This window comes from Camelus bactrianus, chromosome 36 (genome assembly GCF_048773025.1).
Source record: "Camelus bactrianus isolate YW-2024 breed Bactrian camel chromosome 36, ASM4877302v1, whole genome shotgun sequence".
Lineage (NCBI taxonomy): Eukaryota > Metazoa > Chordata > Mammalia > Artiodactyla > Camelidae > Camelus > Camelus bactrianus.
In genome coordinates, this window is record NC_133574.1 from 284823 (window position 1) to 352854 (window position 68032).

The following is a 68032-nucleotide window of genomic DNA, read 5'->3' on the forward strand; positions in this document are numbered from 1 at the left end:
GAAAAAATAGAAAAGAGAAGAAATAAAAAGATGTAAAGCAACAGCTTCTGAGACGTTGGACACCGGTTACCGCAGAGACAGGGGCGGCCTCCGCCGCCAGCATCTCCCGTGCAGCCTCAGGGCGCGAACCCGGGCGCAGCCTGGCAGAGCCCCGGAGCCGTGAGGCAAAGCTAGGTGGCCAGAGACGCAGGAGAGGCTAGAACTTTTGGGAGAAAGAAATGTGGATTTATCCTGCTGACAGCAAGGGGTCTCCAGGGGCCGCCCGCTTCCGCTGTGCGCGGTCCGAGCCCCCTTCCTCCTCTGCCGCTCCGCCGCCCTGCCGGCCCTCGCCGTCCTGCACCCGCCAAGCTCAGCCCTTCCCGGCTGCTCACCTCCCGCCCGCACCCCCGGCTGCCCTGTGGCCCTCCGCATTCTCCCGGACGTCTGCCCCAGAGGTCACTCCCACTCTTTCTTTGTCTTACACTTTACTAAGATTGAGAATTTAATCAAAAGTCGAGAGCTCCCCGGCGGTGGACGCTGAGCGCAGACGTCCGGCAGCACTGAGCAGCGGCCCCGCTCCGGCAGGGTGACAGCCCCCACCTCCACCACTCTGCCATGGCTTTGCTTTCTCGTATGTGCCTTGCCTGGACCCTGCGGCTGCTGGTCCAGACCCTCTTGGTGCTGAAAAGCTTGGAGGCCCTCAGGCCTTGCTGCCTGACCTTGCTGTGGGGACCCGTCCTGGGAAGAGGAACTGTGTTGGGGGGGAGGGGAGCACTGACACGCAGAGATCAGGAGACCCGTGGAACACGCACCGCAAATGCTACCCTTCCTTGGGGTGTTTCTAGGCTGGGTAACGAAGAGGAAGGGCCAGGCTTTTCAAGAGATGCGGTTCTTCCAAACCCTAGGGTGCTGCCACTCCCGCCAAAACCTTAAAAAGGTGTTTCAGGGACAGAAAGAAGGCGAGAGAGAGATGCAGTGAGGTGTATGAGGGGGTCAGGGGGTGCTCACAAGCGTGAGATACAGGACACGGTAGAAAGCAGATTTCATCATAAGAACAGCAGGAAGCCGTGGACCGTCGCAGGCGGGGGAGTGCCGTGGCTGGATCTCTCAGCGGGCTGCAGGGGGACCTGGTGGAAAAGGCGGTGAGCGCCGTGGTCCAGTGCGGAGACGACGCCCGTGTCCAGGCGCGGGCGTGCACGGGGATGTGAGCAGCGCGGAGCCTGGCCACCAGCAGAAGGGAGCGGGTCATTTGGGAATGGCACCCAGAGTTTTGCTTGCAGCACCAAGTGGCGGCTGGCACACTTAGTGGAGGCCAGTGACAAGGGAACGTGGACTTAGCCAACAGCGTGGGGCCTGGGGGCCGATACGTGGCTCCAGGTTTCTGAAATACGTCGCAGAAAACCACGCGGTTGGAGTGAGAGGTGAGACTAACAAGGCAGCAAGGGGCTAGGCGATGGACCCCTCCCCCCCTTTTTTTTAAATAGCGGCGTGGTCTTTGGGAATGTTCTCCGGTGACGGCGTGGAGTTGAGATCCCAGGACAGAAAGCCACCGGGAGGGAGACGTGTGCGGAGACTGGGGTGAGCGGTCAGCGTGACTCAGCACGCCCCGCTGAGCCACTTCCCTGAACTAAAGCCTCCGTTCACCCACATCAGCATTCTTTTCGCCATCTCTCTTCATCTGGAACGCAGATTCCAAGGCGTGCTGTCAGCGAGGGGTGATCATCTCATCACCCGTCACCCAGTGTGTAGCGTCTCATCCCCTCCCTCCGCACGCCCTCCGTGGGGCGTGTGGCATCCGGCACGCTCCAAGGTGTGACTCAGCAACCTGTCAGCACAGCTCTTGACATGGAGAAGGAACTCGCTGTTGCAGGGGCAGCGCGGTGACTGGTGACTAATCACTGAAACGTTACATCTGGAGGGGGAAGGCAGAGCCCCGCTCTCCAAGGCTCCAGGTAATGAGCAACTGTGCCTGAGACACCGTGCGACGGCCTGAGGAGAAGAACATCTGGGAAGAATGAGGTTTTCCGGCTCCTTCTGTGGTTCATTCATGGCTTTCTCACTCTCCAGCCTGAAGGATGAGGGTGGGACCATGGGGCGTCCCTCAACACTGCCATCCGATCGAGGATGTGGGGCAGGAAACCCAGGGGCTCCCCTCCCGAATGGCGGGCGAAGGACAGCAAAGAACGGGGAGGAGTGAAGGGAGCCCTTGGTTTTCCCCAGATCGTGAAGGACAGTCTTTCAAAAACACACGTCTAATCGCGCCCCATCTCTGCCCGAAACCCTCCAGAGACTTCCCTCTCTCCTGAGAGGGCCAGGTTCTCAGTCAACTGGCTTACATGCAAAGCTGGTCCTCCAATGAGGTCTGGGGTGAGACTGAAGCCGGGGCTGCAAAACCGCCTGGCAGGTGTTGGAACCATCTCCACGGGCTTGGACGTTCGTGGCAGCCAACTCTCGTCGTGGCTTTGGGCGCAGGATTCCCGCACGTGAAGTTCTGCACAAGTGCCAGGAAGCAGGTCCGCTCAGCCTCATGCTGCCTTAAAACTCAGACGGCCTCTGACGCTCGCTGCTCTTCCCAGTGGAAGTGTCAGTTCTCCCCTTCAGAGAGATCACTTGATTTTGCTAGATTTTTTTTCCCCGTGTTTGGCGGCTTTGTAAACTTTTTTACTAGCCCGCTTCTTGCTTATTTTGCACTGTTTTGTTTTAAGCATGAAAGAGTGAAGTGCTCAACAGCGTGTTTTAAACCGTAGGACCAATGCGTGTTAAGTTACAGCCCCCCAAATGTTTACCTCCCAGAGCCAGCCCAAACAAGGGAAGGCAGCTCTCCCAGATAGTTCCTCTGCAGAATGGTAGCCAAAGTCTCCTTTTCCCGAAGCCTTAATCCTACACTTAAATATTTGCCGTCCTAAATTAAGGAAGGTTATGTCTGTGGTCTTATCTGTTTTTCTTCATGCTCGTCCTAAGTGCCAAAGGGTAATTCTTCCTAGAAAAATCCATCTTCTGTGATAAGAGGCAATGTGGTTCTAATTAATGAAGCTGCTTGATGCTGGCAGACCAGAAGCATCTTATCATCCATGCTGGGGAATTCGTGCAGGGCCGCGTCTGTGCACGCCGAGCCCCGGAGCCAGAGGAAGAGCTCCTGCCAGTAACTGCTCCGCTGAACGAGCCTGCTCGCTGAGCGCCGGCCATCCGTCACGCTGGGCAGAGCGTGTCGGGCTGCAAGGAGACGCCAGGAGCTGATGAAACGCGCTGGCGGGAGCAACGACCAGCTTTGTTATAATAACTTGTGGTTCATCCCCAGTGTGCAGGGGAGAGAAGTCATTCGAGATTGCTCAACAGCCTCGGGCAAAACCCAACTGTCATCTGAACCCGGAGGCAGCAAAGAGGGCTTTTGTTTACTTCGCTTGTGCTGTTTTGAAGCTGAAAAACGGCCTCTCGCTTGGGGGACACGGGAGAGCCCTCGGCTGAGCCACGTCTCCCCTTAAATGGCCCCAACGCCTGGTACAAGCCGCCTGGCCGGTCCAGGCTGCGCGCCCTCCACTGGAACCCGGGGCGAGAGCGCCCAGTCGCGGTGGGCACGGGGGCAAATCCCTGAAGGCACAGCGTGGACGATGAGGGCGGAGATGCGGCAACCCTTCCTTAAAACCAGGATTACCTGCCTCTCAGAAAACTCCTCCGAAGCGAGAGCTGCAGATACACACTCTTAAATATTTATAAAAGGAAAGGTGTCGAATTACCGTCATTCCGCAGCTTCCCAAATTTCAGGGGTTAGCGTGTGAGCCGGATCAGCACAGGCTCCCTCGTCTTCCCCTGAATGCAGCCGGGATAAAATGTAGGCATGACATGCAGGGGATTTTTTTAATATAACGGAGCAGAGAGGTATTTGTTGTTCCAGAAAGAACTTCCTGAAAACGTTCACAGCCGGGGAGCCAACAAGATGGCGCGTCCAGCGAGAAGCATGCCGGACGGACGCAGGAAGCATCGCGACTCCTGGCCGAACACCCTGGAGCCCCTCTTCCTCGTGTTCTTCAGCGGCAGCTGGACATTAATATGAGTCAAAATAGGAACTCCCAGCAGCCGACCACCGAGAGCAAAGAGAACTCGAGCTACTGGTGTTTAGTCAAATACGTGGAGCCAAGTGGACTTACCTCTGAAGTGGGATAAATTCATAGGCATCGAACACTCCTTTCACGTTTGAAGGATTAAACAGTGTCCGAATTGCAGGCTGATGGACTGAGTACTAAACCCATGTGCAGACCTTCACATGAGGGGACTGCGATGGATAATAATGACATTACTTTATGATACAGTGATGGTAACCACTGTATTTACAGCTCAAGGAATCTATGGAGGTAACTGAGACTACCTAGAAATGAAGGAAACATGGAAAGAGGCATTTGTGGAAAACCCACACTGCTTCTTCCTCTGGGAGGGTTGACTCCCCAGTCTCTCCACGGCCCCACTTTATCTGTCTTTCGAAGCCCAGATGGAGCCCAGCGTCACCCGCGGACTCTCTCCTTCCAGTGGGCGCCCTCTGGGCATCCACCCTGCCGTGGTAAACTCCACGGGGGCTGAATCCCAAGTGTGCGCCCTTTGACATCCCCAGTGTCTCTGAGTGTTCAGTGCGTCCCGTATGAAATGAGTGGCATCGCTGAGATGCGTGGCTGAGTTTGTCTTCCAGGGTGGACAAGAGGCAACGTTCATGGCCACTCGGTGCAGGGAGGCCTGACTTGGGGCCCCGCCAGGACGTCATTCTTCCTTACCAGTGAGTCAGCACACACAGCGCAGACCGGACGGGAACAGATGGGAGGCTGGTCTTTGTTGCCAAGTAACTGGTAACTGTTATTTTGCAGAGTGTGTTTCAGGAAAATGACTTTCTGATCGAGGATAATAGAGAATTGATAACTCGAGGGAAACTCAAGGAGCAACACGAACCACACAGAGTGCACAGGCGTGAGAAAAGCCCAGGCCGTTCCAGGTCTGACCGCCGGGCCAGAGGAAGCGGGCGCCGAGGTCCGCCGGAGAGCTGGATGGGCGGCCAGATATTGTGTGGAGCTGGCTCGGTCCCCACTCCCCTGCCCGCCCCTCTCGGGGCGCCTGTGTCTCGGGTGCTGGCAGCGCGCTTTTGAGAGCAGAGATGGCGCGAGAGAGGAGACTGGGGCTTCTAACAGCCAGAGGCCCTGCTACCCAGGGACTCTCGGGACAGCATGCGGGGTTTGGGACACCCCATCCCATCGTCCCACGCCAGAGCAGCAGCCCTGTTAGCGGAAGCTGTGGCCGCTGTTCCTATAATTCTGCCAAAATTCACGCAAGCACCCTCCTCCATCTAACTTCCTGCAGCCAAATAGGAAGGGAAAAATCAAGAATCACCAAAAAGATATTAAATAAAAGAAAAGAAACTCAGCCAGTGAGCAGAAGAACAAAACCTTGTGAAACAGTTAGGTACCAGCAGGTTAATGAGTGCGTTAACAGGAACATAAAAATATCTCAGAGATTGGAGGTTGTAGCTGTTCCCCAGGTAAGCCCCAACGAGAAAAGTGCCAGCGTTCATAAATATAGACATTATCAGCGAAATTGAGAAGGGCCAAAAAACCAAAAATTCGTCAAAGATGTCCCACATTGCCCAATCCACTCGACACAAGTTTCACTTAGGGACACAAAGGAAGTGAAATAAACAATAAAATAAAGTGCCATTAAGTCAATAATAAAGCTAAACGAATGCGATTTGCCATGAAGATGCCACGGGTCAAAAAAGGTGTGAGAAAATTTGAGAGATAAGGCGTAGCTCTCGGGACACAGCCTTAGGGCCTCAGCCGCGAACCTGTGAGTCTGGCGGCGCTGAGGCTGCGATGGGCAGAGCGAGACAGAAGGAGATTGGCGGGTCTGGCGTCTGCTTGGCTGGTGCGCCCCGGTCTCATAGGAGAGGCACAGAGTCTTTAAGGGGATTGTTTGTGAAAACGCTGCCACCTTGGACCAAACGGGGCACAGCTGAATGAAGGCCCTGGTCCCCCAAACTACCAGGGGTGGTGTGGGGGGCAGGATTCTAAGACGCCTCCTGGTGGACACGTGCCTCCCTCCGGCTGCTTCATCAAACACTAACGGAGGGACGGCCGCCAGGGCATTCTGCGGCGGTGCTGGAGGTCTCACACAGCTGACCCGGGAGAGGCCAGTTCTCCGGGTGGGCCTGACCTCATCCCACGAGCCCTTTAGAAGCGGGGGGAGAGAGGGATGTCACAGGGACGGGCTCTGGCTGTGAGCACCTGGCAGGGGTCCTCAGGTGGCCTCCAGGAGTGGAGAGCTCGCAGGAGAACTGAGATTATCAACTGGCGCAGTGAAAGCCGCTCATTTGCGGTCATTTGTTACACACCAGGAGCCGTGAAGACTCACGCGACTGGCCCTGGTCAGTGGGTCTGAGCCCACGAGGACCAGTGGCCGCTGTGGCCTCCATCCCCCCGTTTCAGCAGGAGATGGCTGCGCCACTGTCAGGTGAGGGAGGGGCAAACTCACCCAAGGAACCTCACCTGAGGCAGAGCTCTTCTGCCGTCCACATGCGGCATGGCTCAGCTTCGCCTCCACTGACAAAACACGGGGACGCGTCCCCAGGATGTAGGATGAAATTCCTCCTTTGGAATGCAAAGCACCACGTACCCTCTGCCGTCTTTTCCAACGTTCCTGCTTCTAACTGCCTCCCTTCACGCCCATTCTGGTTTCCCTGCCGTCCTTTCTGCTCTGAGGTTTACCTGCACCACAGATTGCCTGACTCTGCCATCTCGTGTGCCCAGATCGCCCTCCCTGGGCCTTCCCACTGGACCCTCCCACTCGTGCCACCCGCTGTTTCCACGTCACCACTCGGGGTGACCGCTGCTGACCCCCTGGTCAAAGGAAGGCCTGAGTCCCTCTCCATCACAGGCCCTTTTAAATGATGCACATAGCACTTGTGATGACCTGGCATTTTGAGTGTGGGGCAGGGGGAGAGACAGAGACAGAGATAGAGGTGGAGAGAGAGAGAGACAGAGAGATGGCAGAGACATGTGACAGAGACAAAGAGACAGAGAGACTGAGACAAGGAGGTGGAGAGAGATGGATGACAGACTCAGAGATAGAGAGAGATGCAGAGAGTCAAGAGAGAGGGGGAATAGAGTGAGGGGTAGAAAGAGAGCGACTGGGTTTATGACTGGTGTCCTTCACAGGAGAGGAGGTCCCGTGAGCACGCAGACGTCCATGAGCCACAACAGTCCTCGGGCTCCGCTGAGGCTCGGCTGAGGGGCGTCTAGCCCTCTGGTCTGACCGGGGCCGATGTGTGCGGCACGGAGGCTGGGCCCCGTGGACCACCGGGGACCAGCAGGTGGGGACCCGCTGCCCGGCGGCCGGCTGAGCAGCGCGCAGGCAGCCCCCTGGGGCTCCGGGCTCCTTTAGGCCTCAGATGAGCGGTCGGGCCGACTTGTTTCACCCCAGAAAGCTGACGTTAGCTTCTCTGAGGGGAAGGTCAGCTTGCATTTTCAGAGCCGGGCTCTTTTGGCCCTTCTGCGACGGGGAGGGAGCCCATCCAGCGCTCAGCATGAGCCAAAGGACAGCGCCAAGGCACGGAGGAGGCTCGGAAGAGATAAAAAGTCATGCTGAGGCGGTTTCTCTGAACTTGTTACAAACAGATGCACAAATGCAGAGAAAACTCCAGTGCGAGAGCGTCCACGTGACGAGAGGTAATGCGGAGGAGACAACGGGGCGCGCTCACCCGAGCCCTGGCACCCTTGTGCCCAGGCCTGGCGCTTTCCGCGGGCGGAGTCTGACTTCTGGGTGCCCTCGGAGGAGCGCCCATCCTCGAGGCTGGTGCACATCATTGTCGGGCGGCTTCCACGTCGTCCGTAAACCGTCCACCTACAGCTCTTCTGCCGTCCACGTGCGGCATGGCTCAGCTTTGCCTCCACTGACGAAACACGGGGACAGTGTCCCCAGGACGTAGGACGAAGTGTCCACCTCTTCCTTCCTCAGTCATCTTTAAACCCCATCGTAGTCACGCTCCACCACAGACATCAGGGGCAAAACAGGATGTGAGATTTGAAGCTACAGGTACAACTGCCACCATTTTGTCTGCTGGCTTCCTTTAAAAAAAAAAAAAAAAAAAAAACAGAAAAGAAGATTTTTCATTTTAAGGGGACAGAGGGCCTGATTTTCGTGACTTATGTTGAACACTCTTTGGTGCTGCCTTTGACAGTAAAGACGTCTCCTTTTCTGGCATCAATCCTCGTGTTCTCCTCACTGCTTGGTGGGGCCAGAACGTCGTGCCTGCAGATGGAGTTTTGGAGAAGGACTGCACTGACGGCGAGGATCCAGGCCCTTTCATGAAATGTCACATTATCTTTCAAAGTCCTCGCATGAGCTCTCGTGGACCATCTTCAGATCCACACTGGTTGTGCCTTACGTACAGGTCGCTCAGCCCAGGACGGTGTCTCATCGTGGTTTGATTTACAGACTCATGATCACTGGTAAGAGGAGAGAACGTTCATTCTTTTATTGGCTGGGCATGTTTTTCTCTTCAGAACGTTGCTATTTTGTCTTTTGTTTATTTTTCTGCTGGGTGGCTTGCTTTTTTCTCATTTCTTAGATGGATGGATGGATGGATGGATGGATGGATGGATATATAGACAGGCAGACAGATGATCGCTAAAGGGTGGTGGGCAGATCGGAACTGCGTTTTAGCTGAATGCATATCAAATATCTTCTCCCCACATTTTACTTTTTTCCACACTTTATAAGATGGTCGGTGATACACAGATGTTTTTAATTTCAATAGCGTGGGCTCCATCAATCACTTCTTTCATGATTACTGGTTTTTTCTGTGTGTATCTTGCTGAAGAAATCCTTCTTAACCCCAAGATCACAATGATTTTCATCTACATTGCTGTTACCAGTTTTAAAGCTTTGCTTTTGACGTTTAAATCCTTCATCCATCTGGACCTAATTTTGCTACAGTGGGAGGCGGACATCTATTCCATAAATTCCATGTAGAAATACATTCTCTGAGCTTCATCTATCATGTAGTCTCTGCTTTAAACCACGGCCTCCCATGACACTGTCACCATCTACCAAAATTCCATGTAGGCTTTGGTCTGTCTCTGTTGCTCGGTTTTGTTAATTAATTCACTATCCTCTTGCAAAATCAAAACATTAATTGCTGTAGTGTCATCATTAACCAACTTGGGTGCGTCTGCCTTTGTCTCTTTGTACAGACTGGGAGCCCTTTGAAGATACAGCGTGTGCCTCGCTCATCTGTCTCTCCGGAAGAGCTGCTCTCAGCAGACACCTTTCTGGCGACTTTGGTATGCGATGCTCCTCCCATCGAGGTGAGGGCCTGGGCCCTCTCTCCTTGAACCTGGGTGGTGTGTGGTTATTTGACCCCTGGAGGGTCGCAGCTACAACGCTACGTGATGTCCAGGCTGGTCCCGAGGGGACACCTGCTTCTTCCTCATTTGCTGGTGCCACACGAGGCCCCGAGCCCTCGGGTAGGTGTCTGGCCACCCCGAGACCACCGTGTGTGAAGCCATGTGTGGGCACTCCTGTCCAGGTTCTTGAGTCACTCCGTCACCCACGCCAGCAGCGTGAGCGACTTCTCCAGGGAACCCCAGCCCCGGGTGTTTGCATCCCTCCAAGCTGCTGATTCTTCCCCAGCCGCCGTGGAGACGGTTCGCCAGCCTCCCTGCGCTGTGTGCGAATTCCCGACCCTGCGCCTGGGCTCTAACAGAAAGGCGGTTGCCTCGCAGCCCTGGGTTTTGGGGCTGCTCGCTCGGCGGCGACGACCAGGGAACTGAGGGAAGACCGAGTGTAGACCGAAGCGTGGCACCAGCGAGGCTCTGGGATGCGAGTCCATGCCTCACGGACGTTTCTGCCGACTGACAGCACATCCTCCTGCTCTCCTGGCCTCAGCTGCCCTTCTGTGAAACCACTGTGTCACAGTCAACCATTTAAGTCTCCTTCTGCTTCCCTTGTCTCTGGTTGTAAGCAGTCCAATCTGATAACTGTGTTATTTAAAGCTGGAATTAGACTTGAAAATTCACCGCAGAACTTCCATTTCCAGGATTGGCCAAGTGGATGGGTTGCAATTAATGCATTTTATTTACCGGAACCATAACGTTCACAACCCAGATTTCCCAATAAGAATGACCTGTCATCCGTAATGTGTTCTCTCACCACGTTGAAAAGGACTAGACTGTGCACGTCTACTAGACGGAAATTGAAAGAAAATGCAGAAGACGTAACATACCCGGACTTCATATCAGTAGACTTGCCATTTGGTAACAAGCTGGCAATGCTCATCCTGGTTATTAAATCCAGTTGTGCGTAACCAGGAAGCCGACAGCGCATCACGGGTCACTGAGCTGCGCTGAGGAAGTTAGGCAGGTGAGCCTCCGAGCACTGACCAGAGCTGGTCCAGGAACGTGCCATGAGAGTCAGGTGGTGACAGAGAGCAACAGATCTCGCAGAGCCTAGGTATGTGCCCTCATAAACACCGACAACACCCTGCCAGTCAGAGTTGTCACCCACAGATGAAAAAATCTGAGGCTGAGGAAGACCGGTGGCCATCGCCTGAAATTACACACATCCCGACGCCAGAACCGAGACTCAGACGGAGACACCTGAGGGTAAGATCAACCCCTTTCTACCACGTTTATGATAAATTCCAAATTCGGTTTAGTTTGGGCCCTTACACCAGCCCCGGGCCAGGCTGTGCCCAATGTCTTTGATAAAAATTGTGCAAAAATACAGGGATGGGGTTGTTCCCTTATTAACTGCCTCCAAACCTGAGGCTACAAATATAATAAAACAGCGACAAAAAATGGAGCAAGTCAGTTGTTTATGTCAGGGGAGCGTGGGAGGCGAAGCAAATGAAATTCAAAAGTTATAAAACTCTGCCTCAAAACCCCTGGAAAGATGGGTGGTTGGCCTTACCAGGCCTCTGATAGGAACTGGAGAGCAAACCGTTCAAAACCAAGTTGTAGGAATAAACACCACGAACTGAATTTATTGTGAGTCCCTGCAACCCGCTGCAGCCCACACGCGCAGGAGTGCCGGGAGCCCCGCAGTCTTGGTTACTGTTTGCACGAGAACGGGGCGGGTGTCTTTGGACTGGAGCTCATTCGGCATTGGCAGCGTCCGCAAGTGTTGAGTGGAACAAATGTTAAGCCTTGAATCCTGAGAAGTGTCCTTTAAACACGGCGGCTCCAGGTGGTCGTCACCTGCCACTGCTTCCTTGATGCTGAGGGTGCCCCACGGAGCCAGAGCGCCCCCGACCCTCCTCCTCGAATTCCCCCCAGGAGGGAAATGCTGGATTCCCGTCACCCCGGTGGGCTCCCCGGGCACACTGAAGACCGTCTGAGCCTCAGCGGCTTCAGGCAACTTGCCGTCACATGCTTTCCATTTCGTCTAAGCCTCTTAACTCACGTGTGTTTAGCCAATGCCCACTGGTGACTCAACACTCTTGTAAATTAAAATTAGCTGCAAGTCGTAGGAAACAAAATAAAACAAAACAAAACAGCAACAAAAAAATTCCCTCTTAAAGGTTGGAAATAAAAATGCTAGGAGAGAGTTTGAAATGGCCTGCGATCTATTAGAAGAAAAACTTTGCTTTTTTTTGTTTGCCTCGATTTAGAATTTTATTTTCAGTCTGTCAGTAATTCACACAACACACATCCCTTTGTTGTAGGCATTTTAACAGGCTTTGGAGGAATCATATGAAAAATTCTCTTCCTTGTTTCTGTGTCTTACTTTATTCTATTTTATTTTGTTTTATTTTTATGAGGGGAGGTAATTAGGTTTATTTACTCTTAAAGGAGGCACTGGGGATGGAACCCAGGACCTCATGCAGGCCGAGCACGTGCTCTGCCGCTTGAGCTACACCTGCCCCCGTTTCTGTGTCTTTTTGTGCCTGGTTTCCTTTGCTGGGAATACGCGGGCCCCCCCTTGCTCAGTAGGCGTCAGCTCTGGGAATCCTCCCATTTCCTCAGACAGAACGGGAGGTCTTAAAAGCGTATGAGGTCGCTGCGGTCTTATGTCAGTGATCTGGGCTTTTCATCCCACTCAACAAGTCGTCATTGAACAAATTCATGTATCGCTTGCCCGCCATGGGCCGGGCCGGCTCCGGGCTGGGGAGATGGCCGTGGGGAGGAGAGCGCAGCTCCCGGGTCTGATGGAGACACACACAGACCAAGATCAAACACACGAGTAACCTTGTACCACGTGCCCACGGGAAGCTGGGAAAGACAGCTGTGCAAGACGGCGGACTCAGAGTCCCTGGGGTGCCCCGAGAAGCAGTGCTCAAGCAGAAGCTGAGCCACCGTCAAGGAAGAAGGGGGAACAGACGTGGAGCTTGGATGAACCCCATGTGGCCTGAGGGACAGGGAGAGGCAGCAGGGCTGGAGCTCAATGAGTGGGGGGAACACTGGGGGAAAAGGGTTGGGGTGTGAATCCAGGGTCACATCACACGGATTCGCACAGCACGCGGTCGGCGCTTTGCATTTTCCTCCAAGCCCCGAGAGGGTGGTGAGCAGTGAGCGACGCGGTCTAACTTGCATTTGGAAAGTGTCCACAGCCCCTCCACCAACCTTATCCACTCTCTTTTATTATTTTGTAAAATTCCTTCTCCCTGTTTAGAACATAAAATACTGGGCTATGTGGGGCAAAAACCTAAGAACCTAAGTGGAAGCACTGTCAAAGGCAGAAATAAATTAGAAGAGTTTTCGGCAGTCCGGGAAGACCAAGGCTGTAACGTAGGTGGGGCAGGACCTTGGCTGAAAGCTTGGGGAGGCCAGTGGTGGGTGACCTTCACCGTGAGTGCAACCCCACTTCCACTCAACGCAAGGTCCAGGTGAACCGCCACCTGCCAGCGAAGGGACGGGCACTCCGTCCACAGAAGGGCATGCTTCCTGGAGGCGATAAACTCAAATACATAATAAACGTCATTTTCTAAAATTACTGTTTACTTTAAAACACAGGAACACATAACCTACCGCTGAGGGAAGAAACAGACAACACAAGCAGATCCACCAGAGACCCAGATTGAAGTCAGCTGGCTAAGACTTTGCAGTAGCTGAGCCTAATGTGCCCAAAGTAGAGAAAATGATGGGCGAATTTAGTAGAAAAATAGAAATTTGTGGTTTAACACTATAATCGATAAAAGTAAGCAAATAATAATTCTAGGAAAGGAAAAGATATATGACATCTGAAATGAAGAGCTTACAAGACAGATTTAACAGCAGAAGCTATGAGAGATGCAAAATTATTTCTGACTGGAAAACAATCAGAAAGCATTCAGTTTCCAGTGGGATAGAGAGAAAAACGTAAATACAGAAAAGAGTGTCAGAGAACACGGGACTTGATGGAAAAAACCTATCCTAACACAGAAGGCAGCCTCCAGGCTGGGTCCCGGTGCTCCTGCTGGCAGGCACGCCTTTGTGCAGTCAGACCCCTTCCACGGGGCTTGAGCGCAGGGACTCACTGCCAGTGAGCGGAATGCAGGGAAACACGCGGGACCCTGAGAGTCCACTACGAGGCTGTGTTCGCAGCTGGCTCACTTGTCTCACCCAGGGGGGCTTTATTCGAGAAAAACAGCTGAACCTCTGTAAGAACAGTAAGCTTCACGGGGCGTCCACTCACCCTAGCCCACTCCCTGCCCCCAGCTCCCTGCAGCCTTGACAATGATGACCCGTGTCCCCGGTCAGCCCCAAAGGCAGCAGCGTCCACTTCAGTCACAAAGCACCGTGATCATTTGTCTCCACCTGGCTGGCGACTCTGTTGAAAACTAGCTTGGACGGTTTGCTTTGTCTTGCCTAACCCGTAAGTCACCTACAGCTGACACTGTTACCCAGTGGATATTCATCAAAAACACTTACAGGCAAATGTTTCAGTCACTGCTGCTTGAGGCAATGAATAAAGCTGAGACCAAAGAATATAAATATATATATGGATTAACTAAAATTTTGGAGAAAAGTCTTGGAAATAAAATGCTTTGGGAAATAAGGTCTTTGGAAAGCTCTGACATGTTTCTGGGAACCTAGAAGGTCGTGCACATGCCCATTGAAGACCTGAGCAGACCCTAATCTCTCACCTCTGCCAACCTCGAGGCTGTGGAAGCAGGAAGTGAAATCACAGTTATAATCTGTTTGACTGCTGAAAACATGCCCCAGCATACACACAGGGTCCCTCTGCAATGCATTTAGGGTGAAAATAACCAAAATAAAACCTCACTAGAGGAGATCAGTAGCAGAAAAGAGAAGACAGAAGGAAGAACCGGGCGATTTGAAGACGGACGGTATTGAAAGATTGATCAGAGTGACAACAACCAGACAAAGGAACTCAGCACGCGCAGGGGTCCCCAGCAAGATTAGCAGCTGGACTCTCACCCGAAACAGGAAGGCAAAAGGCAGCAGAATAACATAGTCAAAGTGTTAAAATAAATAAATAAATCTTATGCAAGCAATAGTTTCTTAAATATGGCACCGAAAGCACAAGCAAGGAAACAAAAAAAAGTCAGTTGAACGGAATAAAAATTTTAAACTTTGTACATCAAAAGATACTATCAAGAAAGTGAAAAGGCAATTTACTTTGACAACTCAGAATGGGCAGAAATATTTGCAGATGTTATATCTGCTACAGCCTAGTCTCCAGAATATATATATGACAACTCGACAGTAAACAGACAATCAGCCCAATTTAAAAATGGGCAAATGCAGTTTGGTGCAAGCACTGTGGAAAACAGTATGGAGATTCCTCAAAAGACTAGGAATAGACTTACCATGTGACCCAGAAATCCCGCTCCCGGGCATATGTCCAGAAGGAACCCTACTTCAGCATGACACCTGCACCCCAATGTTCATAGCAGCACTATTTACAATAGCCAAGACATGGAGACAGCCTAAATGTCCATCAACAGATGACTGGATAAAGAAGAAGAGGTATGTTTACACAATGGAATACTATTCAGCCATAAAAATGACAACATAATGCCATTTGCAGCAACATGGATGTCCCTGGAGACTGTCATTCTAAGTGAAGTAAGCCAGAAAGAGAAAGAAAAATACCATATGAGATCGCTCATACGTAGAATCTAAAGAAAAGAAGAAAAAGACAAATGAACATAAATATAAAACAGAAACAGACTCACAGACATAGAATACAAACTTGTGGTTGCCAAGGAGTTAGGGGGGTGGGAAGGGACAGACTGGGAGTTCAAAATTTGTAGATACTGACACGTGTATATAGAATAGATAAACAAGTTTATACTATAGAGCACAGGGAAATGTATACAAGATCTTGTGGTAGCTCATGGTGAAAAAGAATGCAACAATGAATATATGTATGTTCACGTATAACTGAAAAATTGTGCCCTACACTGTAAATTGACACAACATTGTAAACTGACTATAACTCAAAAAAAAAAAAAGAATTGTGACCACATTAAAAAAAAAGTGGATATGTAAATAAAACAAAATAAAATAAAAAAATTAAAATGGGCAAAGGACTTGAGTAGACATTCCTCCAAAGAAGATGTACAAATGTCCACTGAGCACAAAAACAGTGCTTATCATAAACAGTCATTAGGGAAATATGAACCAAAATCACAGTGGAAAACACACAACCCTCACCAGAATAGCCATAAAACATGGAAAGCAAGAAATGTTAGCAAGAGTTTGGAGAAACTGAAGCCTTATACACTGCTGGTGGGAATTCAAAATGGCATAGCCACTAAGGACAATGCTTTGGTGGCTCCTCAAAAAATGGAGCATAGAGTTAGCCTATGACCTAGCAATTCTGTTTCTAGGTGTCCATCCAAGAGTATGATCAAATCAAAATACACATAGCAACGTTATTCATCATAAGCAAACAGTGGGGACAATCAAATGGCTATTGACAGACGAATGCATAAATAAAATGAGGTGCAGACAGACATGGGGTGTTATTTTCTCATAAAAAAGAGTGAAGCACTGATACAAGCTACATCATAAGGAAACCCTGAAAAAGCTATGAGGGTCTAGCTCAGGGGTAGAGCACGTGCTTAGCGTGCACGAGGTCCTGGGTTCCATCCCCAGTGCCTCCATTAAAATAAATAAATCACGGTACAGGTGGACTCATACTATAATAAAGGTGTTAAAAAAAATAGATAGATAAATAAATCAATACACCTAGTTACCTCTTCCTACCAAAAAAAAAACTTAAAAATTTTTTTAATTAAAAAAATGAAAGAACCCAAACACAAAGCACCATGCCTTGTGTGACTCCATTGTAATCATTCCACTTGAAATGTCCAGAATAGGCAAATCCACAGACACAGAAAGGACATTGGTGGTTGCCAGTGGCTGAGAGGGAAGGAGACAGGGAGTGACTGCTGAATGGGCACAGGGTTTATTCTGGAGGTGATGAAAACAGCCTGGAACTCGACGGCAGGGATGGTTGCACAACAGTGTGAATATAATAAAAGCCACCGAATTGTACACTTCAGAATGGTTTAACAGTGAAATGTGTGGATGGAACCTTGATTTTTTAAAAATCCAAACTTCGATGTCAAATGAATTAACCTTGAAAAGCCAGTGAAAGTTTAGAAAAAGAACTAAGTAAACTGACTTGACTTGGCAAAAACATAAAGGCTTATTTACAACCCATGCTAAGTTTGTTAATTACATAACCGATGTTGATTAAGACAATATGGAGATGGTGTAGGGACAGACAGATACATCAACAGAACAGAAATAAACTCGTGAAAGAATGAGTCCTTGGCATATAATAGCAAAGGCATCATAAATCATGCAAAAAGAGGAATTCATTTATTAAATCACATTGGGACAACTGGCTTTCCATAACAGAAACAATAAAGTTCCATCAATGACACCATACTCCAAAATAAGTTCAAGATGTGTTACAAAGGACGGAACTTGAAAAAGAAAAAACTTTTAAATACTTAGAAGAATATATAGAAGAATTTCTTTGTAATTTCAATTAAGGATGAGATTTCTTAAATTAGACCACAAAAGTAGTTAAAAAAAACTGAAAAAATATGACTCCATCACATTAAAATAACACAATAAATTGTACCATAAATAGAAACTAACCTACAGGCTTGCCGACTTAGAAAAGAACTTCATAACCTATTTAACAGGAAAGCTGTGTTTCTGTGCATTCATACAGTGGGATATTATCCTGTCTTTACAAAGAAGGAAGTCTTGCCATTTGAGACAACACGGATGAAACGGGTGGGCGTTACGTTAAGTGAAATAAGCCAGACGTAGAAAGACAAGTACTGTCCGACCTCATTTATATGTGGAATCTAAACGAGCTGAACCCACAGAAACAGAGAGCGCGTTCATGGTGGTCGCCAGGGGCTGGGGTGGGGGACACTGACTGGTGAAAGCATACAGACTTCCAGTTACAAACGAGTAAGTTCTTATGATCGACTGTGCAGCACGGCAACTACACCTGACAACACGATTGTGTAACCGAAATTTGCAGAGAGCAGAACTTAAAAGTTCTCACCAAAAAATTACAAGGAAAATGTGGGAGGTGATGGCTGTCTTGGCTGGCTCACTGGGGCACTCCTTCCACAAAGTGTACTTACACCCAGTCATCCCTTTGCACACTTCATTTTTTCTTTTTTGCACCGTTTCTGGACGTACTGCAATGACAGGTCGATGTGTGGAGTGGACGGAGCAAAGTCTTATTCCAACTCCCTGCTCCAAAAATCCATTTAATATATTGTCCTTGGATAGAGGACGTGTCAGATATTAAACTGACAAGAACAGATTCTACACTTGATCTCAGCCAAAAGGAGGAAAAGCGATACTTTGTACGTTTAAAATGTCTTACAATTTTATTTGTCAATTATATGTCAGTAAAGCTGGGGGAAAAAACCCCAGAAAAGTATTACAAGCCGGAATACATGTTTATATACATAAGTTCACACAGCAGCAAGAACCCACAGCACAGACATATTCTCAAATAGTCAAACTGTCACAGAGTAAAACAAAAAATGCACCAAAGAGGAAAGACGATGAGCAATTGATGACGGGAAGACAGCTAGCTTCACTAAGTTATCAGAGAAATGCTAATTCAAGTATAGGAAGTTCAGGTCCATAACCACGAGGTTGAGGATTTTAACAAGTCTGACTACTCTGAATCTGTTAGAATGCTTTCAATTTAAGTTAGAAATAGAACAGAAAAGAAAATCCAAAAAAGGTTGACTTAATAGCAAGGAAAAGTGTTACTGGACGTGTGACACCTGAACGTATGTGACTTTGGGTAAGTTGTCCTGTCCCCCCACTGTCTACCGTGTTCAAAATAAGGCCGATAAGAGCTGTTCTGATACAAATGATTGGAAAGATTAAGTGCACTGTGATGCCTAATATCTGTGAAGAATTCTTGGCTGATTATAAATTATTGTAGAATGTAACTCATCGAGGTCTGTGGTGTTCCACACTACTTTCCACGGCTACCTGCAGGTCTGACTTGCTTCTCTCTCTCTCTCTCTCTTTCTTTCTTCCTTCCTTCCTTCCTTTCTTTCTCTCTCTCTTTCTTTCTTTCTTCCTTCCTTCCTTTCTTTCTCTCTCTCTCTCTCTCTTTCTTTCTTCCTTCCTTCCTTTCTTTCTTTCTCTCTCTTTCTTTCTTTCTTCCTTCCTTCCTTCCTTTCTTTCTTTCTCTCTCTCTCTTTCTTCCTTTCTTCCTTTCTTTCTTTCTTTTTCTTTCTTTCTCCCCCTCTTTCTTTCTTTCTTTCTGTTTTTTAATTGAAGTACAGTCAGTTTGTAACACTGTATCAATCTCTGGTGCACAGCACCATGTCCCAGTCATGCATATACATATATATATATATTTGTCTTCATATTTTTTTTCCATTAAAGGTTATAACAAGACATTGCGTATAGTTCCCTGTGCTTTACAGAAGAAATCTTTTTTTCCTGTTTTTATATAGTGGCTAACATTTGCAAATCTCAAACTCCCAAATTCGTCCCTTCCCACCCTCTTTTCCTGGTAACCATGAGACTGTTAACTAGGTCTGCAAGTCTGTTTCTACTTTGTAGGTGAGTCCACTCATTGTACTGATTTTTGTTTTACTCTTTACAACCTTTTCGTATTCACTGTTCAGTAACCAGTCTGCGAGATGGCGTGTCTGTTTCTCAGGAAGCTGTTAGAAGGAGCCTTCGGTAGCACTTCACGTGGGGGAAAGGTACTTTGGGACTTTGCCGCCATCGTGTGGATATTAGGTTTACTATATGTGAAGAAAGCACATGCCTTTAAAAAAAAAAGATGTGTTGAGCCTTTAGGTTTATTTCAGGACTTCTTATCCTGGGTCCCTTCGACTCCCCAGCGTGACTTTACAGGACCCCAGAACCTCCTGAAAGCGTGTGTAAATTTTCTATGGGCGCGGGTGTGTTGCCGGGTGCTTCCATCAGAGCCTAGAGATGTAGCGATCAAGCAGAGGTGTGGCTCATCACAGGAGTGGTCCAGGCCAAAATGGAAGCACAGGAAACACAAGGGAACCTTCCTGGTGGCCTCGAAACGGCCCAGCCTCAGTATTGAGGCCAAGGCGTGCGAACTCCCACATCTGCCATCTTGGCCAATCGTTTCTCTCTCTTGGTCCCCGGTGTGTTGTCTCCCAAGAGTTGTTGTGAAGGTTCCCCCAACACATTGTATACGAGAGACAGACTTGGAAACTTTAAATGGCTAAGTCATGCTCACATTGCAAAAAGACTTGGTCTTCAAAACACTGACCTTTGGCCATGAGAGAAAAAATTCTACCATGACTAATATTGGCAAAATCCAATGTTCTGCTGGAGCTGGAATCAACATGTTTTCCTGCACCTACTACTGAAACTGGACATTCGAGTAACTGCTGAACTGCTTTCTTTAAACAAAATTCCAGTGCATCGTGCCAGCTAATGAGGACTGTCTGCAAACCAACAGGAAGACTCCGGGATGTTCTCAACGGCTGGCATGGCTCCCCGCCGAATCCAGGTGTTGGGTCCACAGGATGCGTTTTATCCAACTGTGGTGATTAGTTGAGGCGCCCAGCGGTCGTTCCCAAGGTGACGGCTCCGCCAGGCCTGCATGGCAACACGCACCCGCATCTGCTGCGCCGTTGACCTGCAGAGACAAAGCGGGGCGGGAGGGACCCTGAGCACTGGCTACGTCTCCTCTAGACAAAGATTCTAAAACGCCCTTGTGAAGGCCTCGCTGATGCCCCTAACCTTGCTTTTGCTGGAATTCGATGCAAGGTTTGTAGATTAGCTACATATTACATCTCCACAGAGCGCGACCAGCCCAGGTGTCCGCCGAAAAGACACCATCAGGGGAAGATTCGGCAGCTCACGGTGAAAACGAATGTGAAAAGGAATATATGTGTGTTCACGTAGGACCGAAGCTCTGTGCTGTGCACAAGAAACTGACACAACCCTGTAAACTGACTGTAAGTCAGTTAAAAAATTGCTATTATTTTAAAAAAAAAAAAGGAGCAGATTCAGTGAGTCCCGTCTCTGTGAGATTTTCTAAGGGTCTCAGTTGAGACAGAAAAATCAAACTTTAAGTGAGGAAATATTTTTAAAAAGATCTGTAAGTAAACATATATATTTTTTATAATTTTTATTGAAGTGTAGCTGACTTACAATTTTAGCTTCAGGTGCACAGCGAAGTGATTCAGTTAATACATGCATATTTTTTTTTCTTTCCAGATTCTTTTCCATTATGTTATTAGAAGAAACTGAATACAGTTCCCTGTGCTGTACAGTAGGTCCTTGCTGTTCATCTATTTTATACACAGTAACGTGTGTCTGTTAATCCCAACCCCTAACTTAACCCTCCCCGCCCTGTCCCCTTTGGTAAACATGTATTTTTAGCTTTTTATAAGCTGCGCAGTTCTCTAACCCGGCGGCTCTTCCCGCATCCTGCACGGCTCTGGACCACGCTGTCCAAGAGGACCTCAAGGCGTGGTGACAGTGCACCGTGTCTGCCTTGCCTGTCTGCCCTCGCGTGGCATTGACACTGGGGATGCTGTTAGCGTGACCGAGGAACTGAATTCAGTTTTACTGACTTTTAATCAGTTCCACGTGAAACAGCCCCTCGTGGCTGTGGCTGCTCCACGGGGCAGCTCGCCTCGGAGAATCCAGCGTTCCTGAGCAGTCCAAGCGCCTTGGAGGACCAGCTGGTCGTCATGGTTCCTTAAGCACCACTCGTACGAGAGGCAGGATTCGCGGGCATGCTTCCCCTTCTCTGCATCTTCTAGAGTCGCCCGGGGGGGGGCCAGCCTGAGCCGGTCGCTGCGGCGCACAGAGCCAACCTAAACCCGCGTTTCAGCACACAGCCGCGCACTGAGGCCAAGCCGTCTCTCAGAAGTTCCATCCTGTGGAAAGCAAACCGTTCAGCTAAGGGGGCTTCTGGCAGAGTTGCGGGCGAGCCGAGGGCAGGACGAGGTCTCAGAGACCAGCAAAGGGGAGGTGGCCTCCTGGCCTCGGGCTGCAGGTGGAGCCGTGACACGGGGGCCTGGGGAGACGCCTGTCGGAGGCTGCCGCGCCACGGCAGGCACGTTCTGTGCAAAGACGGGGCACAGAACCTCCTGGAGCAGGTCCCGCCCTCTGGCGTCCGATCCAGCATTAGGAAGGGGACTTCCTTCCCCCTCTGCCTTTTACCAGCTACGCTTTTCAGAAGGCGGGTCTCCTGTCTCTTCTCACCACGTCCAGCCCCAGGCGTGACCACGGGACGCCGTTACCGCTCCCTGACATGCGCAGGGGCACCACAGTCTCCCTGCCCGGGAACCCACGAAGGGACGCGGCCCTCCGACTCCTCCTGGCGTGTGAACTAAGTCCTCGGGTCGCTGGTGGTGCTGGCCGTCGCCGCTCCTGCGGCAGGACTCCCGGGCAGTCACCTCTTCACCGTGAGAGCTGGGCTGTTTTTTGGAGTTTGTGTGCTTTTTTTGGTTTGTTTTGTTTAATTTCAGAAAATATATTCTTAAAATCGGAGCCGTTACCGTTTGGTGTAATTCGTTAAACATGCTTCTGAAACCAATGTTTTGATCAAACCCTTTCCATTCACCTTTGTGAAGGAGGAGATGTCACTGAATTTCCTGCTGGAAGTCTGAGAGCTTTGGAAGCAGGGACCTTGACGTGCGGAAGACGGTGTCTCCGTGGCCCCAGCGCCCCTGTCCCGGGTGGAGGTTTGTCTCAGGCGCTGAGAGGAGGAACTCGGAAGTGGTAACAGAATGGCATGAATGGCGGGGCCATTCTGAGGGGTCCCCGGGTTACACAGTAAAACAGCGCCGTGAGCGATCCTTGATTTCAGGACGGATTTGAAGGGGCCAGCTTCTCAGAAAGCACGTTTGCTGATCACGACACGGCCCGCGGGTGGGCGGGGCCTCGCGGGGTCTGGGGAAACGACACCGTGGAGGGGAGAAGGCCCGTGTGGTGTCCGTCTCCTCGGAACCTCGCGCAAGAGGGGACGCCCATCGGCTCTCGATGGGGGTTATGCGCTGAATAAAACACTGCCGCTGCTGATTTTAATCTGCAAGGCTCGCAGCTCCAGATTCTGCATCATTTCTCTCCTTTTTCATGATTCTCTTCGCTCCGGTCTTCCACACATGGTAGCAAAGCAGAGTCCTCAGCGCCACGTGCGCTGAGGCAGGTTTTGATGCTCAGCTGAGTGACGATATTACTGTGATAAACGTAAGGCTGTTTTACGTCCGATGTGAAGTCTGTGCAAACACTTCCAAAGGTCCTTCTTGCGCTGACGTGAACTTGAGATTGTAGCGGGATCCTTTGTGGCACTGGTGACACACTTTTCAACCTTGAAGTTCTTAGAGCAAGGATTTTAAGGGGGAAAAGAAACTGTTCACACTTAAGCTTATTTCTGGATTCATTTACGTTTGTAGAAGCCGTTGGTAACTTTAAAAAGAAACTGAGAAAGGACGAATTATTGCAGAGACTTGAGAGGCGGGTCAATCACCTCTCCATTCTGTTATTAAATTATAAAGCCTAAAAAATGTTTGCTTAGAATTAAAACATCACTTCAGTGCCACACAGAATTGAGGCTGCCGTTCTGGAGACTTGTGACCGTAAGCCGAGGGCACGTGGGAAGCAGCCGTGCGCCCGGGGGGCAGGCAGGGGACATTGTGGAGCCAGAAGACAGACCGGGGGCCACCGGGAGGCTGGAGCCAGGTCAGAGTTCACCAGAGGCCCCACCTCGGGCGCCAGCTGCAAAGTCAGCACCTCTCGGCCGCGTTTTCAGGTTTGCTGTCTGGAGTGAACATGGGGATGTTTTCCTAACAGAGAAAGAAGCAGGGAGGTATTGCTTGTGCCAAGTCGGTCTGGGGCAGAGGGAAGAGAAATTGCCTGGAGGGTCGACTTGATTGTGCTCCGCCACACTGAGGGTCGTGACAACGGCCAAACATCCCTGACTGAAAACGGGCTCTGGCCTTAGACAAATGTGAACTGTGGCCCAGGTGTGGGCCTGGGGGCCATCTGGCCTGGGCCAGTGAGCTGCCTGGAAAGCCTTTTGTGAAGTCTCTGGTCAGAGCAGCCCCGGAGTGGAATGCACCAGGACAGAGGAGACGTGAAGCCAGCCCAGTCAAACAGTCTTCTAATCCAAAGCGGAATATAATTTGGACTCCCAGGGCCCAGGAGGCACATCAAGGAGGTAAATAACTCACCCCGTCCACCGTCCACTCAGCAGAGCGTTCGTAAGTCATAAGACAAGAAATCAGGCCCTGCCGGCGATCGTTAAGGCCTCTCCTTTCATACAAAGCAGCCTGAGAAGTTAGCTTACATAACCCACTTCTGAACGGCTATATTTCCAACGGTGGGGTCAGCGACCTGGGTTCACACCGTCCGTTGCCATCTGCTGGCCGTGCCCCCGGGACAAATCGCATCTCTAAGACCCTCTCCACGTGGACAAGGAGGGGCGAGCATGGTAATAATCACAAACGCAGCATTTCTGTGATAATTAAAAATACACATGGAGGTACCAAGACATCTTACTCAAAACGTGGGCCCCCCACTGAGCGGCTCTGTGACGTGTTTGCTTACGTCGTAAACGAGGTGTGACCACGGCAGTGACTCCGGATGGTGACGAAATCGCGCCTGTGAAGGGCTTCGCCCGCGTCTGGTCCGTCGTGAAAGTGAGCTCTCGGCAGACGTTAGGCACCGGGGAGGGCAGCGATGAGGAGGAGGAGGAGGGGGAGAGGGGGACCCCTGCCCAGTAACGTTTTATGCATTTTCCACCGAAATTTCGTCCAGATTCATAACGTATCAAATGGTGGTTTTGACATTTATCTGACAAAACTAAACCTCAGCAGAGGAACTTAATGCTCCCCGAGCACATCGCTGCGCAGACTCCATGAGCCCCGTGTGTAAAGTATTCTGGCTGCGTCACACGGGGACAGCACGTGACAGCTGGTTTTATCGTTATGACGATTACTGTTACTAGTAATGTTGCTATTTTACTGAAGCCTCCTCGACGACACGCAGACCGTGAGCAACCTCACGTTTACGGGGAAAAGGGGGTGGGAAGGATACATTTGGGAGTTTAGATTTGCAAGTGTTAACTGTTATGTGTAAAAATGGATCTTTTAAAAATCTCTTCCGTAGAGCACAGGGAACTATATTCCATATCTTGTAATAACCTTTAATGAAAAAGAATTTATGTGCATGTGTATGTATGACTGAACCATTGTGCTGTGCACCAGAGATTGACACAGCATTGTAAACCGACTACATTTCAATGTTTAAAAAATTCCCAATATATAAACCTTAAAAAAAAGGATAAAGAAAATGTGGTGTACACACACACACACACACATATACTCACACTGGAATATTACTCAGCCATTAAAAGGGATACAATATGCCATTTTCAGCAACACAGTGGATCTGGGAGTATTCTCTGTGAAATAAGTCAGACGGAGAGAGACAAGTACTGTGTGTTACCACTTATATGTGAGTGATTATTTCCTTCAGCTCTAGAAGCCTTCGGAGCACGTCTCAGCACAAAACGAGGCACTGAGTCAGCCGCTGGGCAGGCAGCACTGGATCGCGAGGGCGCGGTCAGAGCTTCAGATGTAAAACCGAGACACAATCGTGCGTTTCTGGTATTGAAAGTCTCAGCGTGGGAGAGGAGACTTGGAAAGAAAGTGCTAATTAACAGAGAAAGAGAAAAGGGGAGGGAAACAGAAGAACACCATGTCTCAGAAGCCAAGCACGAAACACAAGCGTTTTAGGAGAAACGGGGCATCGTTCCTGAGCATGTAAGGGACAGAACTGACCGATGAACTCCATTGGGTCATATGATGCCCAGTGACTTTGGGCAAATTGTGCTAATTGGCGGAAAGAATGGGGATGGTTTTTCACCTTTTCTAATGCTTTTCTTCGCTTTCAAATATTTTGACTTGGCATGCATGACTTTTCCTGTTTTGGCTTTATGGCCTCATTTAATCTTCAGAACATTTTCTGAATCTCAAAACATGCTAACCACTGAAGGATGTGGACCCTGAGCCGTGAGAAAATAAAGCTGGAATTAAGTATTTTCACTTTTGTGTTTTACTGCCGTGAGCTAATTGCGTTTCTATTCTAATTACATAGCATGCAATGAGGATTTAAAAGAATTTTGGCCAAGAATCTCTATCTGGGGCTTAATAATTAAAACTCACTTCCTCAGCATACTCTGGAGTCTCATTGTATTTGTCTTCACCTTGCTTTGCTTTAGAAGTGACCTTGGACTGCTTGTGCCTTCAGTTTGCTGAGCTACCAGAGGGTCATTGAATTCACTCCCCTTGAAGCTCCCTGGCGCTGCAGATTGATCTTGTCCCCCTCAAAATTCGCGTGCTGGAGCCCTAACCCGCAGTGTGACTGAATTCGGAGATGGGGCCCCTGAAGAGGTAACTAAGGTAAAATGAGGTCACTAGAGCGGGCCCTAATTCAACAGGATGGGGGTCCTCATTAGAACAGGAGGCCGGGACTCAGGCACACGCTGGGGAGACGAGGGGGAGACGCAGGCGGAAGGGGACCTTCCACAGGCCAGGAGAGAAGACGCAGGAGAAACCAGCCCTGCCAACACCGCGATCTCAGACTTCCAGCCTCCAGGACTGTGAGAAGGTAAATTCCACCCGGTAAGCCACCCAGCTTAGGGTATTTATTATGGCAGCCAAGCACACTAGGACCCCGGGAGAAAAAGACACTAATGTTCCAGTCTTGAGCGCCCCTCATCCCCCGAGTATTTCATATTCAGCAAAGATACTTTTGCTTTGTAAATCTGGTGCCATGTTATCCGCTTTTTTTCCCTACTCATTCAACAAATATATTAACAAGCATTTATTGTGCACTTACTGTGCACCAGGCAAGTTTCTAGGGCTAGAGACACAGAAATGAGCAAAACCGAATTGGAGCTCACGTCTCTGTGCACACAGAAAACAAACGAGGAAATGGAGAATGGGACTCAATTCAGGGCAGCAGCAGAGCTGCCTACGGAACTAGAATTCAAACCCAGGGTGTTTATTTCTAGCCCAGCCCTCCTCCAGGTTCGTCCACTCCTCCTTCCATGACTAGGGAGGGATTTCCACAAACGGTCATTCAGACTTTTTCCTCCAATAAACCCAGTGACCACAGACTCCATCCCTGGAACTACATTTACTCAAATTCTTTTTTCTTATCTTATACCCTCAGTCACAGTCAAATTTTTTTAAATCATTTCATAAATTGCTTTAGAAGTTTTATTTAGAAAATAAAAGGATATATTTACATTGCCCTTGGGGAGTTGGCACATTTACTCATTTCAGATAATTAAACAGATACATGTGCAGGCAGGTATGCGTTCTTTTTTTTTTGCACACAACTTGAAGTCATGGTTTAGACTCACTTATAGCAAATACACTCGTCCTGTGGAGCGGGCACATTTTTATTATTTTCATTCTGACTTGGTTTTCTTCTGTGTTTAATTTCCCTCTGGTCCGGATTATCTGTTTCCATGACTGAGGGGAGCTTTGTCTAGATCCTTGGGACCAATAGTGTGACCCCTACTTGAGACAACGGTGGCTAAAGTAGAAACGGGTCCAAGAGAAAGTTTCATTGCAGCCGCCCATTTCACATTTCTTCACGTATTAGGTAACCAGCCACATCGTAGCTGCGCGTGCCTGCCCTTCGCATGCTCCGAGCCGACACACCAACGTAGCACATTTTCACGTTGTCTAATCCAGTCACCTGAGGGAGCAGCCCAGCGGTGCCCCTGCAGCCAAGGTGACGGGCGATGACAGCGTCCTCATGTCTGCAGACCAAGGTGGGAAAAACGTCAAACGTCCTCCAAGGAGGAGGTAAGACAGGACGAACTCTGCGAATATTCGTGTAGTTGTAAACTTTGGAGAAGCAGGCTGACTTTCTGCAGCTGTCCCAGCGTGATGACTCCTCGACCCAGCCCCTTGGGGTGAATTTGTAGATGTCAGAGGTAGAGGGGGCTGCGGTGGAGCGGAGCGATGGAAGAGGTTGCAAAATCTTGCACTGGGGTGGGGAGGGGGACCCTTTCCTTGTCCAGAACTCCACTTTGGACTCGAAGTGGAGAGAGCCACGCCCTAGCTCCAAGGACTCCAGCCAAACATCACAGTAACAAAGACATTTCCAAAACTCCTGCAAGCCAGTGCAATCTTTAGTTTATTACAGTTGCCTCAGGACCAACAGCGCCCTGGTCACCAAAAAAAAAAAAAAAAAAGGGTCCTGGCATGATCACATGTTTGTCTTGATTACACGTTGAATTGTTGACTGAATAACCCCGGGCTGCGGCGTAACAGTTTCTCACCAGGAAGGTGCCCTAGGGTTTTTGTTTTTTATTGAAGTGTAGTCAGTTTACAATGTTGTATCAATTTCTGATTTAATAGACTTTTCATTTTCTCTTTCCAAGCATCTCCGCTCCTGACCAGAAGAGATGCTCAATCAATTAAGAACAGTCCAAAAAAGTTCACTTGTTGGCAAGAAGCCTTTAAAAAAGGAAGGGTAACATTTCTCCCCTTGAATTATAGTAAAAATAAAGAAGGAACGCAAACGAGGCCGGTGTCTGACGTGTCCTATATGCTGGATAAATGGACACGAGTTATTAATTCAATGGCCCTTTCCATGTGCAAGCAAAACGCACTTAAAGCTTACAAAGTGCTCTGGGCTCTACACACCCATCTGAGTTAGAGCTGGGGGAAGGGCTGAGAAAGCACTCTCTCCAGCAAGTCACATACATTCTCCTCTGCAACGATTACCGACGTCTCTTGATTGACCGACCGCACTGCGGACACACACAGAAACAGCCCCACCCCAGCCATGACTGAGACACGGACGCACCTCCAAAGTAAGAAGACATTTATGTTATCCAGCATTTACGAAAGAAAACGGTGGTTTTCGTTATTTTGGTTATTGAAGATGGGAATAATTCTTTAACTCTGGAAACTCCTCTCCAACTCATGGGGGTTCTCTCGGGTGTGAGTGTGCCAGCTGCTTGCCGAAGAAGTCAGTGTTTCACAACACATTTCTGAGGGGGTAGAAATTAGCAAAACTATTGAGAGCCTTCATGTGGCTTGAGCTGTGACATTCTGTACTTGGCTTTTCGCATCCAGTTTAGGTACTGTAACCCATTATAAACGTTGGGGAGAGCGGCCAATATGATTAAAGTTGTGAAATAATTTCCATTATAAGCTTTAATTTGAAGACATTTAAATTTTATGGATAACTCATCTTTGGTTGCAATTTTCCATTTCCAGTTTTTCTCCAAATGTGATTTTTTATTTGTTTGTTTTAGAAAAAATGAGGTTATTTAACTGTTTGAGTGTGCGGACATGAAAATATCTATTTTCTGATTGATTCTGTTGAATACATTTATTTAAAAAAAACTCCAATTATTGTAAATTGCCTGAATTTAAATTGCAAACTTAGAAAGTGAGGCAAGCTTCAGTGATGAGTTTTCTAAACTAGAGTAAATGTCTGTAGTGAATAATTAAGATCTTAGAGCATAAAGTGTATAGAAAGAAATCAGAGTGAGCTCATTCCAGTTCACAGTCTCTCTTTCAAGTCCCAAAATCTGAAAGCACACCTTCTTGGGTCGTATCAAACTTTGCAAATGAAAGTTGCATAATGAACCCAATTGTATTACCAATTTATCTACTTGCTTATACTCAGATAAGAAATAAGCCTCTTCTTCTGGAAGACTAGTTCGTGATTATCACAGAAAAAGTCCTCTCTCCCCCTGGTAACCATAGTTTGTTTTCTGTGTCTGTGAGCCTATCTCTGTTTTGTAAATAAGTTCATTTGTATTCTTTTTTTTTTTTTTTTTTTTTACATTCTACACAGAAGTGTTATCATATGATATTTGTCTTTCTCTATCTGGCTGACTTCACTTAGAATGACTATCTCCAGGTCCATCCATGTTGCTGCAAATCTTTTTAACTTTTATTTCTTGATCTTGCCTAACTGGACTGGCTCCCATAAAGCGGACTTCCTATACGAGTTGAATGTAAGTACTAAGAGCAACAGAAAGATATTGGAAAAGTAGAGACACATTCTCAAGATTATGAAATTCAAAATCAGGTTCGGGTCTAACTAGCTGTAAGCCAACGCTTTTTAAATTTTGCTGTGTTTTGGAAAAGCGCAATTATGCCTCAGAGCACATTTTCCAAAAGCTCCCCTGACGTCCAAATGGTTCTGAGGCTCACTGAGGTGAACGGCCATGAACTTCAAACACACACTGTTCTATCGGAGCCAATTACTGCATTAGACAAACTGAGAACCCAGAGAGAACAGAGTAATGAAAAAGTGCATTTCTAGCCAATTTCTGAGCACCTGTTATAATGCTCGATTTTTCTTGGCAAAATCCAGGGCTAAATCATGAGGACTGACATAAAAGAAAGAAATGCCCTTTCTCTAAAAATACTAAAATCTTATAGATTTCTTACAGAATTTTCACTTCACTGTGCTATTATACAAAATTGCATGACATGCGAAGGGAAAATTCCGTGCCCAAACTATGGAAAATCTGTGCATTTAAAGCAACAACAACCATCTGGCTTTCAGCACATGTATCATCTCCCGCCAAGCTGAGTTCTTCTAACTTCAAGATTGCTATGGCGCTAATACAAGTTACACTTCTGAAAGAAGTTTTCCAAACTTTTCATGAGGCGTTTCATCTGTATAAAATACAGGTTTGTGACCAAAATTGCAACAGCCTTTTTAATTTTATGCATGCATTTTTTAATGTTAACTTTATGTATTTTTAATTTTATGTAATTGTATCCTTTAAGATAAATGCAATGCATTGAATGTATAAGAATATAAGAATACATTTTGTAATTTTTAATAGAAATCAATAAATATATCAGAGAATAAAAAACCCTTCTCTAGACTACAATGCTGGTGAGTTGATTGAGAAATAAGGAGCACTTTGTATGGAAGAGCATTTGGACTATTTTGTATTATTAAAATTGTGTAAGAGTCTGGGACTTCTCCTCAGGACAAGATAGCACCGATCAGTTATTACCTGCTCCCCCCAGAACAAGCAGAACTGTAGAGCCTGGAAATGACACAACAGGCAACCAGAACAGAACCCTGAGAGGTGCCGAGAAGAAGGCACACTGGTTGGGGTCTGAGGATGGAAGTTACAACACAATGACAGGGCGTCATATGTCCCTCGTCCAACAAAAGTTGACCCAGGAAAGACTAGAATCCCTCAAAATACATGAAACAGAAACAGAATTGAAGGAAGAAATGCACAAACCCACAGTCACACGTTGGGACTTCAGCACAGAATTCTCAGCACCGGCAGAACCGTGGACGGAAAATCAGCAAGGATCCAGAATGCCTAAACCACACAGCCAGCCCACAAGATACAGCTGACAAGTACCAAACAGCCCCCTCAGTAACGGATGATTGCACACTTTTTTCAAGGAATCATGGAACATCCACACAGGTGGGGGGTCAGCAGAGACAGACTACATCCTGAGCAATAAAGCAAAGCTCTGCAATGTCGAAGGCATTTAAATCCTCCGCCCATAGAGGAGCCGGATTTGAAGCAAATAAAAGAAAGGCAACGGGAGCATCTCTCACGTGAAAATTAAACCTCACGCTTCTAAGCAATCCATGGGCCAAAGAGGAGGTCTCAAAAGGAATGTAGAATATACACAGACCTGGATGAAAATACGAACAGAAATATCAAAATCTGCAGGATGCGGCTGAAGGAGTGCCAACAATGCTGACATAGAAATGGGTGGCATTACACTAGAAATGGGTGAGGGCCTCACGTCAGTGACCCAAACTCCTACCTCTGGAAACTCGTCCAGGAGCAAAGTGAACCCAGAGCAAGCAGAGGGAGATAAATAATAAATACAAGGGCCGAGATCCATGAAAGGGAATAAAAGGAGCTAACAGAGGAAAACCCCAAATAAGAAACATCACTGAGACAGAGGATCTCACTACAGAGCCCACAGCCACTAAAAAGACAACGAGGAACACCATGGACAACTCTAGACGCGTACGTTCTATACCTCGGGAAATATGGACCAACTCCTCAAAGTCATGAACTGCCCACACTCACCCAAGGTGAGGTGAAAAGCTGAACAGGCTTCTAACCATCATAGAAGTTAAGCTGGGGGGTGGGGGTTGGGAAGAGGTACACTGGGATTTCAAAATTGTAGAATAGATAAACAAGGTTATACTGTAGAGCACAGGGAAGTATACAAGATCTCGTGGCAGCTCACAGAGAAGAAATGTGACAGTGAATATATGTATGTTCATGTATGACTGAAAAATTGTGCTCCACACTTGAATTTGACACAACATTGCAAAATGATTATAAATCATTAAAAAATATTAAAAAAAAAAAAAGTTAAACTGATGATCAAAAACCTCCCCACAAAGAAGTGTCAGACGCAGAGGTCGCCTGGGGAACTCTTCAGAACATTTCAAAAAATAAACTGCAATTTACACAATCTCTTCCAGAAACTAGAAGGGACAGCTGCCAACTCATTTTACAAGCCTAACGGTACCCTTTCATTATGTCAACACATAATACAAAGATAACGCAAAATAAGAAAGCTGTAGACCAGTGTTTCTTGTGGGCACTGGCACAAAGGGGCTTCACAAAATATTAGCAAACTGAACCCAGCAGTGTGTGCAGGGAACCATGCACCGTGACCGGGGAGATCTGCAGCCGTCATGCAAGGATGGCTTGACGTGTGCATCCATTCCTCCAACCAGGAGCATTTAGGTTGCTTCCATGTCTCGTTTATTCTGAACAATACTGCAGTGAAAATGGGGGTGCAGACATGTCTACGAGATGGCTATTTCATTTCCTCTGGATAAATACCCAGAAGTGGGATTGCTGGGTCCTATGGTAGTTCCATTTTTAATTTTTTGAGGAATCTCCGTACTGGTTTCCACAGTGGCTGCACTAACTTACTTTCCCACCAACAGTGCACAGGGCTCCCTTTTCTCCACAGCCTCCACGGTACTTCTATCTCCTGTCTGGTTGAGAACAGTGGCTCTAAGAGGTGTAAGGTGATATCTGTTTCGGTCTTTGATGACAGTGAGCACTTTTCATGTCCCAGATGGCCATTTGTACGTCTTCTCTGGAGAAATGTCTGTTCAACTCCTCTGCCCATTTATTAATCAGATTTTTTTTTTTGCCATTGAATTGAGTTTCTTAAATAGTTTGGATATTAACCTCTTACTAGATAGAAGGTTTGCAAATATTGTCTCTCTTTCCACAAGCTTGCCTTGTCACCTTGTTGCTGGTTTCCTTAGACGTGCAGAAGCTTTAGAGTTTGATGGAATCCCTCTTGTTGAACTTTGCTTTTATTGCTTGTGGTTTTGTTGCAAAGATCCAGGAACAATATGGGATATGTTGGTTGGTCAAATGAATATCTATGAGGAAGGCATATACATATATTTCTAACTTATGGTAGCCATAAAAAAGAAATTCCAGGATTGTAGATGTAAATACAAGAGGCAGAACAATAAAAGTTGAGGATAAAACTGGTGAAGACCATCTTCATAAGCTTGGTGGAGTGAAAAAAAAATTTAAGCAAGGCACAAACAGCAATAATAGGAAAAGAGCAATAAATTTGACCACATTAAATTAAGAACTTCTGTTTATCAAAGACACCAAAAAAAATAAAATAAAATAAAAATCAAGTCACAGACTGGGAGAATGGCTCATTAAAGCATACGACTAACCAAGACGACAGTGTCTAAAATGCAAAACAAACCCTTACGAATCAGTAAGAAAAGCATGTAAAAGAAAAGTGGACAAGAGGCTTGAAGCAACACGTCAATTGAAGAAGATATTTGGATCAAAAATAAATTGACTCACAGGTACACAAATGCCTTAGTCATTAGGAAATTCAAATTCAGATCTTCTTTTAGTTTAAAAAATTTTTTTTAAATTGACATGTAATCAGTTACAATGCATCAGTTTCTGGTGTCCCAGTCGTGCATACACATACATTTATTCATTTTCATATTTTTTTCCTTAACAGTTATTACAAGATATTGAATATAGTTCCCTGTGATGTACAGAAGAAACTTGGGGGGCGGTTACCTATTGTTATATACAGTGGATAACACCTGCAAATCTCAAATTCCCAAATGTATCCCTTCCCTCCCCCTTTCCCCTGGTAACCATAAAATTGTTTACTATGTCTCTGCAAGTCTGTTTCTGTTTTGTAGATGAGTTCATTAGTGTCCACTTTTTTACCTGTTTTTTAGATTCCACATATGAGTGATCTCATATAGTATTTGTCTTTCTCTTTCTGGCTTACTTCACTTAGGATGACATTCTCCAGGGCCATCCATGTTGCTGCAAACGGCATTATTATATTCTTTTTCATGGCTGAGTAGTATTCCATTGTATAAATAGACAACTTCTTTATCCAGTCATCTGTCAATGGACATGTAGGTGTTTCCATGTCTAGGCTACTGTAAATAGTGCTGCTGTGAACACTGGGGTGCAGGTGTCTTTTTGAATTAGAGTTTTGGGGGGATTTTAGATGGATGTAATGGGACTGAACTTAAAGTGGGCAAAGCCCATCATACTTCAGTTCATCGTAAGATTAGGGTACCAGAGCCCACGTGGCCTAAGGCAAGTCATGTCACACAGCGGGCTGGGTGTTCTCATCGGCAGGTGGTGCCGTGAGTGAGGGACTTGGCACTGCACCTTGCACACGGGGGAGCGCTGAGCTTCGCGAGTCCAGAGGGCTGTCCCTGTGCGGCCACGACTACTACTCTGCCCCTTGCTGTCACCATCAACATTGTGACTGGCTCTGAGAAATGATCGTGTCGCAGAGTCCCCCTGCCCCTGGCAGTAACTGAAACCCACGCTGGGCTTCCCATCTTGAGGCTGCCCCTTTGCAGACCCTCCCTGGAGCCTGAGATTGGCAGATGCGGCCCAAGGCCACCTGCCTGCAGGCGGGCATGATGTCACCGGGCCAGATCGCAGCACCGTGTAGCTGCAGGCCTAGAGAATCTTCACTCCTCTGGGTGCAAAGGGCTACACTCTGCTGCCCTCCTTCCCTACCCGGAGCCCCCTTTGCTTCCGACACACATGGCACCAGCAAGCTGGGAGGTTTTGTGGGCCCGCAGGGCCCGGGGAGGAGGCAGCCTTAGTGCCACCATCTGTCGGAGGGCTGGGCCGGCACCCCTGGTGCCCCCGGCGGGTGACTGCATCGTCACCGTCAGCTCCTTGAGGATCTGACCCAACTCCCCTTGGCCGAGCCAGTGGAAAATGCATTTACGTTTGGCAAATGCCAATGCAATTGGGCTTTTAAAAATTCCAGGAGACTTTAATTGCAGAAAATCACTTCAGTTTAAATCCCTTATTGTCTTTTTTCTCTCTCTCTCTCTTGAAGCTGAGCAATGAGACCCAACGAGGGTTTAATAAAAACGAATTCCCACCAGAGCCCAGCACTCATCTCTCAACTGCCTTAAATCTTCTGTTCGCGAAACGCTGCCCAACTTCCTTACTGCAAGAGGTCAGCAGCCTGTTTCTAATTTATGCTTACTACTCCCTCCAGGAGGTGGAAGGAGAAGCAGCCAGAGAACAAAGCCTGCAGAGGGGCCGTGGCTCCGGGCCTGCGGCACAGCCAGCCCGTGCTCCGCGCGCTGCGGGCGCCACGCGAGAGCCCAGGGGCCCGCGCAGAGCGGAGCGCCGCCCGCCAGCACCCCTGGACGCTGGCTACGGCTCCCGTGACCCGCCGCCCCTCCGTCCCCCGGGCCGCGCAGGATCGCAGTGTCTCCGCACCAGCTCGGAGAGTCAGGCCCCACGCTGACCGCGTGCCAGGGTGGCATCAGTGCAATTCAAACCCGCTTCCCAGGTTGTTCTCCTGCCAGGCGAGTGCAGGGCGCTCGGCCACATTTCAGTGTCAGAGAAACCAGAGGTTTGCAGGAACCCCAGAACCCAGGACGGTGCTTTAGTGCTTCAGCGTGTCCCAGGTAGCGCGGGGAACGTCGCTTGTCTGAAATTTCAGTTGACCCGGGCGCTCTACGTTTGTTTGCCAAATCTGGCAACCCTAGCACCCGGAGACGTCTCCTGATGAGAGCCCGCTGTTGGCTACTGTGTCCTCTTAACTGGCGCAGGTCTCAGTTCAGCTCAAAAATAATGTGAATTTGGCCGGGGGGCAGGGGACAGTGCGCCTTAATATTTTGTTTTAGGTTTATGAGAAGGAAAGAAAGAGGAAGGGAAGGCAGGAGGGGAGTGTGGGTGTGAAGGAGGAGGGAAAGAATAAGATAAGATTTCTCAGAACATCTCCTGCTAAAAACAACAACACAGGAATATACATAAAATAGACAAACAAGCTTATACTGTAGAGCACAGGAAACTATATTCAATATCTTACAGTAGCTCACGGTGAAAAAGAACATGAAAAGGAATATATGTATGTTCACGTGTGACTGAAGCATGTGCTCTGCACCAGAAATGGACACAACATTGCAAACTGACTACATTTCAATTAAAAAAGAATTCTTTTTAATAAAAGTAAAGGACTTGGGGGAAAAAAGTAATTTAGCTTAGAACTCAAGTAAACACCAAGACCTCACATAGGACATTTATCTAGAACAGCAACCTGCTAAGTATGGCGCTGGGACAATTCCATTTGAATCTGCATCTGTTTTGTTAACTGAGTTAAACCGTTAAAGCCATGCTTCTCAAATACTATCCCAACCCAGCAGACCTGCAAGAATTCGATTACAGGACGCCAGCTAAACTACATGCTGGTAAACTCAGTCTTCATCCTTCCACAATGCAGCCTGCGAGGCCCCAGCCAGCTGGGGACCTGAAGCATCTACACCTTCGGTGTTTTTACTGGCAAACTAATTCACGGGTTTGGTTTTTTAAAATATTTACCCGGGGTTGTCTCTCCAGATCCGCACACAGTCACATTTCTCACTAGCTTGAGAAGCCACTGCGCCTCCCCAGGCCTCGGCTGCTGGCTCCAGGCAATGAGACCTGGGCCGCGGGGCCCCGACAGACCTCTCACCCTCATATTTAATGATCCCCTGAGTCAGGCTCCAAATCGGAGATTTGTAGGTGGTAGTAGATTTAAACATCGCTTTTCTCTGTTGAACGGTGGTCAAAGAACACAAATAAACACTTGCTTCATTCTTGTTGAAGGTCAGGCACATGAGACACTATATCCAGACGCCGGATGGAAATCTTATACCCGAAGTAAACATTCGGGCAGAGGGTGCAACTGGGCGTGCGGGGGCGGTAACGGTAAAATCACGCTGTCCTATTTCTATTTACTTCAGGCTCATTGTATTTACCTGCAAACACCAGAATATATTCCAGTGGGAACAGAGATCCAGGGAGATAAAGCTTCACTGGGTACTGACTTCACATCACGGTGATTTTACTGTAAAAATCCCTTTCTTTGTCATCCCGACTTCTCAGCCTATAAACCGCAAGAGTGGAGAGGAGCGACTGTATCAAGTTCCCAGGACATCCCTGCATGGCGGGGACATCCCTACATCACTGGGGCATCTGCTGACCCCGGGGGCCACACACAGGAAAAGACGTCATTCCACCTTCTGCAAGCGGGGAAGACGTGGACACAGCCAAGCTGAACCCACCTCAGTGGTTTCATAGCAGCCGGTGATGGAAAGGCTTTGGAGTGGGAGGGTGAGGGAAGCCCCACATCCTTGGAGGAGCCCTGGGGCAACCCCTGGAGGAGGAACAGAGGGGAGCCCCGAAGGCTCAGGACATGAAAGCTGAACTGACATTGCCACGGTGTCACCGGCCGTGGACTGTGGGCCACGCTGCCCTGTCCAGGGTGAGAGCGTTTTAAAATGTAGGGCAGTGGAGGGGGAGGTGTAGCTCCAGGATAGAGCACGTGCTCAGCATGCACGAGGTCCCAGGTTCAATCCCCAATCCCTCCATTAAAATAAATAAATATACATGAATAAACCTAATTACCCTCCCAGTGGAATAAAGTAATTTTTAAAAATTAAAATTAAATTTAAAATATAGGGCATTAATAGAAGCTTGAGGTGCGTAAGTCCATCAGGTCAGGAGATGAGCCACTGAAAGGGCGGTTTGCTCGGGGTCCCTGGGGCAGGAGGCCACAGGGGAAGCAGTGGGGTCAGCCGGGAGGCAGGTGGACAGAGGACCGGGGGCAGGAGCCTCCCTGTGTCCTCCTTGGAGGGAACTCGGCAGGACACACACGGGCACCAGGACTCCAGCAGCTGTGGGAGTCCGGTCCTGGCCCTCCGGTGACGAGGGCTCAGGGTTGGGGGTTCTTTGGGCCACTGCACGCCCATCATCTGCGGTTTTTCGGAGGAGGAAATGAACACAGCAGGAAGGTGCGGGCGTGCTGGCCGTCCCTGGGTCCAGTGGGGTCCCGCTCGGCCGCAGCTCCCCATCCTCCACGCCTCCCCACCGTGCTCCCGGGGCCTCGGAACATTCCACCTCTGACTCGGACGCACCAGCCCCCCGAACTGTTCGTGAGCTGGCTGCGCAGACACCGGAGGGGACCAGGGCAGGTGTCCCCACCCGCATCACCTGCACCTCCCGGGAAGGAGGGGACTCGGGGAGACCCGGCGGTGCTGGTCAGCTCGGCCAGACACGTTCCCTTACGCCGACCAAATGCTTCCAAATTAGCGTGTAGCCCACAGGTTTGACTTCAGAGCCATTAGGAAGGCCTCGCGCACATCAGTCAAGCCAGACAGCGTTTACCTACGGACACAAGGTTCAATTCAAGTAGTTCTTCTTTTCTTTTTCTTTATTTTTTTCAGCCTTTTCTTGGTTGGGGGGGTGGGGTGGTAATTAGGTTTATCTGTTTTCTTAACGGAGGTGCTGGGGATGGAACCCAGGACCTCGTGCATGCTGAGCACACGCTCTACCCCTGAGCTACACCCTCCCCCTCCTTTTTAAAAAATCTTTATTTATTTACTCAAGTCATTTTTAGATCTGGCCAGATATCTAAATATTAGACGTTGCCTAGGTAAGCAGTGCCCGATCAGAACACCCCACGTTCTGTGACGATCCTGGGCTCACGAATCACAGGTCGCGTGCCCGTATGGGCGTGGGCACAGCGGGAGGAAGCCGCAGCACCGGGGCCGTCAGGCCCGCCACCACCGCGCAGAATCCGCGGGCGTGAGAACCGCTGTCCCTCCAAACCAGTGACCCGCGTCACTTGGAGACCCACCAGGAGCACAGGACTGAGACGACCACGTTTGTACATTTTCACACTTACGAAGCTCTTTCTTTTTTTTTAATTTCCTCTCAGTGGAAAGACAAAATATATATAAATGACGGCGTACGTAGAGTTGCAACACTGGACTAGAATACCTGTGTTTACTGGCTTTTACGCTGGGGTCTTTAGTTTGCAGTGAGAAACTCTTTCACAAGACGTTCTGTGGCCGAAGCTGTCCTCCCGGAATCTTTTCAGAGCGAAGACCCTGCCAGGCGAGCAGCTGTGAGGTGTACGCTTAGAGGGGTGCAGGTACTTGGGGAGAAAATGTAGGAACCATTTCCAAAGCCCTTCTGAAGGGTCGTCCGCGTGAAAGCAATAAACCATGAACGCCTGCGGAGGCGGACGTCAGGCAGCAAAAGCGAGGCTGCTCAGGTGAGACACGGGGCACCGTGTCCCTGAGACCCAGGGTGACACGTGGACAAGCGCTCTTTGCACGGACAGACGGATAGACGGACGGAGGCCCCCACGGTCCGGATCAGAGGCCCAGGGAGCGACGTCCCCACAACACGCTACCTCCTCCATCGCCATCAGCTGAGAACTTCCAGACAAAACTTGCACCGCGACGTCAGGGCTGCCCTCTCCCCAACGAGCACAGATCAGCTTCAGGAGGTAACTGGGGTCTCCGCCTGAGTCCGCCCAAGCTCTGTTTGTTAAAGATTGCAAGCTGTCGTCTCCCCTCTGCTGTCTGGGCTCACACTACACGGTAACAGTTAAGGACAGACCCCCCCCCCCCGGCCTCAGCAGGCCCGTCCGACACCCTCCGTACAAGGGGAGGACTCACGTCCACGCCCGTGAGGCCTGGGGTGCCTGCCCGCCAAGGCCTGGCGTGCGGGGAACACTGTGTGCAGTCACACGTTGTCTCAACACGGACAAAACACAGACAAAAAGCAACCCCCAAACACCCCAAGATGCTTTAAGAGTCAAGGGGAAGGAATGATCTTAGAAAAGTTCTGATTTGTGTTGTTTCCACCCAAGAAAGATGGAAAATAGGTGTGTGTTTAACGTGGAGGAGTTAGGCTCTGAGGCCACACCTCCTGGTCTCCTTTTCAAAGGACGGGGAAGCCGACAGAAAGGAGGGTCTGAAATAGTAGCAGTAACCGCAGACCCATCCTTCCTCGTGGCCAAGGCTTGCTTGAGTTCAGCTGGGCATTTTTTTTCTTTTTTTGATATAAGAAGAATATTCAAGCAGAAATAAACTCCAAAATGTTGAACTCCTTTTACTCAGAAGTGGGCGTCTCCGGCATCTCTTCGGTATAAACTGTTGCATTCTTTATTTGCTCCTGCGGACATGTTGCCACATTCAATTCAAACAGAAAGCTTTGGAAAGAGAAACTCGGTAATTCCCTGTCGTGCAAAAGTTGTGACGTATCACGGTGTGTAAGGGCTTTGCCGTGGGCGGCAAGTTAGAAAGTTATTTCATCTCGTTTCCGGGAGGTGGAGGGTAGAACATGCCGAGAAAATGTTCTGCAAACTTCTCCCTTCGAATTTCTGCTCTGCTCCTTCGTTGTCTGCTAAATACTGGTCTTGAGAGGATTGTGACGACTTATTTTGAAAACCAAAGGGAGAGACTTTTTCCCCCTTTGAAAACCAGGCACTGGAGGAACCAGAAGAATTCGGTCGATCCCACTGGAAGCATCTCCTGGTTGAGTCATTTCTCTTCTAACCCCAAGACACCTCTTGTTCCTTTAAACACTTCCTGAAATCTTCCCCTCCTTAGAAAGTGAGCGAACTCACACACTCACTCACACACTCACACACACGCACACTCACATGCTCACACACACGTCATTATTCCCGTACCTTCATCGTGCTTTCTTCTGTGAGTAAAACCTCCGCACTTAGGGTCGTTGTGTCCAGTTGTGCAGGTTGTGCACTATTACAGTGCAGCGTGTCTGGCCAAGGCCGGAGCGAGAGCTGAAACGCAAGCTTGCATGCTGGGGCAGGGCAGGGTCTGCCTCGAAGGGCACACACCCTTGTTTGCAGATAATGCTTGTCAGGAGGGGGTATGCTGTGTATAATCGCTCAAGAAGCAGTGTGGATTTTTGGGGGTCCCCCATAGGCTACATGAATCCCTGGGGGTGTTTTAGATCGAGAGTTGAAGAAGACGGACACATCCCACCCTTGCATGACACCGTGCTGTGTGGATCATAACAGGAAGCATTCTGGAAAGAACACAAGCCACGGACGTTAGGTCTGACGAGGCTGAGTCCAGAATCTTCCTTCCTGCCCCACATGGGTGAGAGGTGGGTATGCGTCCAAGACAGGGAGTCTGAGAGGGACGGGAGTGGGGAGGGGCTGGCCCATGGTGGGGGGTCTCCGGGGGTTAGGAGCTGCGCCCAGCGGGCGCCTGTGGTTCTGCCCCTCGTCCTGTGGGAGCCCGTGATGTCTGCTGGGTGCGTTCTGCTAGCGCTGGTGAGGCGTCCTCGGCCCTCCTGCCTGCTGCCTAGCCCTTCTTCCCTGGTACGGAGGCCTCTGCCCAGTGACGACCCTCCCTGGTCCTTGCCGGGGAGCCACCATGGCGACACCCAGCTAGGGACCGTCTCACGTGGCCCCTGGCCCCAAGGAGTAGCACTCATCTGCAGCGACCTCCGATCAGGAGGCACCCTCGCCCCACGCCCTGGAAAGCCTCTGCCTGGTGTGGCCCAGCAGGAGCGCTCCGTCGTGAAGTCAACCCTGGCAAAACGCTCGCTGGGCACCAGGCCTTCAGGGGGTAGCTTACCTGCATTATCTGTCACCACAGCCCTCTGGGAGGCCACCTCACATCTCTCTACCTATGAAAGAGAGAAAAAACAAAAGCCCCCACTCCCCATGTGGTAGGAAGGCAGCCAGAGTGAGAAATGGCATCCAGACCCTCCGCAGGGCGCCTGGGGCACCGCTGGTTCCTCCGTGGTGGCAGCGCCCTCTGCAAAGAAGTCAGCACAGAAGCCTGCGTCTGGGCCGCGTGCACACAGCGGGGAGAAGAAGTCGCTCAACCCTGGAACAGTTCGGTTGAAATGATTTTTTTCATATTCGGTCTCTGTGGCCAAGTCCTCCTTGCTGGGTTAACTTTCGAAACTGAGAACAAACGGTCATCGAGTAGGTTAAGATGACCTCAGCCCGAGTGTGTTTCCTGCTGTGAGTTCACTCGGAATGTTCCGGGCTGCGTGTCAAACGCGTTCCCATTGTGCAGCTGCCAGAGGGGAAAATGCCCATTGTCCTGGCTGGTGCCATTTTTATTTAAATTACAGCCCAGCTCTTGGAAAGTCTTGACAGGTCATCGATGTGAAATAATGGGCAAAGAACTTCTGGAGAAAGACGCATTGTTTTTATTAACAGAAAATAACCCATGGTCAGAAGGGCACATTTGGAGGCAGAAACTATAAAAGAGAAAAGCATTTCTATACAGGCGTTTTTCTAAACACAACTACATTTTTTTTCAGATGTTCCATCTGTTTTCTTTTTTTTTTTGTATAGTCAGTTTACAACGTTGTGTCAGTTTCTGGCCATACGAATACACGCATATATTCCTTTTGAGATTCTTTTTCATTATAAGTTATTACAAGATATTGAATATAGTTCCCTGTGCTGTACAGAAACTTACTGTTTATCTATTTTATATGCAGTAGTTAGTATCTGCAAATCTTGAACTCCCAATTTATCCTTCCTCACCCTTTACCCTCTGGAAACACAAGTTTGTTTTCTATGTCTGTGAGTCTGTTTCTGTTTCATAAACAAGTTCACTTGTGTCTTTTTTTTTACATTCCACATGTGAGTGATCTCATATGGCATTTTTCTTTCTCTTTCTGGCTGACTTCACTTAGAATGATGATCTCCACATCCATCCATGTTGCTGCAAATGGCGTTATTTCATTCTTTTTTATGGCTGAGTAGTATTCCATTGCATAAATAGACCACTACTTCTTTATCCAGTCACCTGTTGATGGACATTTAGGCTGTTTCCATGTCTTGGCTATTGTAAATAGTGCTGCTGTGAACATTGGGGTGCAGGTGTCTTTGAAGTAGGGTTCCTTCTGGATACATGCGCAGGAGTGGGATTCCTGGGTCAGAGGGTAAGTCTATTTTCAGTTTTTTGGGGAATCTCCATACTGCTTTCCACAGTGGCTGCACCAAACTGCATTCCCACCAGCAGTGGAGGAGGGCTCCCTTTTCTCCACAGCCTCTCCAGCATTTGTCATTTGTGGACTTTCGAAGGATGGCCATTCCGACTGGTGTGAGGTGACACCTCATCGCAGTTTTGATTTGCATTTCTTGACAGTTAGTGATGTGGAGCATCTTTGCATGTGTCTGTAGGCCGTCTGGATGTCTCCTTTGGCCCCACCAGTACATTTACACTTGACCTCCCTCACTTTCCCAGGTGTGACTACCACAGGGCTCACGTGTTGATTGGTAGCATGCATTCAGGTGGGTTTGACGGGTACCAAAGAGGAGGGTTAAGCAACCAAGGGAGGCTTACCGCCAAATTCTTCACAGCAGCCGCATCTAAGCATCAAGGAAGGACACTGAGCTGTGTTACAGCCTTTACTCAGGATCAGTCCTGAAAGCAGGGCCCCGTCTGGCTGCATCCCACAAGGGGAGGGGTCCACAGGAGATGTGGGACTCTGCCGTGGGGGTGCACAGAGTCGCAGGCAGAGCGGGCAGGGCAGGGAGGACCCCTGTGAGTTGTGGGAGCATCCTGACACGGCACCGGGAGAGGGCGAGGGAGGCCCCCCAGGGACAGGTGACCGTGCAAGAACAGTGTCCCCCAGACCATAGATGTGAGCCCCCATTCACACTGGGGACGGAAGGACTGTTAGGAGTTGGAGGCAGAGAGGGAGGTGCCGGAGTGAGTCTGGCGGGGTCTCAGCGTGGGGACCTGCATAGACACGATGCCACGGCCACACGGATGCCTGAGCCGAAGGTTACCCTCGCCTCCCGCTCCCCGATCTGAGCAGCCATGCTCTCCGATGTGGCGAGTCGTGTCCGGCTCACTAAGGACAGCAGCCCTGACCCCCCCAGGACCTCAGCCGCCACATTGTGACCAGCCCCGTGGGGCACCCCCATGTCTCAGAGACACGGGTGACAGGAGAATCTCTGAGAAAAAGAGGACACTTTCTTCCACGAGCAGCTGGCCAGTGTGCACCTGGGGAGGCTGCCGGCGGCGAGAGTCACAGCTCCAGAAAAGTCCCTCCCCAGGAAGAGGATGGACCGCCCTGGCGGGGAGGGGCCCCCAGTGACTTTCCTAGCCCAGCTCCTGAACCCAGATAAACACATGGACTCACAGAAGCTAAGTCATACTTGTGGCCAAAGGAAGGTTGAATGCAGTTGCCGCTTCCCAGAGCCAGTCTTGGGTTTCCACCGGAGCTCGTTGGATCCCGACAGCCTGAAACCAGCCTGCACACAGCCTGCCTTGTGGGTTCCCAAAAAGCAGGTGAGCGACCATTTACAGAGATGATCAAATCTGTGACACTGCTGTCACCAGGCTTTGTCACAGAGCTCCTGGGAGGCGGGTGCGGGGTGACAGGAGCAGGGGCGATGGTCCACCTCCGAGTGGACAGGGGTTAAGTCCGCAACTCCAGGCGGCAGGAGGGCATGATGCCCCGGCAGGGGGACTAAGTGCAACAGGGGGAAGTGTCTGCAAATAATAAGGGGGTGACCCTGCGTTCGTCCCAGAGCAGGGAGAGTTTTCACCCTATCAAGATCCCTGCGTGTGTGCCCCACGCCCGGGTGCCTGGCAGCGCCTGCCCGTCCCCTCCCTGCATCTTAGCCGCCCGGGAGCTGATCTGCTCTTTGCATGCAGCCCCGGGACGGCTGTGCCTGCTCACGGACGGGCGCGGGTATCTCTGTGGACAGAAGGAGCAGACACACGACCGGGCAGTCCGTCTTGAGCCCCTTTCTCTGCAGCACAGAGGTGGGAAGGCCTCGGGAACTAGACGTCTCCGTGGACTTTGCACGAGGGACGGTGGAGGTCTGGAAGGCAAGGGGCCAGCCACCGGCCAATCAGAGAAGAGAGAACCAAGGAGGCAACTCTTCTATGAGTGGTGGTGGGAAAACAGAAGATTCTAGAGTCAGAAAATTCACAGTTCCCTGAGATAAGGCACAGCTCTGTCCAGCGGGCACCCACCACCGTGCACCTGCCCGAAATGCTCCGAGAAGCAGACCTGGGATGACACCAAAAAAAAACAATAACATGGAAAATTCACACAGAAACTCAAAGTGGATACACCTGTTTTTCTGATACTACACGTGCATATGCACACACAGATACATCCAAACACATACACATGCGCACAGACACAGACACACCCACACCCACACCCACACGGACGTACACACAAACATACATGCATGGTTTAGTCTACAGTTTGCCTCCGTTCTTTTCAACTAAAGTGTAAGGTTGAAAACATAAAAATATCAAGTCATATACGTGTCATGGAGGAAAGGGACCCGAGCTTGGGGCTCCAGGTGAGAGGAGAAAAAAGTCAGATGGAGTGTCCGGCACAGGTGAGCAGCACCCCCAGCCTAGAGTAGAACTTCCCTGACTGTGCTCTGGCGAGGGTCGGGATAATTGGTGCTCCTCGGAAATGAGCCAGGGACAGTCCCAGTACCGTGTCTGCACCTTCAAGTCTCTGGCACCATCACACCCCCGTCCTGTCTAACTCCACGTGGTAGCAGCTGTGACTCACAGGGCACCTGCTGCAGGGGCAGGACCAGCAGGACCTGAGTGGTGTCTCAGCTCGGCCACTTCACCACCTCGGAGCCAGGTTCCAACCTTCCCCTTAAGGAACACGCCTATGCTGTTGGTGGGAGTGTAGTTTGGTGCAGCCATTATGAAAAATAGTATGGAGATTTCTTAAAAAGCTAAAACTACACCTACCATGTGATCCAGCAATCCCAGTCCTGGGCATATATCCAGAGGGAACTCTAATTCAAAAAGACACCTGCACCCCAGTGTTCACAACAGCACTACTTACAACAGCCAAGACATAGAAACAACCTAAATGTCCATCAACAGATGACTGGATAAAGAAGCCGTGGTATATTTATACAATGGAATACTACTCAGCCATAAAAATTACAACATAACACCATTTGCAGCAACATGGATGTCCCTGGAGAATGTCATTCTAGGTGAAGTAAGCCAGAAAGAGAAAGAAAACTACCATATGAGATCGCTCATATGTGGAATCTAAAAAAAAAGACAAATGAACTTATTTACAAAATAGAAACAGACTCACAGACACAGAGAACACACTTGTGGTTACCAGGGGGAAAGGTGGGGAGGGATAAACTGGGAGTGTGAGATTTGCAGATACAAACTACTATGTATAAAACAGATAAACAACAAGGTCCTGCTGTAGAGCACAGGGAACATATTCAATACCTTGTAGTCACCTATAGTTTTAAAGAATCTGAAAAGTGAACATATGTATGTTCACGTGTGACTGAAGCACTGTGCTGTGCACCAGAACCACAGCACTGTAAACTGACTGTACTTCAATTTAAAAAATGTTCCCCCTAAATGGGGGCAGCATCACGTATTTCACGTGGCTGTTTGAAAACCCAGGCAAGAGAACTTCCCTGTAAAATGTGATGATTTCAAGCCACCACTCAAGTGTGCGTATCTGATGAGTCAGCATGTTTGGTGCATTTACCTATCAAGACTGTGTTGGCTATTTTTACACCTAAGCACAGAGAGCAAGATTTTGGGATAAAACATCAGCCTCTGGAAAGACTTATCTGGAGCAAGGCACAGGCCAGGACGGAGACTGCGTTAGCATCAAACCCCCATTTCCCTGGGAAAGCCAGGTGCAGGCAGCCCGCGTTTGGGGAGGGGTGCCACACAGATAATTAGCGACGAGGCCCACATCCCGCAGCCTCGGCCTGGCCTCTGCCCTTGACCGCAGGGCCGCTGCTCCCTTGACCTGACCCCCCAGCTGTCTGACTCCAGAAAGCCCCGGGGAGGGGGGCGGAGGCAGACACCGAAGGTCGGAGGAGCACATGAGAAAGTAAACACGGCGAGGTTCCCCCGGCTCGCAGGCGCCCCGCCAGGCCCTGGCGGCACGGATGTGCAGGGGCGTCCCTGGCTCTGGGAGCTCGTTACAAGGGAAGGAGGGAGCATCTTCACCCTGGCTGCTCCCCTCCGATTCCTGTGAGAAACAGGCCCAACCATATGCATCAAGGAGGGCGTCGCATCGTCTGAGAAGACGCAGTGTCACCGCACCACGAGGGCGTCCGCTTCCCCAGCCGCGCCAGGACGCGGGGCCGGGACGCCGACCCCCAGGACACGCGGGCCGGCTGCGGACGGCCCAGGCTCTGGAACCCAGGCAGTGCCGAGAGTGAGACCCCCAGACCGGGACGCGGGTGCCACCTCTTCCTCGCCACCTTGGCATCCGGGAAGGGAGGCATTTGGTCTTTGCTTTTAAGGTGGATGGGCGTTACTCCCGGTCAGCGTGCCCTTCCCTTTAACAACTAAAGCAGATGCTCAGTGCGGGTTTGACAGGCCTCAGACAGGCTGGTCTAGGCAGCGCCACACTCGGGTGAACTCACGTGTGAGCCAGACCTCAGTACATGAACGTCTCTTCTGTCGGCATGAACTTAGCGCAAGAGGTGAGGCGAGGGAACTGTAATCAATGTCTTGTCATAACCTGTAATGGGAAAAAATGTGAGAAGGAAGAAATGTAAGTATGTGTGTCTAAGTGAATCACTTTGCTGTGCACCTGAAACACTGTAAGTCAACAATACTTACACGAAAAAAGAGAGAGACGGGGGAGAAATGGCCAGAAAGTGTGGGCAGGAGGGCTGGGGGCCACACGAAGGGACTGGACCTCTCGAGGGAGTGGGACCAGGCGGAGGACCCCCCGTGGCTCCTGATCCACTGTGCCTGCGGCCGGAACTGCTCCTGGGGACGCTCAGTGCCCTTTACAAACATGTGGGAAGGGGCTCATCTTCCGTGGGGTTTCGAAATAGACTCGGAGACCAAGTAACCTTGTCCCGGCTTCGCCCCCGAAGGATTGTTTAAAGTTCCCCGGGCCCAGCCTGCGTGCTTCCAGAAAGCCGCAGCGTTTTGGCTGAGCTCAGGCGGGACCAGCAGGGGCTCCGGGCCGAACAGTGAACACACTTAACACTGGTTTTCACAGCAGAACCTCGACGAGGCTGGTTAGCACATGATTTGCTTGGCTTTTCGGACTGAGCCCCAGGAAAGCACATAAAAATGCTAATTAGAGGCTAAAACAATATGGAAAGTTCTTGAGACGTGGCGGAGGTGGTCGCCCTGGGCGGCAAGACATGGCTCTGAGCCCTCCCGGGCCGCAGGCGCTACTGAAGGCAGGCCCGCGTGCCCGCCGCGCCGCGAGGCCGCACAACTGACACTTGAGTTTGCAGCAGACGAAGGTTGACTGCAGGGCCGAGCAAGGAGCACGGGGTGGCCCCAGAAGACCCCGAACCCCTCGAAGGGTTTCAGCAAAGCACATTCGAAGGCCTGGTGAGGGCTGGGGCCGCAGGTGCGTGATCAGCTCGTGCACGGGTCTTCTGACGGGTTGATGTGGAGGGAACAGGATGTCAACCTGAGGGGCCACATGCTCTCCGTCGCCAAGTAGCTAATTTCTTCCCTTTGGTGGTGGTTTTTAGCATCTGAAAAATTCAAGAAATATATGTGAGATGCTATGAGCTGGGTCCTTCAGAGCGGAGCTGCAGGGGAGGACACGGGGAGGGGTCTGTCCCTGGGGGGCCCCCCGGGGACCTGCTCGGCTACTAGATACGTTCCTTTATAAAAGAGACCTTAGGAGTGGGCTGGCAGGACCCCCTTGGAGCCCTGTTGCCACCATTACAGTTCTGTTCAAGGAACTCCTTCCTTAGGGGCCCGCGGAGGCCCACCGCCAGCTCTGGCGCTGGCTCTGCTCAGAAGGCAGCCCGCGGGCGTGTCGTTCTCTGTGCAAGAAGCTCCCTTACACTCGATCTCATCGGCACCAGGCTTTCCCAGGCTCGCCCAGCCCCGATTCTCAGGGGTACCTTCCTCGCGCTTATAACCCTTATAGCAGCTTCTGTCTGTCTCTTTCGCAGATTGAAAACCACAGCAGGGTGAACGATGGAAAGCCCAGGACGCAGGTCACGAAACAACAAGAAGGAAACCATGAAGTTCTCTCGAGATGTTTAAGAATCACAGGAACTGCCTAAGAAAGAAACAGAAACATCACGCTTTGTAAACACCAGCTGAAGTTGCACCGGCCTTGTTTTGTTTGGAACGTAAACGTGGTCAGCTTTTACCTCCTGAAGGTGCTGGCCCACACTGAGCGAGCGGGGCTGAGCTGCGGATTTTTCAGTAAGGCCCGCCGTGTCACGCAGCCAGCTCCCCAGCAGCCTGAGGATGGGGAAGGCGGAAAGAGGGGCCTGCGTGCAGGGGCTTCTGCAGGGGGCTCCCCGAGAGGGGCACAAAGACCAGGGGCTTGGCACCCAAGGCCGCCTGCAGCATCGTGCCTCGCTCCACGACACAGGCTGTCTTCATCCCTCAGGGGGTGTGGGCTCCCTACTGGGGCCCATGTGGCTAAGCTGGGACTTAAGTGCCTCCAAGGACCCCCCCACGGTCATTCACCGGTGGGGCTGAGGACCAAACCCCAGATCACGTGACCTCCATTTCCCGGCACTGGCGGCTACCCACAAGCCCTCTCCTGGGTTCCAGTCCCAGCTGAAAGCAGGACCTCCAAGAGATGTCTGCTCCCCCGAGTTCTCTACAGCGTTATCTCAGTAGCCAGGGCTTGAAAGCAAGCAGAAGTCCACTGACGGACGAAAGGACAAAGAAAATGTGGGCTAGCTTCAGACCCAGATGATACAGATCTGGATTCCAGGTGCAGAGAGAGATACTCACACCCACTGCGGAATATTACTCAGCCCTAAACAGGAAGGAGATCCTATCATTTCCAACAACAGGGATGAACCTGGAGGCCGTCCCAGTGAGTGAAATAACAGGCACAGAAGGACAGACACCGCCTGATCTCACTTCTTTGAGGAAGCGGAAGTCAGACGCACAGAAGCAGGGAGTGGATGGTGGGCGCCGCGGGATGGCGGGCGTTAGTGGGTATAAAGCTCCACTCACGCGAGACGAATGGGTTTAGGACCTCTTGTGTGCGACAGTGCTACAGGTAACAATTTGGTGCTGTGCACGTAGCAACCTGTTAAAAGGGTAGATCGCGTACTCTTATCACAGAAAAGGAAAGGAAAAAAAACGACAAAGGGACACAAGACATCTCACGGAGGAGACGGACGTGTTTCTTACTTTGCTGTGATGGTACCACGGGAGCGAGCAATGTCCAAACTCCAAAATGCGCACATTAAGTCTGTGCCGTGGTTTGGATATTACATATCCCTCAGCGAAACTGAAAAAAAAAACAGAAAGAAATGTCAATAGTTCCCCTTTTATTTTATTTATTTATTCTTAAATTGAAGTCTAGCCCGTTACAGCGTGTCCGTTCCTGGGGTGCCATCTATTGCATTTCTTACACCATTCGGACAGGCTGAGAGGAAATGGCCAGAGCCTCTGGTGTTCCTAAGACACCCCCAGTTTCAGTGCCCAGAGGTCCTGGCGTGTGTCCTGGTTGGACTGTGGGGGAAAGGGAGCAGGAAGGGAGCCCCTTGTAAGGACCCCCCACCCCAAGGCCTCTGCCGATAGGTACGGACGTGACAGCATCCTGTGAAAGTCTGCAGAGTTCTCCCTACCTTTCCAGCAACCCAGCCCGAGGTCGGCCACGATGGGCAGTGCGAAGCCACGCCCTCGGCCAGTGGAGTCCAGGCCTGCCCCAGGAGGAAGGGCTGTGGACGGCTGTTTGCCCACGGTGGTTTTCGACGGCGAACAGAAACCAGAATAATGTGAAAAATGCCCAGGAGAAGAAATCCAGAAAAAGCCTCTGACTTTGGGAAGGGCCAATCGCATATCTGGGAAGTGGGCCACCTGGTTCTGAAGCCTCAGACACAACAAACGCCGGGGAGGACTGAGGGCAGCGGACCTCCAGCCAGAACCAGACGGGCCACTCGGGAGCCAGCCTGGCCACCGCTCCCGCGGGCTACCCCGGCCTGTGGCCACGTTGGGGAGACATTCTGCGCGGCCGAGTGAGGGCTCAGAGGAAGCTTCAGGGCCGTGAGGAATGTGCTGCTCTGTGAGCTATTTCCGTTAACAACTTGGAAGGAATAATAATTAGTAAAAACAGGAGTCGCCAGGCAGGGCCTGAGGCAGGGACACGAGAGCACGGGATTTGCAAAGCTCCAAGTTCAAGCACGGGTCCTGCTCCCCACTGCCCTGCGGGAACGGAGGGAAGTCGGTAACGCTCTCCGAGCCCCTGTTTCTTCTTCTGTGACGTTAGCAGACACCCGCCTGGTGGGGCGTCAGCGGCCTCAGGTGCCCCGCAGAAATGGAAGTCACGCCCTGGGCCTCCTGGTTATTCCCCGTGGCTCTGTGACCTGCAGCTCCGGTTAGGTGATCCCCCGCGAACCAGAGGAGCTCACCGCCGGGCTCAGTTCAGATTCCCAGAAGGAACCTCTGGCTTCCAGGGTGAAGATGGTCACAGAGTGATCAAGACATGAAATTCATTCATATGTTAAGAAACACTAACGTCCTTCCAGAATACATAAAAAGATTTTTTTAAAAGACCGCATGTGCTTTACCAAGCGCACTTAAGAGCGACTAGTATGGACCAGAGAAGGGGCAAATCTCACGGAACAGTGACTGAGATCCTCAACCAGCAGCTCACAAACAGGCCTCAGAGTTCAAACAGGCAGCAAAGTGGCAACTGAGCAACACAAGGAAGAGTGTTTGTCTCAAAGCAGGTGCTCGAGTTAACCTGGAAACACAATGATTCTCAGTGACGCCAGGAAATGAGAGACAGACAGACAGGCAGACAGAGGACGGGCGCCCAGTGTCACCAGGGTGCTTCAACGTGGCTGAGGAAGTTACTGTCAATATAACGTGACAGCAAATATAAACATTGGGCTGGAAAAGATGAAAACGTTTTTATCTGCATATGTGACTGCACAGATAAAAAGCCAACATAAGGACAGAAAAGGGGTTTGGGGCAGGTAAGAATGAGAGAAGGTAACATAAGGGCAGCGACTGGTCGCTGTCTGGTGGCCTCAGGGAGGCAGCCTCGTCACCAGCAGGCCAGGCCCTCAGGAGGCACAAGGTTTGCAGGGACAGGGGTGTTGGAGGGGGTGGGGCTCGTGCGACCTGAGGGGTCACTACAGAAAGTCCACGCCAGTCTGGACCGGGCTGCTGAGGTCCAGGCCTGTCCATCCTGCAAACTCGCAAATCAAAGACCGTCTTCGGGACAAGGAGGGGGCAGAGGTGAGAGCCCCCGGCAGGGAGGAGCCAGATGGAGCCCAACGGGGAACCGGCCGCAGGAAAGGCTAGACTGTAAAGGCTGGACGGGAGGGCACAGCGCAGGGGTGGGGCGCGCTCTCAGCGTGCACGAGGTCCGGCCTGGGTTCCACCCCCGGTCCCTCCATTAAACCAGTCAGTCAGTGCCCCTAATCACTGCCCCCCAAATAAGGCAAAAATGTAACTCCAGGATGTCAGAGACTGGTACCTCTGAGCGAGAAAAAGAAAGCAACGGGAGGAATAACGTTTGGGAAGATTGAACTGTTGACGTGAGAGGCCGGGGAAGCCCTGGGAAGGTGACTTCTGAACAGAGATGACGGAAGAGGGTGGGATTCATCACACAGACGTGGGGAGAAGCACCCCGGGCAGAGGGAGGCGCATGAATAATATTATTATTTATATTATATAGCAGGTAAAATAATTATCACTTTGCATTATATATTACTATATATTTATTTAGTATATATCACATATAATTACATTATATATTATAATTATTTTATGTTATATTTAATATTATAGAATTATATTTTACCATACAATATAGTATTTAAAAATAATAAAATTGTCATCTTATGTATAATAATTATGTCATTATGCTAATATATAATAATCTGTTATATAGTATTAATAATTAAAGATGAATTATAATTATTGTATTATTGATAATAATTTATTATTGTTTCTTATTATGATTATATTATATTATTATATTATATATTATTGTATTATATACTTTATAATAAGATAATACTAGTAGTAATTATATAAGTAAAAATAAAAATAATAAGTAATAAATAAAACTTTTAAAACTGAACCCCCTCAAAACAGTAAAGTAGGCTGAATGGTGGTGAAAATGAAGCCCAGAGCGGGCACGGGGGTCTCCCCTGCCGCTGACTGGGGGCCCCTGGAGGGCAGAATGGCCTCCCGGGGCCTTGCGGCTTCCCTGAGAACAGAAGGACGGGGGGCCGGAAGGAGGAGGTGGGGTCACCTGTTCACGGCAGACGCCTGACGGCATCGTCCCCGGACAGACAGGGGCCAAGGGCTCCTTGCTCGCACACCTGCTCTGGTCGGAATGTGTGCACCGCCCCCTCCCCCAAGTCCACGAGCTGAAAAACGAAAGCACGTTTGTTGAAAGACTTGGAAACATTTAGTAATTATTTTTTTAAATTAGCTCCATTTTACTTCAAATCCAACGAGAAGTGACAGTACTCAAAGTGCAGTGCCATCGTTCTCCAAGCAGATTCCAGTCTTGTCACTTTATCCCCACCTTGAGGTTCCAGCCCCACGGGGAACATCCTCCAGTGTACGTATCGGCCGTTCTCAGCTTCAGCTGTGGGAAGGGGCCCCCTTGGATCTGGAGGACACGCGGCTTTGCAGCCAGGTGTCGCAGCCGTGACGTTTCTACTTGTCCGTCCTCTTGATCTGAGATGTCACAAGCTCTAAAAGTCAGCTAGAGAAATGAGCAAAGATTCGTAATTTTCTGCTCTTTAATTGGCAAACTGACACTTGAGATTTTCCTCTTCAGTTCTATGACCGCCTTGGGCTTAAAGTGCCCTCCTGTCCCGCGAGCGCTGGCTGCCCGCGGTCGTGGGAGACGGGCTGCCCGGGGTTTGTGGACGGAGTAGGCCTCAGGCTCCCAGAGTGCTGCCACTGGGGGCCCATGATGGAAGGACGCCGGCGCAGGTGTGGGCTGGACAGACGGCCCCAGCCCGGGCAGGACGTAGAACCTGGACTCTCGGGGATGCCAGGCCCCCACCTTCCTGACTCCACCCTGCACGGTCCAGGAGGGCACCCCGGGGAGCGCTCATGAAACTGTTAGGCGTCCGCGGTCTCTGGGGAGGGCGTCACGGCGGTGGTGCGCCTTCTCCGGCCTCAAGAAAAGGGTCGGGGAGAAGAAGGCACAGGAAGGCAGCGTCTTGCACCAGCCTTCTAGGAAAGAGGTTGGTGGGGCTTTGGGGTGAGCCAGCTCTTCCTTTAGGGTTTTCTTTTAAAAACCACTCTGCATGCATGCCTTCCAAGGGACGCTGGAGGACTCCATCCCACAGGCAGAGTAGTCACCAGACCCACACTGGAGGAGATGAAAAGGCCCAGCCCAAGCCGAGAGTCAGATGAGGAAACAGCAGTTATCGTGTCGAAGACACCATGCTTGGCCGCTGAGAGAGAGAGGGACACAGGCTGGAGCCCATGCGCTTGACGGCCCTCTCATCTTGGGCAAACAGGACACAATGAGTTCTCTCTGATTTTTCTTTTTCATCCAGTGCGAGTTTCCGAATCACCGAGCCCACGTGCCCCCAGCTGGCTGGACCTGCTCACCTCCGGCGTACCTTCAAACCAGAACATTGGATCCGCATACACAGAACTGAAAAGTATTTGTACTAAACAGAGAGATTCAGGGCTGGGCTCCCCCCCCCCCAATTTTCTAAATATTCCGCAGTATTACCATGATAACGGTGACAATGACAGTGATTATAATGGAAGGGGAATTTAAAAATTTAAATCTAAAGAAAGGGCACACTGTTGGGCTCCACTGCACAAGGCTGTTCTGAGAATTAAATCGGCAGAGATGTGACCGGGGTGGCCCACCCTCGGCTCGATCCCTGCAGGCAGTCGCTGGGTCCCGCTCCCTCGCCCCGTCTCCCATCCCCTACCAGTCCCAGCAGCGCTGGCAGACTCAGGAGATCAGAGAGCCTGGCTGTCCCGTTGGATCTAGGGTGGGTGAGGGGCGGGTGGCCACATGCCCCCTGCGCTCTCTGACCCCCTCTGTGGTCTCCGGCCAGGGTTCTGCAGCTGCGCCTTCAAGAAAGCTGACGGAGGCCACTCTGCGTGACCCTCCCGTTGGCCCCATTTGCACGCCCAGCTAACCTCAGTGTGAAGATAAACTCCCTTGGGAGCCGTCTGAAGGAAAAGCAAATGCTGTGACTTTCAGAAGACCCTCAACATCTAAACAACAGATGTCAAAGGTCTGCTGTGTTAGGCAACCCCTCTTATCTCCCGGGTCCCAGGACACTTTTCCTCCACTCGTTTGCCAGCGACTGTCTCTCCGGGACCTCGGACGACAGCATAACGGTCTGCAAAGGCGAGGATGCTGAATGCAAACGAGCGGTTCCCTTGAGCAGCGATGGTTTCTAGCCCCCCCACCTCCGCCCCATTCTCAGAGCGTCTTCCCGTGAAACCTGCTCAGAGCAGGTGGGAGGGCTGGTGGCCGGGGGGCCGCTGAAACGTCGGCCTTCTGCAGGTAATCCTGCGTGTTCTTTGCTGCCCTTCCCCCATGACTGCATTTGCAGAGGGTTTTGGCTGGCTCATGTAAACAGATTTGGGGATTTTTAAAGAATGTTTACACTATTCAGCTTAACTGCATGCTTAGGACTTAGATGACAGAACTCAGTCCTCTAGGAAGATACGGAGGGTTTCACTGTACAGTGAAGTCAGCCAGGTTTTCCCGTTCAGCCCAGTCTCAGCACATTGTTTTGTTTTTTTTTTTCCTTAGACACCACTTGAAAGTTTTATTTACTTATAACAATAAGGCCATATTGTACATTCTTTTCAGCAAGCAGCGTTTCTCAGGCAGCAGTATACTACAACATCTTTCCATGTTATTCGCTACACTTTTACCATCGACTCGTATTTATTCTAAAAGGTGCACATGACAAGATACACGAGAGCACAGTAAAGAGTGTGTCTCTGCTCACTTGCAGTTTTAGGCGGAAGCAGCCGCGGTCGCCAGTTCCTTGCGGCTGTCCCGCAGACATCCCACGGCTGTGTGTGCTCTCCGCACGTTCTCACCGCGGGCATTCTCTGTGAGCTGCAGGAGGTGCGGGAAGACGTGCCCGCGGACTTCCGCCAATTTTAAAAGACGCTTTAGGTAAGAGTTTTAAGCACACGTTACGTGTGAAGCACGGCACGAACCTATTTCTCGCACGCTCCTGCAAAGTCGGCATGTATGCCCTCCTCCGTTCCAGGCGGGGAGAGTGGCCGCCGCCGCCCCGCTCAGGCTGGGGGGAGTGGTGTCCACGGGGCCTCTGACCCCCCAACCGCGGTAGGAAGCCCTGAGGGGGGGTCTCCCCACCCACCCTTCTCACGCAACCCTAGGAAACAGATGATAACTCAGCTCACATTGTCTGTTCTCAAGGTCCACGCAAAATCGATCGGAAACCCAAGATGTCCATCACGTCCTGGAGCTTGGCACGCGTTAGCTCCAGGTCCCTTTATTCAGCTCAACTTCTACCTTGTTCTCACCTCCCGAGGGGTGCTCTGCTGGCTCACCCTCGAGCCCACCCGCTGCCCATCCCACCGAGAGCGTCTGTGTGTTCCAGACGGTCATGACAGTCTGCAGCTGCACTGGTGGCAGCGACACAGCCCGAAACAGGAGAAAAAAAAAGAAAAGATCGAGAATTTTTTAAAACCTTAAACTGGAATATTAGCTCTTTATTCAATGGTTCTTTCCGCATCTCCAAAGCTGAATTTCTCGCCGGTTGCTAATTCTCTCCACGCACCTCACCGGCTACTGTGGCCTTCAGCCCCCTTTTAGTCATTATTTCATTGCCACCTACTTCCAAACGTATATTGGTGTCTTACGAATGTCGGGGTATAATTCAGTTTTTTAAACTGAAGTACAGTCAGTTACAATGTGTCGATGTCTGGTGCACAGCACCGTGTCCCAGTCATGCATGTACCTATGTGTATTCATTTTCACATCCTTTTTCATTATAGGTTATCACAAGGTATTGACCGTAGCTGTACAGACTTGCTGTCTGTTTCATACACAGTTGTGTGCATCTGCAAACCTCACAGCCCAGTTCATTTTGCTCTCTCCTGCTGAAGCCGTTTTCAGGAGCCTCGCCCCCACTGACAGAGGTGTAACGAAGCTTCTGGATGGACGCGTGGCTAGCTAGCTACTCCACGGCGAGGAGCACACCAGTCTGTAAAAACAGAAGCACCAAGAATCGGTTGCATTTTTGATCGAATTTGAGTTGTCCTGACTCCTGGGAGGTCGGTATTAGTTGTCACCTACGTCTCAATGCCTCACCTGGGGACACAGGTAGGAGGCGGCGAGGCGGACCTGGGCGCTCGCCAGCACCTTCACAGTCCCTCCTCCAAACCGGATTCCCCGCTCCCGGTGCATAACGGCGTAAGTCCAACACACGCAAACCAAAGTCAACGTACAGCTGCCACCACCAAGAGAATGAAGCACTTCGGTGTAAATCTAACTAACGTGCCCAGGACTTGTGCGCTGAAGCCTACAAAATGCTGATGAAAAGCTGGGAGAAAACCTGAGTAAATGGAGACACATCTGGGGTTCATGGATCAGAGGGTTCACATTGTAAAGACGACACTGCTGTCCCGGCTCAGGGGCCAGGGTCCTCCTCCTCCCCGGGCGGGGATCTCACTGGTCCTGTGATGTCAACCCCCCTCAACCCCTTACCCCAGTTCTGCTTGGTCCAGAGTTACTTCCTCGTTTCTTGTGTTTCCCCTCAAAATAGGAGTATGTTAAAACAGACAGCTTAGAACATAGCTTGGTGCAGCCACTATGGAAAACAGTATGGAGGTTCCTCAAAAGACTAAAAATAGACCTACCTTATGATCCAGCAATCCCACTCCTGGGCATGTATCCAGAAGGAACCCTACTTCAAAATGACACCTGCACCCCTATGTTCATAGCAGCACTATTTACAACAGTCAAGACATGGAAACAGCCTACACGTCCATTGACAGGTGACTGGATAAAGAAGGTGTGGTCTATTTATACAATGGAATACTACTCAGCCACAAAAAAAGAATAAAATAATGCCATTTGCAGCAACATAGACCTAGAGATTGTCATTCTAAATGAAGTAAGCCAGAAAAAAGAAAGAAAAATACCATATGAGATTGCTTATATGTGGAATCTAAGAAAAAGACAAATGAACTATTAACAAAACAAAAACAGACTCACAGACATGGCAAACAAACTTACAGTTACCAGGGTGGGAAAGGGGTGGGAAGGGATAAATTGGGAGTCCCAGATTTGCAGAAATTAACTACTATGTATAAACTAGATAAACAAGTTTATACTGTAGAGCACAGGGAACCATATTCAATACCTTGTAGTAACTTATAATGAAAAAGAATATGAAAAGGAATCTGTGTATGTACATGTATGACTGCGACATGGTGCCGTGCACCAGAAACTTGATACAACAGTGTAAACTGGCTATATTTAAATTTTAAAAAATAGGAAAAAGCTCTGTATTCTTAGTGTCTCGGGTTTTAACAAAGACAGTGGAGCCTGAGTTTGCCCCGTGTGTTTCTCAGGGGCTGACACTGGCCCCGCCAGCTGTCGGCTCCACCAGCCCGGCTGTGCCCCAGGCTCTGGACTCTGGTGCGGGGTTGGGGCAGCCGGGTCGGGGAGGGGGGATGACCGTCACAATTGTTGTGAAAAGTGGGGGGCGGAAGGGGGGAGCTGCAGGTGCATCTGCGCCAACATGAATTCCTGTGGGAGTCTCTCTGCCCTTTCCTGTGACAGGACTGTTCCAGGCGCAAACCAGCCCTGACTCACCACCAGGACATGGGGCGGTGCTGGGAACCGGGATGAGGAGCAGGCGACCTCTGCAGACCTCGGCGCCCTTAAGTGCCCTCTGCAGGCGGCCCCCAGCCAGGCGCAGGAGCCCCCGTCAGTGCACGAGGTCCCTCCGCAGGCAGGTCCCCGGCCGCAGGGCCTGGCGCCGCAGACCCCGGGTCTGCAGGAGCTCGGAGCGCAAAGGCCAGGAGAAGCCCGCAGCGGCGCCGGGCGCTGGGCCGCCCGCCCGGGGGCACGGACGGACGCGCGGGTGCAGACGTTCCGAGGGGACAGGCGGGCAGAAACGGGGAAAAGCCCCAGAAAAAGTGGAGCAGGCCAGGAAGAGGCTGGGCCCTGCCAGGCGCGGCGCAGCAGCCGCCGGGTCACCACGCGGCCCCCCAGAGAGGCGGTGCCCGCGCCGCACCTGCTCTGGGCGGCTGGGGGACAATACAGGACTTTTATCCTTTGGGCAGAAGACGCTGCCAGTTTCTCAAGCAGGGGCAGGAGCCGGGGACTGAGCCGGGCTTCAGGAGCTGCAATCATCCTTGGCTTATTCTGGGCTCAGGGAGCGCGCGGACCGGCATCCAGGGGCCTTGCAGGTGGGGACCCCCGCACCCCACACTCCTCGTCCACCTGGGCTCCGCTCGGCGCTCGGATGTCGCCATCTAGTGGGGAGACCTGCAAACTGCACCCCTCACCCCCAACCTCCCACCTCCCCCAGACCCCACCCCCACCCCAAGCGCGTACAGCTCAATTTGTTAAAGAAAACTTTTTTCTAATAACGCACATTTAAGAATACTTTTTTTCTTTTAAACAAAACATAATGAAGAATGCCTTTTGTCCTGGCCTTTCAGCCTCCTGAATACAAGCAAATAAGGGTGGGGAGAGCCACACAAGAAGTTAACCGGCCAGAAGTCCAGGAGTTACCCCGGTGCCAGCCCCGCTCCCCCGACACGCGGAGCAATCCTCCTGTGACACGGATGAAGCTCAAGGCGCGTGATGGAGGAACGATCAAAATAAAGCTGTTCTGCAGGTGAGGGTGCAGGTTCCTCCCGGTCACTGTCCGGGTTAGGGGAGCCCATCCTCGGAAACTCACACGCATCGCCTGCGAGATGGGAACCGCATCCCTTGTGTCACAGCACTGAGTGACAGGACAGCGGGTGCAACGCTGTGTGCACAGCCTCGGCCGACTCCCTTCACCCGGGAGCGCGCAGCCAGCTCCCCAGCCCGGCGCCGGCGCCCAGCCGCTCGCAGCTGGTGTTCCGTGTGGTGACTAAGGTATTTCAAACACTTAACAAAACCAAACACGGAATAGCCACAAAGCACGTAGAAAAACTCGTCCTTTTCCCATTAGCCCAGGTGCCTGGAAGGCACATCAGTCCTGCCTTCCAGGGAGGCAGGCACCTCTCGGGAGCCCAGGCGGGGACACTGGTGTCGAACCGCAGCACGGGCCACCCCCCAGCTGGTGCCTCGGGCCAGGCGGAGGGCCACCCCGCGTCGTCGCGCTCATCCCAGGAGGACAGCCGTGTTCAGGGAGGTGGAACACGTGGGAGGAAAATCTTAGGTGGAGAACGGCTCCGTTTTCAGAGAGCGCTGCGGACTCCCAGCAGTAGGTGTGAAAGGGCTTTGTTCATAAAACACAGCGGTGGGAGCCAGCAGACCGCTGTGGGTTGCAATTAGACTGAAATCTGAGTGCCCAGACTCCCCTCCGAAGACGTCCTTTGAGGAGAAACAAATTAGGGGCCGAATGTGGTAATGCTGGAACTGGAGAACTTCTCCAAGAACACTTTTTGCACCTCGGTTCCTTTGTTTGAGCGGTCAGATTCCAGATGGGGTATTTACCTATATGCTGGCCGTCAGGACCAGCCCTTTCAAAGAACGGTTGTTATCAGTTCCAGAAACCCCAGCCAGCTGGTTTAACGTGAGATTCACAGTTTCGATGCCATTTCAAGCTGTTTGGGGGAGAAACAGCATTCAGCTCACTCATAGGTCCCGAGTTTCCACTTATATTTCAGGCTAAAGTGGGGGTTTTTTTCCCCCTAAAACCTCACAAGCAAAATCACAAATTCCCTAAATGCATTTTGTGCAAAACAACGCTGAGAACCACAGTACAGTCTGATTATTTACAGAAAGTGTAAGTGCATCGTGCGTCCCTTTGATAAGCGGCCAGTAACTGGACCTGAGAAACGTTCTCTCGTGCAGGCTGATCTTGTAAAAATTAGTAATTGGCAATTTACTTACACTTAGTTCACTGACTCAGTTAACAAACAATCCAAAGCTGAGATGCCCGCCGCTGACAAGGGTTGGCACAGGTGGGATTCGTATACCAGCCGAGCGGGTACAGAGCCAACTGACGTAAACGCCAAGGACAACTCCGAAGGCTGGAGCTCCACCCTGAGGGTGTGAGGGGCAGGGAGGGTGTCTGCACACACACAGAGATTTTATGCCCAGCAGCCCGGTTCGTGGGGAAACACTGCAAGCAGTCTGAAGGGCCAGTGAGTTGCTTATGGTGAAGCGAAAATGCAAAGGCATTTTAAGAGACGATTCTAAAGACAGAAAGTGCTTTTATTTCAACATGAGCCTCCCTATGTGTAACCAAGACGTTATAAAAAGTACGTTTTACTTCTTCAAGGAAAGGCTGCTCTGTCCTGTTCCAGTTCGATGTCCTGTGTCTCTCGAGGTCCCTCCGTTCCTGGGCGCACCTGCATGGAGAAGCCCTGCGGTGTTGGAGACCCGGGCGGGGCAGGAGTGTCTGGATGCTCTGGTCTCAGGACAGAGAGGAGGCAGGTGTGATGTGGGCTGGGAACACGCTGGCCGGACCTCAGGCCCATCAGAGCAATGCTGGGGGCCAGGCCAGGCCCGGGCCGGGTGCTCACAAGGGCCAGAGCTGGGCTGCGAATGCACGGGTGCCAGGAAGGGGATGAAGCGGGCCACCCTGAGGCCAGCAGCCAGACCAGCTCAGCCAGTGCCCCCAGAGGACAGAAAGCGTCCAGCAGAGAGCCCCCAGCTCCCGGCACAGTCTGTGAGCAGCGGGCCCTTCCCAGAGCCACACCCCCCAACCCCTGCAGGGGTGGGGGTAGGGAGAGGGGAGAGGAGGCTCGTTCAGTTTCCCCTCCTGGGCTCACCTGGCTCAGGCCAGGTGTGGTGGAGCCGGGCAGGCAGGTGATGGGCTGGGGTGGAGGTGCGACCCCGGCGGTGGGGGAATGGGTAGGGGGTGTGTTGATGCGTAATTAGTATGGTCACGTGAGGCGGTGGCACTGAGTAGCAGGGAGCCAGCGTCCCTGGGGCCTGTCCCTACAAACAGCCTCCTGTGGAGAGGCTTTCAAAGCCACCAGGGTTGCACGAAGGTCCACGATGCTCACAACTTAACTCCATCCTGGCATCTGTGAGGTCTTCCTGCAGGGACATCTTCCGAGAAGAAGAAAAGTGAAACCGCTTCCACGTGTAATAGCGAGGGACTGGAAGAACGCAGACATTCACCGCGAATGCGGTTCCTCGTTCCGAAGGCTGCGCTCTCACAGCCGGGTTATCAAGTTCAAGTCCTTCCATCTGATTCCTCCCCTTCCCTGTGGGTGTGACGTGGACGTACGTCCGTTTCTTTCCACTTGCTTTCAGGTTTAGTTTTTTCCCCTCTCGATGGTTGATTCGATGTTATTTTTTGGGTGTGGGCACTCGTATGTTTCTCAAGGTCAAAACCCTTCAAGACTCAACCAGAAAATTAACTCCTCCCTCCGCCCCTGCACCGCCCTTGGTTGCACCCACTTTAGAAGCAATTTCCTTGTTTTCTGGGTTAGCCTTCCAGTGCTTTTCCGTTTTGGTTTTGCCCAAATTGTCGGATACATGTATATTTTTATTATTTTCCCTTCTTTCTCTGCAATGGGGAGCACACGCTGTGCTCTTTGACAGTCTGCCTATTTCAGTAAACAGCGCCGCTCAGCACCGACCCCAAAACGTTCATTCAGATATTTCTTATTATTTTAAATTTCTCTTTTTGTGTAGGGACCAAATTTTTTCCTAGTCATTCTTCTATACTTGGACATTCTGGTAATTTCCAGTATTTTGCAATTACAGACAATGCTCATAAGCAACCCTGTGCCTGGGTGTTCTTGTGTTGTTAGAGGTGTGTCTTTAGGGAAAGTCTTGGCATGGAGATGCTGGCTCGAGGGGTGAATACAGGCGTATTTCGGAACCTCGTGTCCCCAGGGGTCACGCCATGTAGATTTCCTACCAGCGACAGAGTGGCGCCCGTTTCCCCAGAGACGCGTCAACACGTGCCTTGTCAAGGTTTTCAAGTCTTTATATCTCCTTTAGCCATTTTATAGGACTTTTAGAAAGTAATAATAATAATAATTCCAAATTTTTCTGAATGTTTTGTCCAAATATATTTACCCAAATGTACGTCCAAAATGACAAAAGTTGATGCATTTTTGATGGACTGTCTTCTGACCAAATTAATGAAGCCGTTGAACTTCATCCACGGAGTATCCGAACTGTTGTTAACTAGTTAACATCAAAAGCTTGACGTGTGTCCGTCTTTACACCTGCCCGCGGGCCTGGCGGACGGACGCAGGGAGACAGGCAGGGGGGAGCTCCTGCAAGTCCGCAGCCTCTGTGTCTCCACCCGTGAGGGAACCATGTTCTGTGTGTAGTTCACCAGTCCCTCATCGGGACGAGGCCAACACCGCCATAAATCTGTGTTCTGGACTCTCCTGCACGTGGATAATTGCCAGATCATTAAGGGCTATCTTAACATGATAAAAGCTGTTTCTGAATAAAAAAACTTCACATTCTTTTAAAATATTCTTTATATATCAGGGGTACCAGTTCCCTTATCTGTAACAGACTTGGCGAACACTGACTTAAGATTATTCTTGGTGTTTTCTGCCATGCACACATTTTCCTTTGTAAGTCGTCAAATGAATCGATCCCGTGTTGCTGCCTCTGGATTAAGGTATTGTGGAAAGTCCTTCTGTCCACCGAGGTTTTGAAGGTTTTCACACGTATTTGATTGTATGCTTCCATACATACAATCATGTCACTATCTCTGATCCTTTGGGGTTTTCTTGGGTGGTTAGAGTGGAAGATGGGTATAATTTCCTCTCTTCCTAACAGCTGACCCAGGCTCACTTGCAAGCCGTCCACCGCTGCCCGGAGACGGGACTTGCAGCCCTTGTCACCTCTGGGTGGCTGTCCCTAGGGACGTGTTTCCGTCCTTGCCCGCGCCTGCCGGCACCAGGCTTTTGCACTCCCTGGCTTTGGAGCGATGTTGGCTGGAGTCCCAGCCACTCACCCTTCTTCTTCTTTCCGGCTTTTTCTTCTTTTCTTCTCCTTTTTGCTGTTTCTCCATGAGAACTTCAGTGTCAGCTGCCTAGGTCTAGGGGGAGCCGGCTTGTTGGTATGTCTCTTGGGAATGTGTTAAGTTTATGAATCAGCGAGAGAATTGCCCCCTTCACCACGTTAGGCTTCACACGAAGTACCGGGTCGTCTGCGGTTTTCAGGCGTCCGCTTCAGTGTCTTGCAGGAGCGTTTCTCAATCTTCTCCATCTAGGTTTCGAGGATTTCTTCTTAACTTTATTCTCAAGGATTTTTATCTATCTGCTTAGCTACAAGTTACCTTTTTCAGTAGTCTTTGTTAGAAAGTGGCGTTAGACATTTATCAAAGAGGTTTTCATCATTTAAGGAGAGAATCAGATGATTCTTTTCCTTAGAAAATTAATAAAATGAGTGATATTGGTAAGTCTCCTAATAGCGAAGCATCCTTTCACGATCGTCTGAAACCATTTGGTCTTGGAGAATTCTTACTTCTTCCTAAAGTGATGCTGGAATCCATTTGCTAGTATTTTATCTAGGGCTTCTGCGTTGTTATTTAAAATTAATAGTGGCTTGTAAATTTCTTTTTCTTTAATTTTATTTGTATCAGGTTTAAATATCATGACTATACGTGCTTCACAAAAAGAACTTAGAAGTTTTGATCTGGATTCTAAAATTTTGATTAAAATCCCCCGGGGAACTCTCTGGACCTGATGGTTTGGTGTGAGAAATTCCCTGATAATTTTTCCTGTGGAAATGGGTCTGTTAAAGAATTCGTTACTCCCAGAATGGATCTCGGTAAACTGTAGCTTCCAGTAAGTTACCCCTTCCATCCAGTGTGCAGTTTATTCTCACAGACACACACAGCTCAGGGCCCTGCGACTTCAGACCGCCTTCTAGGCAGTGTCTCCCTGCTGCTCCCTCCTCGCTGTGCGAGTGCCGCCGGCCGCAGGCGAGACCTTGGTCACGTGTCCCAGACGTCTATGCCCTTTTCTCCGCCTGGTCACCCTTTTTGGCTCCAACTGCATCTAGCTGGGTGCTAAGCCCGCCTTTTGAGCTCTTCCCTTCCTTTGTGGACTCGTGACATTACAGAATGTCCACTTCCCTTAACTCTCCTGTTCTTAGTCTTGCTTTTTGTTTTCTTGGGCGTATGAACACGGTGATATCTAAGTCAGTATATCAGGACCCCGTTGTTTCCGTTCTCTTTCAGGCTCTGTCTTTTGTTCCCAGATCACAATATTTCCACTCCACACTCAACTCTCTGGCTGTTTTCAATCGAATGAATGACATCGTGTATGAAAAATTACATAATACTAATATTCTTTTTCCCAGACCCTCTCTGCCTGTACTTCGAGCCGGTGGCCAGTGCCCTTGACCATCTGCAGACACTTCCACTCCAATGAGGGGTTGATTCAGGGAGGGGTTCTGTCTCGGGCAGGACTGGACCCCCTCAAGTGTGCCCTCACCCCTGCAGCCCAGATGTTGGGGTGCCCAGCTGTGGTTCAGGCTCCTGGGCCCTCCCCAGCTCTTCTGGAATTGACAGACACCTATGGGAAAGTCATCCCTAATTCTGGCTGGCCTTCCTCACCTCCTTTCTGCCTTGGTGTGTTATTAACCACCCCCTCCCAACACCTTTGGTAAAGTGTTTCTTATATTTTGTCCACAAGAACTCATCTGAGTTACTAAGTTCCATCACTGCAAGTGGAACTTAACTTGTATTTTTTAAGGGCAAATGCATGATTTTATTAACTTAGATTTTTAATCAAACGTGCCTAAGGTGTGGAGTAACGTGGCATTTAAAAAATATTATGTATGTAAATGTATGACTGAATTGTTCTGATGTCCACTTGAAAGGAACATTGTAAATCAACTACACTTCAATAAAAAATTTTTAAAAAACAATAAAAAATAAATAAGTAAAAATCGACAACTGAGTTCCTTTGTAAGGCCCAGCCTGTAGGTGACACGTCCGCCTACGTGCTGTCTGCCCCGCCATGCACTCCTTTGGGGAGGCTACGTGGACCCATGTTAGAGCTGCAGGGGGCGCTCACAGAAGCTGAGAATTTCCAGCTGGCTCCAGGACTTTCGTCCAGAGCAGTTGAGAAGCGGGCGCTTCCATGTGCAGAGACCACAAAGGGGTCATCCCCTGGTATGAGGAACGGTCTGGGGGCTGGAGAGGCCAGGGTAGTGTCCAGAGGAGACAACTGGCTGGATCCCTGGACATAAGATTTCCAGGAGACCATTCCAGAAGCTCCAGTGAAGAGCGTCTCCCACAGAGGTCAGGTTAGGGAAGGTTTGGTCTGTGTACCTAGGAAACCTGAAGCTGACAGAGAACTCTGACCACGGCCAACTGTGGCCATGGACTCGGAGACGGGGCGGAAGAGGCTCCTCGCCCTTCAGGCACCCTTCAGGTGTTAGAAGCTTGCGGTGAAGCCAGCAACGGGACACTTTCTAACTTCCTCCCTTTTCCTCCCGCCGCAAAGGGCAGCTGTGACCCTGGAGGAAGGGCGGGCACGGCTCCCCCCACACCCACCACGACGGTGGTGCTCGCGGGACTGCTGGGGTCGGCGAAGCAGGGACTGAAAGTCAGTTAAGAGCTGAAGAAGTTCCCCAGTGTCACTTTGGGGACCAAGCTCAGTAATTCCCATCCGTGAGGGAGCTATTTCCATGAACAGCACAGGCAACCCCCTTGGTAACAAAACGTGGTTATCACAGCCATGCTTTTCCTGGAAATTATCTACCTGGGGTGTAGAAAATATATATTCGACTTAAGGGGCCACACTGTATTATGTTCCCAAGTCTCTTCTCTAAGGTTTTATTAAATAACTTTTTTAAAAAAAATTTTTCACAGAAGTGTAGTTGATTTACCATGTTGGGTTCAGGAGGACAGCACAGTGGCTCAGCTCTACGTAGACATACATCTGTATTTTGTCTTCAGATTCTTTTCCACTCTATGTTATTGCAAGAAAATGAATATAGCTCCCTGTGCTGAACAGTGGGTCCCTGCTGTTTATCTGTTTTGTATATAGTAGGTACATCTGTTAATCCCAAACTCCTGATTTATCCCTCCCTCCTTTCCACCTTGGTGACCACAGTCTGTTTTCTCTGCCCGTGAGTCTGCTCTGGGTTAATAAACAGAATTTGTATCTATTTTTTTAAGATTCCAAATGATATTTGTCTTTCTCTGTCTAACTTAAGTGACTTTTAAGAGGGACAAATAAAGAGCAGATTACATGGTTTTAACCTTGGAAAATCCCTAAAAGGCCCTAAATTAAACAAATTGCATTTTTAACCCAAACCCCAAGGAACAAAGCATCTGAAGCAATCGTGCACACTGTGGCCCTCCCTCCCGCAGGTCGGTTGAACTACCAATTGCTGAGAAAGCTCTTTTCTTTCTGCAGGTTGTGAAATGTCCTTGCCTTTCTACCTGCAGGAAGAGAAGCGCCTAGAAGCTCCAGCCTCCGGCTGTCCCCGCCCACCCTCGCGGCGGGCAGTTGTCCTCATCACCCCCGGGCGCTGCGGGAGGGCTGGGGGCCAGCTCTGCTCACATCCTGGGGGACCTCAGTACCCACGCAGGGACACAGCCAGCGCCCCTCCCTTCAGACACGAGCACGTCCCGCACCTCGGGGCAGGAATGGCAGTTTGGGACGTCCGGGGCCAGGCAGGGGGTCCAGCACGTCCAGTGTAAAATCATGCGTGCGAAGTGCTTAGCGCTGTGGCTGCCGCAAAGCACGGTCTGCATAAATGTGACCTACGTTTTATTAGAAAAGACACATAAACGCCAACGTACTTGGAGAGTGCAGCGGTCACGGGCCGTGTTCAGTGCTCCAGGGGACACATGAGGGAGCAGCTGGGCTGGGGCAGACTCCACAAGGGTGGTGGTAAGTGGGAGCGAGAATCTGCCGGTGAGAAATGAGCAGAACCTTCCCGTGAGAGGGGCTGGCGCAGTTACAGGCAGGAGAGGAGTGTACGGCCCCCCTGGGCCCTGGGGGTCCTCACAGCAGACAGGTGCCCTGGCAGCCGGGCAGGCAGGTGGAAAACCCTCCATAACAGTCTAGACAGGCAGGAGTGGCCCTCAAGGCTGCTGTGAGATTCTAGGAGAAGGGCCGAAGCTGGGGCTTTTAAAAAAAAAAAAAATGTGGGCAGTTGT

The 68032-nt window shown here is 50.2% G+C and overlaps 2 long non-coding RNA genes and 1 other non-coding gene across 3 annotated transcripts in view; all 3 read right to left on the reverse strand.

The window, feature by feature from the left end:
* Positions 1 to 17607: 17607 nt before the first annotated feature.
* LOC123615421 (U2 spliceosomal RNA) lies at positions 17608 to 17798 on the reverse strand. Its single transcript, XR_006722999.1, has one exon. It is a non-coding gene; the product is annotated as a U2 spliceosomal RNA (small nuclear RNA).
* Positions 17799 to 26671: 8873 nt separating this feature from the next.
* On the reverse strand, positions 26672 to 50785 carry LOC123615410 (uncharacterized). The gene is made up of 5 exons (XR_012504350.1): positions 50384 to 50785; positions 49944 to 50043; positions 48683 to 48843; positions 43954 to 48304; positions 26672 to 43174 (listed from the first exon to the last, which is right to left on the reverse strand). It is a non-coding gene; the product is annotated as an uncharacterized LOC123615410 (long non-coding RNA).
* A 15187-nt stretch (positions 50786 to 65972) lies between these two features.
* Positions 65973 to 68032, reverse strand: part of LOC123615411 (uncharacterized) — a 12680-nt gene continuing 10620 nt past the window's right edge. Inside the window, exon 3 of the long non-coding RNA XR_012504359.1 lies at positions 65973 to 68032. This exon is cut by the window's right edge and continues 1202 nt beyond it. This is a non-coding gene — a long non-coding RNA (uncharacterized LOC123615411).